Source organism: Odocoileus virginianus, unplaced genomic scaffold (genome assembly GCF_023699985.2).
Source record: "Odocoileus virginianus isolate 20LAN1187 ecotype Illinois unplaced genomic scaffold, Ovbor_1.2 Unplaced_Contig_78, whole genome shotgun sequence".
Lineage (NCBI taxonomy): Eukaryota > Metazoa > Chordata > Mammalia > Artiodactyla > Cervidae > Odocoileus > Odocoileus virginianus.
Genome location: NW_027224395.1, coordinates 1 through 67,998, shown reverse-complemented (window position 1 = coordinate 67,998; position 67,998 = coordinate 1). Strand labels below are relative to the sequence as shown.

At 44.3% G+C, this 67,998-nt stretch overlaps 7 non-coding genes across 7 annotated transcripts; 3 read left to right on the top strand and 4 right to left on the bottom strand.

Moving 5' to 3' along the window:
• Positions 1-499: 499 nt before the first annotated feature.
• Positions 500-572, bottom strand: TRNAV-CAC (transfer RNA valine (anticodon CAC)). Its single transcript has one exon. It is a non-coding gene; the product is annotated as a tRNA-Val (tRNA).
• A 10,934-nt stretch (positions 573-11,506) lies between these two features.
• Positions 11,507-11,579, bottom strand: TRNAV-AAC (transfer RNA valine (anticodon AAC)). The gene has a single exon. It is a non-coding gene; the product is annotated as a tRNA-Val (tRNA).
• Positions 11,580-25,469: 13,890 nt separating this feature from the next.
• On the top strand, positions 25,470-25,543 carry TRNAN-GUU (transfer RNA asparagine (anticodon GUU)). Its single transcript has one exon. It is a non-coding gene; the product is annotated as a tRNA-Asn (tRNA).
• A 4,619-nt stretch (positions 25,544-30,162) lies between these two features.
• TRNAH-GUG (transfer RNA histidin (anticodon GUG)) lies at positions 30,163-30,234 on the top strand. Its single transcript has one exon. It is a non-coding gene; the product is annotated as a tRNA-His (tRNA).
• Positions 30,235-32,869: 2,635 nt separating this feature from the next.
• Positions 32,870-32,942, top strand: TRNAN-GUU (transfer RNA asparagine (anticodon GUU)). Its single transcript has one exon. It is a non-coding gene; the product is annotated as a tRNA-Asn (tRNA).
• A 4,480-nt stretch (positions 32,943-37,422) lies between these two features.
• TRNAV-AAC (transfer RNA valine (anticodon AAC)) lies at positions 37,423-37,495 on the bottom strand. The gene has a single exon. It is a non-coding gene; the product is annotated as a tRNA-Val (tRNA).
• A 3,453-nt stretch (positions 37,496-40,948) lies between these two features.
• TRNAV-CAC (transfer RNA valine (anticodon CAC)) lies at positions 40,949-41,021 on the bottom strand. Its single transcript has one exon. It is a non-coding gene; the product is annotated as a tRNA-Val (tRNA).
• Between the last annotated feature and the right edge of the window lie 26,977 nt (positions 41,022-67,998).

Below are 67,998 nucleotides of genomic sequence, written 5' to 3'. Positions count from 1 at the left end.
GGTCCGACCACCTCCCAGAATCCTTCTCTCTAGCATCCATCTTGGCTGAACAAGCCATGCACCACCAGGAAGGACTCTGAATCATTATGATTGGCTAAAGACAACCCGGAAACTAATCCCATCACCATAAAACCGAGACTGCGAGCCACGTGGCAGAGCAGTTCTCCTGCCTTCCCTTACCCTACTGCTCTCCGCCAGGTGCAAAATAGAGTTCCGATGGGGACAGGAAGAGTGACTTGAGCGCAGACACTGAAAGAAAGTCTTCCCTGAGCAGGAATCGAACTTGGGCCATGGCGATGAGGGCACTGAACCCTAGCCACTAGACCACCAAGGAGTTGTAGACAAAAGGTTATTTCGCTTCTTCAGGAGAAAGATGAGTCGTCAGAGAGCAGGAAAAGAAATACCTCAGCGCCTACAGCTGAGTGCGTGCCTCACCCCGTGCCTGTCGCCTTTGCCAATGCGAACGCAAATGTCCGCGGTGGGGTGGGGGAGAGCAACCTGTTTCCGCCCGGTTTCGAACCGGGGACCTTTCGCGTGTGAGGCGAACGTGATAACCACTACACTACGGAAACGGGACAATCTCCAGTACTTAACACTGTATCCATGAAATCCCGAATGCTGCCACCAGCATCCAGAACACCAAATTTAACACTCAAACAGGAACCTTGAAGCCCCAAGCTCGCTCAGACGCGGAGACAGCGGTTCGTGAGGGCCCTGCTTTAGAGTTCCTCATCTCCCCTCAAGTGAGGACACTGGGGCCCCCACAGGCTGCATTCGGGGTCCCGCACCCAACGCAGAGTCCTCAGACCCTTAGCTCCGCCCCCGAGCTCAGGTGTCGCCCCCGCCGACTGCCCAGCTCCCGGAAGCCGCAGGAGGCGGGGACAGTGGGTGCGTCCGAGGCCAGGAGACCCCGCAGCCCAGCGGTGTGGACGCCGCCCCTCCCGCGCTGCGGACCCGCGCCTCGGTGGCCCTGTTCATGGCGCAGGCGGTCAGCACTCTGGGGTCTCAGGAATGATCGCCGCTTCCAATCCCCCGGGACCCGCCCTCCCCGCTGCTCCTTTGTACCTGACTCCTGGGCTCTTTCTCTGCAGGCCGACTCGCCGCTGCACTTCCCGGTGTTCTCCTGGCAAAAGGGAGTCTCTTTGGTGTTCTCTAAAACCTCACCCCACCGACCCTGGGTGGGCTCAGAACCACCAACCTTTACGGTTAACAGCCAAACGCGCTAACCGATTGCGCTACGGAGACAGCAGTACCGGCCTTTCCTGGAGTCTTTGGAGTTGACACTTCTTCCTAGGATAAGACCCCTGCCCCCGGGAAACGGTGCCATTTCCGTGCCCTCTGCCGACATCAGATGCCAGAGCCCCCAGAGATACGAGGAGCCAGGGCTCCTATCCTGCGGGCCTGAACGGAAATGGATCCAAGGACAGCTGAACACACGGTGGGCTCCCATGATGGCTCTTCCCGCTTCCTCGCCTACACCCAATGAATCAGAGTTTGCCCACCCTGGCAAAGGCCTCCGGGGCCGAGGTTGTGCTTCGGTTTCCTGTGTCCACCAGGCGGTTTCCACCAGAGTGGGCTTCCCTGGGGCTCAGACGGTAAGAATCCGCCTGCAATGCAGGACACCCGGGTTCAATCCCTGGTTTGGGACTATCCCCGGAGGAGGGCATGCAACCCACTCCAGTATTCTTGCCTGGAGAATCCCCATGGACGACGAGCCTGGTGGGCTAAGTCCATGGCAAAGAGTCGGACAGGACTTAGCGACTAAGCACAGAGGTCGCGGGGGTGGTCGCCCTGTGTCGCACGCTGTTGGGCACTCATTGGGATGCTCTAGGAATTGGATGAATACATTGTCGTCTTTAGCCCTTGTTCCATGAAGACCGTTGAGAATGGAAATATAGAAAAGTTTTCGAAGTGAACAGTTCTTTTTAAAAAGCCTTTATCCCAGTTTTTTAATTCCGCAGCATCCAGTCAGTGGGCAACGGAAAGGCTCCCAGAGTAGCGCCAGCTGGGTGGAGCTCCCGCATCCCAGCCACCTGGGAGTTCTGTAAGGTCCACCTGGGAGCAGGAAAGGGTGGAAACCAAGCTGGGATGGTGGGTTTGGGAGGAGGGCATTGAGACCTCCCTGGAGGCTTGAGCAGGAATCCTTAGAGCTGAACATTGCTTCATCCCAGTAGCAGTGTGGGGAAGGAGGGAAAGGGCTGGTGCAGGCAAGAATAAAGGAGGCAGGAGAGGGGAGGAAGCAGAGAGTAAAAGAATTCGTGCTTCTACCCTCCCCTCCTCCCTCTCTTGCCTTCTCTCCTCTTCTTGGTCTTCTTCCCATCCCTACAGCTGAGAAATCTTGATACACCCACTTTTGAGAAGAGAGACCCAACTATCTGTGCACAAATGCTGGGTTGTAAAAATAGTTCTGTCCTTATGTGGCCTTAGACACACAAAGAAAATTTCTTGTGCTTCCCTTCTTTCTGCTGTGAAATGGGAGCCATGAAAGCATGCTACTTCATTCTCTTGTTGTCAGATGTGCCTGGGTTTAGAAACGACTGGATGAATAACGTTATCAGCTGTGAAATCATAAATAGTGTTGTCACTATCCTCAGAATCTTTTGACAAACCCTTACCCTTCTTTATTTCACCTTGAATTAGCTTGCTCCTTCTAGATTTTCTGTAAACAGAATCAAGACAAAGGCTCCCGTGATTGTGCTTGCGGTTTGCTCTGCTGTAGCTCGGCCCCCCTTCATCGCCCGTTCTCTGCTTGCAGGTCAGGGACGGATGTGCAGGCTGGAGGAAATGGGAAGAACACACATCTCCACCCATCCCAGTTCTAACCTCACCTGATTCTGTCCTTGCCCCTTGTGAGAGCCTGGTTCTCCAGGTTTCCTGGCCATTTTGTGATCTCTCAACATACTTCCTATGGATTTCTTTTCTTCTTATATGAGTCAGAGTCCATTTCAGGTCCTTGAACTCATAAACCTTGACTTTGTGTTGTTTGTTACCACTCAGCAGCTTGATTTTCCAAAAAGAAGTTTCATCTTCTCACCCTGGAACTGTAAACTTCCTCCTCATAACAAGAGCCTCCCCTTTGCCTCCTTCCTCCTTGAGTCAACCTCTCTCCTGTCTCTGGAAACAAATATGTCTCCAGACAATACTAGCCATCTTTCAGACTCTTTTGACCGGCCGAAAATTGGTGCTATTTTTTCTGTTCTGTGTATTGGTTTAGGGAAGAAACAGTTTTAGGATACAATGAAGAAGTAAAGATTATTATTCTGAGCCCTGAGAGGGTTTACACTTATTATACATGCAAATATTTAGTGTGGTGGTATTTTGTGCACATAAATACTGTCTATACTTAAGACAACTTGGATGTGCATCCTCTATGATTCAGCAATCAGTGCTCTTGGGTACCTTGATATTGGTATGCCTGTTTTAAAACTGCAATTTCTGGGTTTGATATGTTAACAAATGGGAGAGAAACTGACTTGACCGACCTGACCCAAGTGTCTGTGACTGCCTAAGTATCAGAGTCCTGCCTCATGTCCTCCACAACATGTGGTTGATTTTGAGTCACCCCAGGTGAGTTTGGGTCTTCCATAGTGGCTCAGCAGGTAAAGAATCTGCCTGCAATGCAAGAGACTGAGGTTCAATCCCTGGGTTGGGAAAATCCCCTGGAAAAGGGAATGGCCACCCACTCCAGTATTCTTGCCTGGAGAATCTCTTGGACAGAGGAACCTGGTGTGCTTCAGTCCATGGGGTCACAAAGAGTTGGACAAGACTGAGTGACACTGACTTCACTTTTAGGTGAGTATAGCTGGTTTGTCTGAGTGTTTTATGTAAATGGTTATTTTTACTTACATTGTAAATCTAACAAATAGACACTTGTGAGAAGAACTTACCCCTCTCCAAATCAGAAATGTGTGAAGAAAAGGAGAGTTCTCCTGCCTCCATTCTTACTACAATGCTGACACACTTCACATGTTACAGATAAGAGGTGGCCTTGTACTATGAGAAACCTAAGGGACCCAAGAAATCCCGCCTCCTGCCCTGACAATCATCTGCCCTCTTGGAGCAATGAGAAAAGGGTGAAGGCAAAGAAAAGGAAAATAACACTCTTATTTGCAGAAATTTTACCTCAAGATGGGACACTCTGCTTAACCAAGGCAGAATATGTGGTTGATGATGAAGAGCTAGAGGGCTCTTCCATGGCACAAAATCCAAAGTGGATTTTACCTCATTTTCTGAGGTGAGAATGGACTAAGCCTATCAAAGGAGAGGAGCAGAAAGAAAGCAAAAGGGATGAGCACCTACGCAGGTCAACTGTGTTCAAGTCTTGTCAGGTCCATAGAAGAACTGCCTTGGGAGTAAGAACGGGACATATGGAGGCTGAAGAAGCAGATACTCTTTCCTGGCAGTGGAGAGAAGGTAGCTGCCAAAGAGGTTCCATGGTGTAATGGTGAGGACTCTGAATCCAGTGACCCGAGTTCAAATCTCGTGGGACCTTTCTGTTTCATTAGAAAGGTTGTCCCTGTGAGTAAATAGTGGTGTGGAGGGGCTGCGATGTCAGCAGCCGGGAATCCCAACAGCTTTCAGGTCGAGGGTTCCAGACCTGAATAAGAAGAACTATATTTTATTCAAGTTCTCTATTATTGCGAAATTTTATTGACCCTGTCCTAGTTTATTATGATTTTATTCAGAGTTTCTCGCTCCTAAGTCTCCGCTGGGCACGCAAAGCCGCTGTTCGGCCAAGGTTTGAACCTTCACTCCTGGAAATCGCGTCCTTTGGTCCCAAGCTCAGCCCGAAAGAGGATTCCGGCGTCTGAGGAGACCCCAGGTCCCTGACCCACGGCCGCCCGGCCAGGCTGCTGCGGACCGAAGGGGAGACGGGCCGCTCGGAGTCCGGAGCCCCGGGGCTGGGTCCCGTCCGTCCTGCCGAGACTCTGCTCCACCGAGAAGACGTCCCACGACGTGAGCGGATGGAAACACGTGTGTCATCTACTGCGCGGGAGAAAAACACGGATGAGGCCCGGGATGGACCTGAATAGCTAATTAAAGTTTTCCCTTGGCGGTGCTAAGAAGTAAGAAGCATATAATTTGGACCTTTCAGCGGTTACAAGGAAAGATGTGAGGCCGTCGGAAAGATCCGAGGAAGGGCAAAGATCAGGAGAGAACAGAGGATGAGCCAGAAGGGAGAAGAGGACTGGAAGGGACAGGAGCGGGTACGCGGCGGGGAGGTCGCTAGGTTGGGGCGACCACAGCGCCTCACTGTGGAGCAGCTCCCACCCTTTACTGAAGTGTCCAGGGACCCTATTCACCCCAAATCGCGAAGCTGCTGGCCTGGCATTTGTTCCGACAAAGTTCCCTTTGCGGGTTCCGTGTGCAGTGGTGAGGTGGGCTATGTAGGTCTGCAGGTGGCGGCTGTCTTGGAGATGACAGTCGGGCAGGGAAACACACACACTCCACTTTCCGCTTTGCTGGCGGGTCTGCAGCGTCCGGCTCCGGAAAATCGGAGCTTAGAGATAAGGAGATATATAGCCAAACAGTCAGTGAAAGTGGTTATCCCTGGAAAAAAGGAACATGGGAAGGGATCAGGAGACTACTGTTTTGGGACATGTGTAACATTGTATTACAATTACGATTTTTTCAAAAGTTCATTGCTTGTATTTTGGATTTAAATTTGTATGTAGTCATATGTGTCACTCTAAAAATTCTGGGTCTTGTGTCATGTGTAGGGGAGTGTTTTGCACTGTAAAACCATGAATTTTTTTTTTTAAGTTCAGCATTCTTGAAGCAAGGAGTTGGACCATTATTGCTCTTTTGTTGAGCTGATCAGATGAGCTGATAAACTCAGATCCTCCCAGTCCTGGAGACTACTGCTGGTCAAAGAGGACTGCTTTACTCTCCTCTTGCCACCTGAGAAGCTGGAGGGGGGGGGGGGGCATGGATTCAAATTGCTGGCAGCCAGCGAGGTGCAGGTGCATGGTGCACCTGGATGCACGTGGCAACAAAGGTTCTCAGGCAGCCGGTGCCCTCCTGGCTGCTCCGGTTCTGAACCCAATGGCAGTAACATCCGGGCAAGAAGAGACCAGTAGGAGAAGGGCAGTGTCTCCTTTAAGTCCTGTATGTTCAGCATCCAACAATGGTCTTGAAGACACACAGTGAAAGAGTGGGAATAGATTAGGGGAAAAGAAGAAATCTCAGTGATTCCCTCATCTAACCACTCCTGAGGATGAAGTGGGTGTAGGCAGGGACCAGGCCCTCCTGGCACTGATGAAGGTGGGTGGCGTTCCCCTCAGCAGCTGGAGCCAAAGCAGACAATCTTGGCCAAGCAGCCAGTAAGTAAGCAGGCCTTCTTCTTCCCCAACTGGGTAGCACCTGAACTTGCAGCACTGGAACATGTGCTTTTGATGGGTTCCAAAGATACAAGAGATAGATAGTTTTCTTTCTTTTTTAATAATTTTTTCTTCAACTTTATTGAGATATAATTGACATATAACATGTGTGAGTTTAGGGTGTGCAGCACATTGATTGGATACTGTTATATATGACAAAATTATTCCCACCAGAGCATTAACTGGCACATCCATCCCATCACATAATTCTCATTTCTTTTTGTGATGAGAACATTTATGATCCAGTCTCTTGCATCTTTCAAATACACATATAATGAAGTGCTTCGACAAAGTTTAGGTAACTTTGATGTTTAGGTAACAAAGTTTAGGTAACAAAGATGTCAGGTGACTGACATCTTAAGATGTGACAAGAATTCCTTGGCAGTCTAGTGGTTAGAATTTGGTGCTTTCACGGCTGTGGGCCAGGGTTTGTGGACCTAAGATCCCACAGTCTGTGTTCAGTCATGCACACTCAGTCATATCCAACTCTGTGGGACGCCATGGACTGTAGCCCACCAGGCTCCTCTCTTCATGGGATTTTTCAGGCAAGAATACTGTCGTGGGTTGCCATTTCCTACTCCAACAACAGATAGGTTTCTTCTTAATGCACTTATTAAGGTCAGTAGTGGCTGGTGGCTAGATGGCCCAGCAGGCTTTGTTTGCTGATATGACAGGCAACCTTTATCATTCACATTCCTCCCCTCTCCCTTCTGATCTCCTTTGTTTGGCTGCACCCATTGGATTCCACGGGCAAGAAAGACCTGGAAATGCTGGTTGCCAAGGTCAGCCACAAGCACACGGATCAGGGGCGAAAGGTAGACAGGAAGCCAGGAACCAGGGACGGCAGAGAGTATTTAGCCCAAATGAAATGAGCCCAACACTCAGGGGGCCTCCTATTAGTCCTGGTGCCACCACTTACTTTCCTTTTGACCTTGGGTCAAGTCCAATTTGCTAGGCCAATTTTACAAGTGTCATATGAAAGAAATAATAAGTACTTCATAAAACTATTGTGTAGATTAAATGAGATAATCAAATAATACAGCTGGCACAGAAGGTGGCCAATATGAAGTATGTTCTGGTAGGAAACAATCAAAGATAAGCTGGTACTTCCGTCTTTTGTAACATTTGAATACATTTTTAAATATTTCAATAAATTTTGTCTTTATGAATGGAACATCCATTCACAAAATAAATTTGTGAATTTATTAAAAGTTTTTAAATGGAATTTATAAATCATATGCCCACAAAAGGGACTTGCTTATTTCAGCTTTGTTCATAATAGTTCCCAAGTTGAAAACCATTCAAATGTCCATCATGAAGTGAATAGATATAATTGTGATATATTCAGTCAAAGGAATACTACTCTTCAATAAAATGAAATAAATTCCTGATACATGGCAACAATAGGGATTAAAACATCACCCTGAGTGTTGAGAAGAGTATGTACTCTGTGGATCCACTTATGCAAATTACTAGATGAGGCAAACTAATCCCTAGTGAAAAGAACTAGATTATTGAGTACCTGGGACAGGGAGTGGTTGGGGGATTGACTGCAAAGGGGCTCAAGAGGTTATTTTGGAATACTGGAGATGTTCTTGAACAGGGTAGTGGTTCCATGGGTACATCCACTTGTCAAAAGTCAGCGAACTCGAAATGGATAGATTGTATTATTTTAAAATTAATTCTTAAGAAATTTGATTTTTTAAAAATAATGAGAAAAATCATTCCAAATTTTAATAACTTAATTCAATCACACTCATTATTTTTATTAGCATTAGAGGGTTCTTTTAGAAACATATCTCTTAAGGTAAACAATTTGAAAGTTCAACAGTTTCTTCATTTTTGTGTTTTTTCATTAAATATATGCACTATTAAATTCAAATACTTTAAAATAGGAATAGAACCTATAAGAGCTCAATATAAAAGCATATTTATATATACCCTTCTCTCTGTTGATATACCTAAATGACTCCATCAACATTTACCAGAGTTAACAGAAGTTACTTTTGAATTTAAGATGCTTCAAAATTTTACATATTTGTAGTTTGTGCATTATTTGAAATTTTTAAAATAAGCATATATATTTTAGGGGCTTCCCAAGTGATACTAATGGTAAAGAACCCACCTGCCAATGTCAGAGACACAAGAGATGTGGGGTCTATCCCTGGTTCAGGAAGATTCCCTGGAGGAGGGCATGGCCACCCACTCCATATTCTTACCTGGAATCCTCTCATGGTCAGAGGAGCCTGGCAGGCTACAGTCCATGGGTCCCAAAGAGTCAGACAGGACTGAAATGACTTAGCATGAACCCATGCACTTTTGCTACAACTTAGAATAATGTCAAAGTAGATTTGAAGGAAAATGTGCAAAGATGATAACAGCAGTTCATTCTAGGAGGTGGGACTACAGATGACTGCTTATTTTCTTCTTTAGATGTATTTAACATTTTTAGATTTTAAAAAATGAATGACCTGGAAGTGAAAGAACAGAAGAACTATGAAAGAGGTATCGGAAAGGTGAGAGGAAAGGACAAAAGGGACGAAAAACCTAGTTCTTGCAGAAGCTGTGTTTCCCTTGGGGATTCAAGGGGAGCAGCTCTTGGAATAAGAAAGGTGTTTGGGAGGCAAGTGGGTCATGAGGATACTGCAGTTTTATTCATGTTACATGACTCCTCCTTGGTGTTTTGTCAAAGAAATATACAGGCTTAAATTTCTTGCCAAATATTTTTCCCATTTGTGTTCCTCTTTGATCAGCACCATATCCTGTGGAGCCAGGCAGTCTTCCATTTCAAAATACTGCTTTCAGATCCCACTCACTGATTGAGTGACTAGACAAGTTATTTAACCTTGCATGCCTCAGATTTCTCATATGTGAAATGAAGACGATGATATGATAGGAGCCTGTTGAAAGGATAAAGTGAGTTCACCCATGTAAAACTTGTAGACAGTGCCTTAGCACATGGCACTTTGCATGTCACCATTGAGTGTAAGCTCTTGCATTTTGGCACTACACTGCATAAAGTCTGGGTATGGTTTTAAGTTACTGATATATTTCAGTGGCAGTGGAACTTTCAAGAGAGAGTGAAGGAATCCCATCTGACCAGCAGTAGCCTCCTGGGCGAGGGGGATCTGCCAGTTTACTAATTCATCTGATTAGCTCATCAAAAGGAGAATAGTAGTCCAATCCCTTGCTTCAAAAATACCCCAATTAAAAAAATTAAGGTTTTACAGTGGAAAACCTTCTTACACATGACACAAGACCCAGAATTTTACATATGTATTTATTTATGACTACATAAAAATTTAAAGTTAAAATATAAGCAATGGACCTTACTATGTATATATGTGTACACACACACACACGCACACACACACATATAAATGATACCAAGTTACATATGCCCCAAAGAGTAGTCCGCTGATCCCTTCTCATGTTCCCACCCCCACTCCCCTGCCAACATAACCACTTTCACTGACTGCTTGGCTATTTATCTCCTTATCTGTAAATAAATATTGACACTGGCACTCAGATTTTCCAGTTTCCCACCCAGACCCTGAAGACCAGCCTGCAAAGGGGAAAGTGAATTTGTGTGTTTCCTTGCCCACTAGTCATCTCCAAGGTAGCCCATAGGTCTTGCATTCACCTGCAAACCCACACAGTCCACCTCGCCCTTCCTCATGGAACCGGCAAAGGAAAATGCCAGAACAAATGCCAGGTCAGCAGCTTTGCAATTGGGGTGAACTGGATTCTCGGACACCTCAGTAAAGGGTGGGAACTGCTCCAGAGTGAGGCGCTGCGATGCCCCAACCCAGCGACAGCTCCACCGCGGTACCAGCCCACTCCTCTCCCTTCCAGCCCCTTTCTGTCTTCTGGCTCATTCTCTGTTCTATCTTACTCTCGTCCTTCCTCAGATGTTTTCGCCGGCCTTACACCTTTCTTTTCCCGAAGTCCAAAGACAGGTAAAGCCTTTGTGTGGGTCACGACAAACTGATCTCTTTCCAGCTGTAGCCACAGGGACCACATGCATTAAACCGCTGCCCAGAAGCACAAATAGTCAGATGAAGGGATAGCAAACACCAGGAGCCAGCAGCTTCCTTCGAGGGCCCCTCGGCTCAAGCTCAGGTCGTCTCTTGGGCGCTGGCATCTGCGGCGGACTTGGAGGAATGCGTGGCGGGGGCGCTCAGGTGACCTTCTGCCCTAGAACAACTCGGCTTCCCGATGGCAGCAAGCAGGCCGAGTGGACTCCATCTCTCCTGTGGTCTGGAGAAACGCCGTGCTCCGGAAACACTATTAGGCGGAAACTGCATGCTGTGAAACACAGGTGTCTCTGCCTAGGTCCCTAAGTATGCTTGCTTTGTGTGGGAGGGAGGAATAAATGCCACGTCTCTGCGGCACAACCGGTTAGCGCGCTCGGCTGTTAACTGAAAGGCTGGTGGTTCGAGCCCACTCAGGGACTAGTCTCGCTCTTTTAGAATGTAAATTCTTTCAGAATGTAAATGAGGTATGATTGCTTCTAGTCTGTGCATCCTCTCCCAAGCTCCACTACTACCCTACTCCACTGTGTCTTGTACACACACACAGAAGGACGTCAGACCAGATAGTCCCTGATCCTCACAGAGGATCTCTGCAGGAAAACAGGTTGACTGGGAATTCTCGAATTCATGAAAGAGGAGGCTCATCATCATCATCCTGTAAACTCCTTTTACCAATGAAGTTTCTTCCACTATTAGTAGTACTCTCTATTTAACTTTTTCCATATATTTTCACGAATAATTTTGTTCTATCCTTTTCTTCCGTTTTTCATTCATTGGATCATAGAAAAAGCAAGAGAAGTCCAGAAAGATATCTATTTCTGTTTCATTGACTCCACTAAAGCCTTTGTCTGGATGACAACAAATTGTGTAAAATTCTTCAAGAGATGGGAATACAGACCACCTTGCCTGCCTGCTGAGAAACCTGTCTGCAGGTCAAGGAGAGATGAAACCAGTCAGTCCTAAAGGAAATCAACCCTGAATATTCTTTGGGAGGACTGATGGTGAAGCTGAAGCTCCAAGCCTCACTCCACGCGGCAGGCCTCCATTTTGTGTTTAAAATATGAATCTGAAAGTTTGGGGGAAAAGGGACATTGTTTCCGCCCGGTTTCGAACCGGGGACCTTTCGCGTGTTAGGCGAACGTGATAACCACTACACTACGGAAACCACATGGGCAACAGTGCCTAGTGACATATTCAAGAATTGCATGTTTGAACACACCTGACGGTCAAATTTTCAAAGGAAGCGGACTCTAGAAACACAGGCAATCCGTCAAGTCAGGATCTGCCGGTCCTGAAAGGGCCTGATGTAGGGTTCCTCGCCTCTCCGTCTCCCGGAGCGAGGTCCCTGTGTGCCAGCTTTGCGCCCAAGCGCAGAGGTCTCCCCCTCTGAGTCCTCAGTTCTCAGGAGCCCTAGCAGCCAGGGGAGTTAGGTGAGTCTGATCCCCAGGCGGCCCGACATCCTGCAAGGTGGACGCAGCCCTTCCAGGCTGCAAATGCGCGCTTTAAAGTCCCTTTTCACGGCGCCAGCGGGCAGCGAGCTCGATGCTCTAAATTCCACTGTGAAACGAATGACACGCTCTCTTCTGACCTGCCCTCCGCTCTGCTCCGATGCGCCTGACCCCTGCGCTCTCTCGCAGGCCTTTCACAGCACCTCTTCTACGGCGCCGTCAGGCACTAGGCGGGGGTGGGGAGGGGGGTTCCTCAGGAACCACTGAGGTAATGCAAGGCTTGCATCACATTTTCACGTTTAGCAGGAAGCGCAGCAAAGGCTGAGGCTCAGGTCATTTGTTGAATTCCTTTGCCGACCAGGTCCCGCATAAAGCCGCGGAGGAGCCGGGCGCGGTGCACGCAGATCTGACCGTCTTCATTCCTTCCTCATCAAACTTGACATTCTTCTTGAAGGACGGCTTTGTTTTACAATTCACAATGTCTGAAACGCCTCTGGTTTTCCTTTTATAATTTTCCAGTTCAACATTTCATGGAGAATGAATTTTAACAGAGGTATAGGCGGTTTTCTCAGAAAGCCGGTGACTTGAAGGGTTTTCGCATTTACTTCACAGCAGGCAGAGTTTCTTTTCGCTGAAAGACTTTAATGCAATGTTGTCTGTGTGTCTGTCTGTCTCTGGTTTCCTTTAGATGTAAAGCTTCTCAGGTTTAGGGATGCAAGTGCCGTTTTCTCCAGCAGCGTCTGTTTCCTTTTCTTAGTGCGGCGGTCACTGCGTTTCCTTCCCGTCTGAGGTGCCCAGAAAGGCGCACCCAGAGTGTGCACCGGCCTCAGGGCCGCGGGTCTCTGACTGGTTCCGAGTGGACTCCGAGTGCGGTCTGGAGGCCTGAGTCCCCAAAGAGGCGCACTTGAAAATAGCTTTAGATCAGGGCGTTTCTTGCGATTTCCCCTTGCTTTCTTCCCCTGAAGGTCCTAGATTTCAGCTCCCACGCCCAGACAGAGGAGCGGATTCATCGTTTTCTGTCGCGTCCGGCCTGCTGACGCCCCACTTGGACGGGACGAGGGTGCGGCGGTCCTCTCCCGGTCAGGGTGGACGCACAGCGGACGCCCGAGGGACCACAGACACACAGCGCGTGCAGCGCCAGGGGAAGGGGTGGGGATCCAGAGCCGGCGATTGGAGCGCGCTGAAGGGAGGGATCCATCCACTACACCCGAAGAAATGCCCAGAAGAGAAACGCAACCCAAGTCAAAGCTCAACACCGGCTGCCTCATGCCTCGATCAGAGGTTCAGCCTCATCCAAGACCGGTCAAGACTGGCCGCGGGTCGTGGGTGAAGACCTGCTATCCAGGGTTGGTGAGAGGTCACGCTCTCTTTCTGAACCTATTTCCTTGTGAAGCAGGGGCCACTTGGTTCTCAGCCGGTGATGAGCCTGTCAGTCTACTCCCTGAGCTCTGTCCTGACTCCGGGGCCTCCCCTGATAATGGCAGGAGGACCGACTGCTTTTCCTCCGCGACCAGCTGAATCTACAGAGCCCGACCCTCTTCACCTTTGGGTCTTTGGCTCGAACCCTGGGGTAGAGTTGATTTCGTTCCCTTTTGCTCTCTGACTCAAATCAGTTTGTTCCCCCACGTGAGCCAGAGTGACAGAAAGCTGAGTTTCTTCCCAAGGGATGAACTTCTTGGTTTTCAGAGAGATGATAGGTGTCACAGGTAGAGACGATGTAGGGCCCAGATGAAAAGGTGAGGGGATATCAGGAGGTAAAAGTATCCTGCAGTCAGCTTTGTCCTGTGCCCTCCTTGGATTCAGACTGTGGCTTGTTCTACAAGGTGACTCAGAGCAGAGAAAGGAGGAGGGCTGGTTGTAGGGCTCATTGAGCTTTCGGGTGATAAGGAACTCCTCCCAAGTTTCTTCAGTTCAGTTGCTCAGTCCTGTCCGACTGTTTGCGACCCCATGGACTGCAGCACTCCAGGCTTCCCAGTCCACCACCAATTCCTGAGTTTGCTCAAACTCATGTTGAAGAATGGAATTGGTAATGCCATCCAACCATCTCATCCTCTGTCATTCCTTTATCCTTCTGCTCTCAAGCTTTCCCAGCATCAGTGTCTTTTCCAAAGAGTCAGCTCTTCACATCATGTGGCCAAAGTATTGGAGCTTCAACTTCAGCACCAGTTCTTCCAATGAATATTCAGGATTGATTTCCTCTATGTTTGACGGCTTTGATCTCCTGGATGCCCAAGGGAGTCTCAAGAGTCTTCTCCAACACCACAGTTAAAAGCATCAATTCTTTGGTACTCAGTTTTCTTTATAGTCCAACTCTCACATCCATACATGACTACTGGAAAAACCATAGCTTTGACTAGACAGACCTTTGTTGGTAAAGTAATGTCTCTGCTTTTTAATATGCTGTCTAGGTTGGTCATAGCTTTTCTTCCAAGGAGCAAGCATCTTTTAATTTCATGGCTACAGTCACCATCTGCAGTGATTTTGGAGCTCAAGAAAATAAAGTCTGTCACTGTTTCCATTGTTTCCCCATCTATTTGCCATGAAGTGATGGGACCAGATGCCATGATCTTTGCTTTTTGAATGTTGAGTTTTAAGCCAGCTTTTCAACTTTCCTCTTTCACTTTCATCAAGAGACTCTTTACCTCCTCTTTGCTTTCTGCCATTAAGTTGGTGTCACCTGTATATCTAAGGTTATTGATATTTCTTCTAGAAATCTTGATTCCAGCCTGTGCTTTATCAAGCCTGGCATTTCACATGATGTATTTTGCATGAAAGTTAAATAAGCAAGGTTACAATATACAGCTTTGACATACACATTTTCCAATTTGGAACCAGTCCATTGTTTCATGTCATGTTCTAACTGTTGCTTCTTGACCTGCATACAGATTTCTCAGGAGACGGGTAAGGTGGTCTGGTATTCCCATCTCTTGAAGAATTTTCCATAGTTTGTTGTGATCCACACAGTCAAAGGCTTTGACATAGTCAATAAAGCAGAAGTGGATGTTTTTCTGGAATTCTCTTGCTTTTTCTATGATTCAACAGATGTTGGCAATTTGATCTCTGGTTCCTCTGCCTTTTCTAAATCCAGCTTGAACATCTGGATGTTCTTGGTTCACATACTGTTGAAGTGCTAACTTGGAGAATTTTGAGCATTACTTTGCTAAATATGAGATGAGCGCAATAATGCAGTAGTTTGAACATTCTTTGGTGTTGCCTTTCTTTGGGATTGGAATGAAAACTGACCTTTTCCAGTCTTGTGGCCACTGCTGAGTTTTCCAAATTTGCTGGCATATGAGTGCAGCACTTTAACAGCATCATCTTTTAGGATTTGAAATAGCTCAGCTGGAATTCCATCATCTCCACTAGTTTTGTTTGTAGTGATGCTTCCCAAGGCCCACTTGACCTCGACTCTAGAATGTCTGATTCTAGGTGAGTGATCACACCATTGTGGTTATCTGTGTCATGAAGATCTTTCTTGCATGGTTCTTCTTGTATTCTTGCCATCTCTTTTTAACATCTTCTGCTTCTGTTAGGTCCATACCATTTCTTTGCATGAAATGTTCCCTTGGTATCTGTAATATTCTTGAAGAGGTCTCTAGTGTTTCCCATTCTACTGTTATGCTCTATTTCTTTGCATTGATCACTTAGGAAGGCTTTCTTATCTCTCCTTGCTATTCTTTGGAACTCTGCATTCAAATGGGTATATCTTTCCTTTTTTCCTTTGCCTTTAGCTTCTCTTCTTTTCTCAGCTATTTGTAAGGCCTCCTCAGACAATCATTTTGCCTTTTTGCATTTCTTTTTCTGCCCCCTGTTTCTTGGGCCAAGGAAAATGTAAGTGCACCTGCTGCCACACCTTCCACCCTGCTTTGTATTTCTTGAATGGGAATGCAAATCTCAGGAAAAGGGAAATTCTGTTTCCTACCGGGACCTTTCACCTGTGAGGTGAATGTGATAACCACTACACTACAGAAACAAGGCCTATGTTTTGCTTGATGCTATGTCCATGTAAACCTCTGGTCCTGCCTACATTCTCCTGGTCAACCAGTTTTTCAAACTGAAGAATGAACCTGGAACCACCAGTGATATGTCAGATGAGGAGACTGCAGCTCCCAAGAGCTCCTGCTCTAGGGCTCCTCCTTTCCTCTTGAAACCAGGACCCTCGGGGCCCCAGAGTCTGGCTTCCAGATCCCACACCCAGTGCAGAGTCTCCAGTCCCACTGCTATGCCCTTGATAGCAGCGGTCAGCCCGGCAGACCTCAGCTCCAGGAAGATATAGGAGTGGGGAAAGCGGGGTTATCTTTGTTTGAACCCAAGGGAGCCTGTCGCCCAACAGTGTAGACCCTGCTCCTCCAGTGCTATGGACCCGCACCCGGGTTGCCTTGTTCATCACTCAGGGAGTCAGTGGCCTCGGCTCTCACAAATGATCAGAGCTTTGAATTCACTCGGGAGCCATACAATCTGCTCTCCTCGCCCTCCACTCTTCTCCCAAACTTGAAGTTCAGGCACATCAGTGAACTGCTTCTGGTCAGTTACTTGTTCAATTAGCAAGGCCCAGATGCTTTAGGGAGCTGATAGTTGAAAAGCAAACATCAGAGTGCTGCAAACCTTTGGGATTCTGTCTTCAAAAAAAAAAAAAAAAAAAAGGCGGCGGAAGAGGAGGCCCCCAGCTGAGACCTGGGTTCCCAAATATCACTAAGGACCATGGGTTCAGGAAAGTGGATGGCCTCAATGGATAATGCTATCAGGGAAGGTCCCAGGGTTCCAAGCAAAATTCTGGGTCTTTCCCCTTCCACTCCTGTGGCAAGGGTGTTTTCCCACCTTACCTGATGCTCTGTTGGCTCAGACCAAACACACTTCTCTTTGACACCAGTCTTTCAGACCACACTTCCAACTTGTCAGAAAATCCTATTTTTCTTTGATTATGCATTTTGATGCACATAATCTTTTTCTTGGTCTGATTCCGTCCCTCAGCTTTCCTCATAAAGGTGTGGAGATGGATTCAATTTGAGATCTAGCTCTGCTAACAGTTGAGGGTTTGAGAATTTTAACCTCTAATGTGTGGGCTGGGCCACAGTTGAGACTTCTCTTGGCCAGGCTGGTCAATACTGGCCTCTCTCCGGCCTGTCCTCCAGGGTCAGGGGCAGGACCAGGCAGCCTCAGGCAGCCCCTGTCATCAGATCGAGAGCCCCACTCCTCGCGTGGAGCTGGTGGAGAAGCTCCAGAGGGGGCATAAATTCAAATTGCCCAGAGCCGGTGAGGCTCAGGTGAGCAGTGCACCTGGGTTCATGTGGCAACTTTTGGTTCTCAGGCAGCTGGTACCCTCCTGGCCCCTCTGGTTCTGATCCCGCGGGTGGTAATGTCCAGGTAAGAAGAAACCAGTAGGAGAAGGGCAGCATCTCCTTTAAAACCTGTCCAGTCAGCATCCAACAGTGATCTTGAAGAGATGCAGTGAGAGGTGGGCATAGTTTAGGGGAAAAGAAGAAATCCTCGGTGATTTCCTCATCTAAATGCCTCATGAAGATGAAGTGGGAGCCTACAGGGATCTGGTCCTCCTGGTGCTGGTGAAGGTGGCTGGAGTTCCCCTCAGCAGCTGGAGCCAAAGCAGACAATCTTGGCCAGGCGGCCAGTAAGTGAGCAGTCCTTCTTCCTCCCTAGCTGAGTAGCACTTGAACTTGTAGCACTGGAACGTGTCCCCCTTGGCTTTTGATGGATTCCAAAGATGTAACAGACAGGTTTCTTTCTTTGTTTAATTATTTTTTTCTCCAGCTTTATTGAGATGTAATTGACATAACACTGTGAGTTCAGGGTGTGCAGCATGTTGCTTGGCTACAGTTATATGTGGCAAAATGATTCCCACCAGAGCATTAACTAGCACCTCCATCCCATCACATAATTCTCATTTCTTTTTTGTGATGAGAACATTTATGATTCAGTCTCTTGCGTCTTTCAAATACACATATAATGAATTGCTTTGACAAAGTTTACACCCAGGTAACTGACATCTTAAGATGTGACAAGAATTTCTTGGCAGTCTAGTGGTTAGAACTTGGTGCTTTCACAGCTGTGGGCCAGGGTTTGTGGACCCAAGATCCCACAGCCTGTGTTCAGTCATGCATGCCCAGTCATATCCAGCTCTGTGGGACGCCATGGACTGTAGCCCACAAAGATCCTCTCTTCATGGGATTTTCCAGGCAAGAATACTGCAGTGAGTTGCCATTTCCCTCTGCAATAGCAGATAGGCTTCTTTTTAACAAACTTATTAAGGTTAGTAATGCCTGGTGGCTAGATCAGCCTCTATTTGCTGATATGGCAGATAACCTTTATCATTCACTTTCCTCTTCTCTCCCTTTTGATCTCATTTGTTTGGCTGCACCTATTGGATTCTGTGGGCAAGAAAGACCTGGAAATTCTGGTTGCCAGGGTCAGCCTCAAGCACACAGATCAGGGTGAAACGTAGTCAGGAAACCAGGGACAGCAGAGAGTATTTAGCCCAAATGTAATAAGCCCAACATCTGGAGGGCCTCCTTTTAGTCCTGATGCCACCACTTACCTTCCATTTGAGCTTGAGTCAACTCCAGTTTGCTAGGTCAATTTTGCAAGTGTCATGTGGAAGAAATAATAAGTACTTCATAAAGCTGTTGTGTAGATTAAATGAGATAATCAAGTACTACAGCTGGCACAGCCTGTGGCTAATATTAAGTATGTTCCAGTAGGAAACAATCAAAGATAAGCTGGTACTTCATCCTTTTGTAACATTTGAGTAAATACTTTAAACATTTCAATAAATTTTTTCTTTATGAATGTAATATCCATTTACAAAAAAATTCATATTAAAGAATTAAAAAATTTACATGGAATTTATAAAGCATATGCCCACAAAAGGGACTTGCTTATAGTAGCTTTGTTCATCAGTTCAGTTCAGTTCAGTCACTCAGTCATGTCTGACTGTGACCCCATGAGTCGCAGCACACCAGGCCTCCCTGTCTGGGAGTTTACTCAAATTCATGTTCATCAAGTTGGTGATGCCATCCAGCCATCTCATCCTCTGTCGTCCCCTTCTCCTCCTGCCCCCAATCCCTCCCAGAATCAGGGTCTTTTCCAATGAGTCAACTCTTCGCATGAGGTGGCCAAAGTACTGGAGTTTCAGCTTCAGCATCAGTCCTTCCAATGAACACCCAAGATTGATCTCCTTTAGGATGGACTGGTTGGATCTCCTTGCAGTCTGAGGGACTCTCAAGAGTTCTCCAACACCACAGTTCAAAAGCATCAATTCTTCGGTGCTCAGCCTTCTTCACAGTCCAACTCTCACAGCCATACATGACCACTGGAAAAACCATAGCCTTGACTAGATGGAACTTTGTTGGCAAAGTAATGTCTCTACTTTTTAATATGCTATCTAGGTTGGTCATAACTTTCCTTCCAAGGAGTAAACGTCTTTTAATTTCATGGCTGCAATCACCATCTGCAGTGATTTTGGAGCCCAAAAAAATAAAGTCAGCCACTGTTTCCACTGTTTCCCCATCTATTTCCCATGAAGTGATGGGATCAGATGCCATGATCTTAGTTTTCTGAATGTTGAGCTTTAAGCCAACTTTTTCACTCTCCTCTTTCACTTTCATCAAGATGCTCTTTAGTTCCTCTTCACTTTCTACCATAAGGGTAGTGTCATCTCCATATCTGAAGTTATTGATATTTCTCCCAGCAATCTTGATTCCAGCTTGTGCTTCTTCCAGCCCAGCGTTTCTCATGATGTTCTCTGCATATAAGTTAAATAAGCAGGGTGACAATATACAGCCTTGACATACTCCTTTTCCTGTTTGGAACCAGTCTGTTGTTCCATGTCCAGTTCTAACTGCTGCTTCCTGACCTGTATACAGGTCTCTAGTTCCCAAATTGAAAACCATTCAAATGTCCATCATGAGGTTAATACATATAATTGTGATATATTCATTCAAAGGAATGATACTCTTCAATATATGGCAACAATATGGATTAAAACATCACCCTGAGTGATGAAAAGAGTACATACTCTGTGGACCCACTTGTGTGAATTACTAGATGAGGCAAACTAAACCCTAGTGACAAGAACTAGATCACTGAGTACCTGGGACAGGGAGTGGTAGGAGGATTGACTGCAAAGGAGCACAAGAGGATATTTTGGAATACTGGAGATGTTCTTCTACAGGGTAGTGATTCCATGGGTACCTTCACATGTCAAAAGTCATCAAACTTGAAATGGATACATTGCATTATTTTAAAATTATATCTTAAGAAATTATATTTTTTAAAATAATGAGGAAAATTGTTCCAAGTTTTAATTGCTAGATTAAATTATAATCATTGTTGTTGTTATTATTAGCATTAGAGTTCTTTTAGAAATGTATCTCTCTTAAGATAAACAAGTTGAAAGTTCAACAGTTTCTTTATGTTTGTGTTTTTCCATTAAACTCATGCACTATTAAATGGGAATACTTTAAAATAGAGATAGAACCTATAAGAGCTCAAATATAAAAGTTTATTTGTATATATTCTTCTCTCTGTTGATATGTCTAAATGACTCCATCAACATTTACCTACATTAACAAAGTTACTTTTGAATTTAAGATGTTTCAAAATTTTACATATTTGTATTGTCCACATCATTTGAATTTTACAGAATAAGCGTATATACTTTAGGGGCTTCCCAGGTAATGCTAATGGTAAAGAATCCACCTGCCAATGCAAAAGACAGTAGAAATCTGGGCTCGATCCCTGGGGCAGCAAGATCGCCTGGACTATTTCACTCCAAAATTCTTGCCTGGAGAATCCCATGGACAACAGTCCATAGGGTCCAGAAGTGTCAGACAGGACTGAAGTGACTTAGCATGCACCCATGCACTTTTTGCTAAAACTTGGAAATTTAAAAATAAATTTGAAGGAACATATGTAAAGATGTTAACAGTAGTTCATTCCAGGAGATGGGACTATGGATGATGGCTTATTTTCTTCTTTATATGTATTTAACATTTTTAGACTTAAAAAATGAATGACCTGCATATGGTGACTGCAGCCATCAAATCAAAAGACTCTTGCTCCTTGGAAGAAAAGCTATGACCAACCTAATCTGCATATTTGAAAGCAGAGATATTACTTTGCCAACAAAGGTCCATCTAGTCAAAGCTATGGTTTTTCTGGTAGTCATGTATGGATGTGAGAGTTGGACTATAAAGAAGGCTGAGCACCAAAGAACTGATGCTTTTGAACTGTGGTGTTGGAGAAGACTCTTGAGAGTTCCTTGGACAGCAAGGAGATCAAACCAGTCAATCCTAAAGGAAATCAGTCCTGAATATTCATTGGAAGGACTGATGCTGAGACTGAAGCTCCAATACTTTAGCCACCTGATGGGAAGAACTGACTCATTGGAAAAGACTCTGATGCTGGGAAAGATTGAAGGCAGGAGGAGAAAGGGACAACAGAGGATGAGATGGTTGGATGGCATCACCAATTCAATGGACATGAGTTTGAGCAAGCTCCGGGAGATGGTGAAGGACAGGGAAGCCTGGAGTGCTGCAGTCCATGAGGCCTCAAAGAGTCAGGCATGACTGAGCGACTTAACAAACAAAGAAAATTCTGTCACTGAATCCTTCTTTAACCACTGAAGGTTCCAAAATATAAGAATCTGAGAAGTGCTCCTTAGCAACCAGGAGGGAACACTTTAATTAGCTAAAGTCCATCACGGGCCTCATCCATTTTTTTCTCCCAAGCAGTAGAGGACACAATTGTTTTGATCCGCTCACGTCGTGGGAAGTCTTCTCGATGGAGCAGAGTCACTGCAGGATGAAGGACCTGGCCCTGCTCCGGACTCTCAGTGGCTCATCTCCCCTTTGGCCCCAGAGCAGCCTGGCCCAGCGGCCATGTGTCAGGGACCTGGGGTCTCCTCAGATGAGAAAATCTGCAACCCACGCTCCTCTTTCGGGCTGAGCTGGGACCAATGGATGAGATGTCCAAGAGTCAAGGTTCAAGTATCGGCCAAACAGTGGCTTTGCATGCTCAGCAGAGACTTAGGAGTGAGAAACTCTGAATAAAATCAAAATAAACTGGGATAGGGTCAATAACAATTCGGAGTAACAGAGAACCTGACTAAAACACAGTTCTTCCCAGTCAGGTCTGGAACCCTGGACCTGAAAGCTGCCATCCTGGCTGATCAGTGACATCGCAGTCCCTCCCCGCCACCATTTACTTACTGGGACAACCGTGCAGTTACAAGGCGTGTGGTGTGAAGCCCCCCCCCCCGGGGGGGGCCAGACTCAGGGGTTGCACCTTCTCCCTTTTGCCCCCAAGACCCTGGGTAATCTGATGAGGGGGTGGCACTGTCTGGGTCACTGCTCACCTGGGCGGGGGATGGAGGGGAGGGCAGGGGCCAGGCCTCCGATGGCCAGGGATGTGCAGAGCTGCCTGGGTCCAGCGAGGACACCCTGGGTCAGTCCCACACTTGTCCACCGGGTCCGTGTGAACCACGCCGCTGGGGGACATGGGAGCTGGAAGACAGGTCCTATTAGGGGAGTAAAAAGTGTCCTAGTTCTAATTAACCAGAAAGGTCCCACTCAGTTTTCAGATTGCTGGATTCAGAGTTCAGAATGCTCACCATTACACCATGGAATCCCTTTGAAAGATACCTGCTCTTTGTCACCAGAAATGGATAAGGGCTTCTTTAGGCTCCATATGTCTGGCTGGTAATCCCAAGGCAGTTCTTCTAGGGACCCGGCCTGACTTGTACACAGTTGACTAGTGCAGGTGCTCATCCCCTTTGCGTAATTTCTGCTCCTCTCCTTTGATTGACTTCTCTCACTTACTTCACTTGCACCTCAGAAAATGAGGTAAAACCCACTTTGGGTTTTGGCCCATGGAAGAGCCCCTTGAAGTCTCCATCGTCAACCATGTATTCTGCCTCCGTTTGCCAGTGTCCCATCCTGAGGTGAAATTTCTCCAAATAAGAGTGTTGTTTTCCTTTCCTTTGCTTTCACCCTTTCACCATAGCCCAGAGAGGGCAGATGGTTGTCAGGAGGTGGTATTTCCCTTGCTCACACAGCATGGATTACCTCCAAAGCCACCACCATCTCTTATGTGTAATATATAAAGTGTGTCAGCAGTCCAGTGAAAGTAGAGCTGAAAAATTCTCTTCTTCTTCACACTTCTGATGGGGGGGGGGTAGTCTTTTTCTTTTTTTTACAAGTGTATATTTGTTAAATTTACAAGATAAGTAAAAATGAACAAAACAATCAGACAAATCAGGCCAACCTCACCTGGGGTGACTCAAATCAACTACATGCCACAGGGGCCACAAGGCAAGGCTCTGACATTTAGGCAGTCACACTTTTTGTGTCAGATTGGTCAAGTCAATTTCATTCCAATTAACATATAAAGATCCAGAAACTTCACAATTTTTTTAAAAAAGCACACAAATCAAGGTACCCAAGAGCACTGATTGCTGGATCATAGAAGGTGTGTATCTAAGTTGTCTTACAGTGTAGACAGTATTATGTACACAAAATACCACCACACTAAATATTTACATGAATAATAAGTATAAATCCACATTATGGCTCAGAGTAATAGTCTTTCCTTGTTCATTTTTACCCAATGTCATTTCTTCCCTTATCCGATACACAAAAGAGAAAAAGTAGCATCTGTTTTTGATGGCCAAAAACAGAGTCAGAAAGAAGCCCAGTGTTGCCTGGAGATGTATTTTGTTCCCAGAGACTGGACAGAGGTTGACTCAAGGAGGAAGGAGGCCTAGGGGAAGTTCTTTTATCAGGAGGAAGTTCATGGCTCCGGGGTGAGAAGATGAAACTTTTTTGGATAATGAAGAAGTTGAGTGGTAACAAACAACACAAAGAGCTCTTCCAGGAGAAACTGAAGGTCAGTCAAAGTTTATAAGTGCAAGGATCAGAAATGGTCTCTGGCTGATATAGGAAGAAAAATATGTTGAGAGATTATAGAATAGCCAGGATGCCCGGAAAACTGTGCTCTGACAAGGGGCAAGGAGGGAATCAGGTGAGGTCAGATTGTGTTGGGTGGAGATGTATGTACTTCCCACTTCCTCCAGCACATATATCGGTTCCAGACCTGCAATCAGAGAATTTGTGAAGAAGAGCAGTCACAGTAGCCAGTGTCTTGATTCTGTTTACATAAATTTCTAGAAGCAACAAGCTAAATTAACATGAAATAAATAAGGGTACGGGTTGTCAAAAGATTCAGAGAATAATAACAACAGTATTTATTATTTCACTGCCTATAACGTTATTGATACTATAGTTCCCAGGCACATCTGATAACGGAATGAAGAATGGTCTTATTGCTTTCACTTTACAGAAGAAAGAAGAGAGGTACAAGAAGTTTATTTATCTAAGACCACACATGGGCAGAACCATTCTTACAACCAAGAGTTTATGCTTCTGAGCACAGATTAGTTGGGTCTTTCTTCTCAGATGTGGTTGTGTCAGGATTTCTCAGTTGTAGAGATGGGAAGAAGAGCAAGGAGGAGAGAGAGGGCAAGAGAGGGAGGAGGGATGGGTGGAAGCACAAATTCTTTGATTCTCTCCTCCCTCCCCTTCCCCTCTCATCTCCCCCACTTCCCCACCTCCCTTGCCTCCTGCTCTCCTTTTGGGGAGAGCTCTTTGCCTCCTTCCCCACTCTTATGGGGACTGAGACAATGCTTCTCTTTCCCAAGCCCCCTGGGAGGTCTCCATGCTCTCCCCCCAAATGCACCTTTCTCCGCTTGTTTTCAATTCCCACCCCTTCCCATTCCCAGGTGGACCCCACAGAATGCAGTCTACCCAGCTGGGCTATCTGAACTCTGCCCGATAGGCGGTGTCCAATGAGCTTTTCCATGGCCCGCCCCACGGGATGCTGGTAAATCAAATAGCTGGGATAAAGGCTTTTTTAAAAGAACTGCTCACTTCAAAAACTTTTCCATATGTCCTCAGGGGTCTTCATGGGACAAAGGGCTAAAGACGACAATGTAGCCATCCAAGTGTTAAGAGTGTCCCACTGAGTGCCAAACCCTGTCCTAGGGGTGCAGACACAGGGCGACCATCACCAGACCTCTGCACCGGTGGAAATTACCCGGTGGACACCGGAAACCTAAGCACAACCTCGGCCCCGGAGGCCTTTGCCAGTGTGGGCAAACTCTCATTCATTGTAGGCGAGGATAGGGAAGAGCCATCACTGGCACCCACCGAGGGTTCAGCTGTCCTTGGATCTCATTCTGTTCAGGCCCGGAGGGCCGGAGCCCTGGATCCCAGTATCTCAGAGGGCGCTGGCATCTGTGGCGGGTAGGGGGAAGGACGTGGCACCCTTTCCCTGAGGGTAAAGGTCTTACCCTGTGAATGAGTAAGTAAAGTCGCTCAATCGTGTCCAACTCTTTGCGACCCTGTAGACGGTAGCCTACCAGGTTTCTCTGTCCACGGGGTTTTCCAGGCAAGAGTACTGCCATTTCCTTCTGCAGGGAATCTCCCTGACCCAGGAATCAAACCTCAGGTCTCCAGCATTGCAGGCAGACATTTTACCGTCTGAGCCACCAGGGAACTGTCTACTCCATGCAGAGGCAAACAAGAGCTTGCGTCATCGTCTCTGTGGCGCAATCGGTTAGCGCGTTCGGCTGTTAACCGAAAGGTTGGTGGTTCGAGCCCACCCAGGGACGGTGGGGTGACATTTTTAGAGAACACCAAAGAGACTCCCTTTTGCCAGGAGGACACCGGAGAAGTGCTGCAGAGAAAGAGCACAGGAGTCAGGTGCAAAGGGGCAGCGGGGAGCGGGGGGTGGTTCTGAATGGATTCGAAGCTGCGGTCCTTATTGAGAGCCGAGAGCGCTGACCGCCAGCGCCGTGAAAAGGGCCATTGAGGTCCGCCTCGCGGGGGGGGGGGGGGGGGGGGGGGGTGGTCCACACGCCTGGGCTGCAGGGTTTCCTGGGCCTCGGGCGCAACCCCTCTCCCCCGCCTCCTGCGGCTTCCGGGAGCCGGGGAGTCGGCCGGGGCGACCCCTGCTCTCGGGAGCGCAGCTGAGAGTCTGAGGACCCTGCGTTGGGTGCGGGACCCCGAAGGCAGCCTGTGGGGGCCCGAGGGTCCTCACTTGAGGGGAGATGAGGAACCCTAAAGCAGGGCCTTCGGGAGCCGCTGTCTCCGTGCCTGAGAGAGCTTGGGGCTCCAAGGTTTCTGCATGAGTGTTAAAAGTCGGTGGCTTGGATAGTGGCGGCAGAACCTTGGGTTTTCCTGGATACAGTGTTCAGTGGCAGCGGTTGTCCCGTTTCCGTAGTCTAGTAGTTATCACGTTCGCCTCAGGCGTGAAAGATCCCCAGTTTGAAACCAGGAGGAAACAGGTCGTTTTTTCTCCCACTGAGATTTGCGTTCTCATTGGCAAAACGAAAAGGCGCGAAAGGCACCGGGAAAGGCAGCTGACGCACCTGTAGGAGGAATTGGTGACCACCTGAAAGTCCAAGAAAGCAGCCCTCCTTTCTCTGCTCCGAGTCCCTGTGAGTCCAGGCCCAGTTCATCCCAGGGGGGGAAGGACAAAGCTGACTTCGGGTCACCTTTACGTCTGGAAACCCCTTCGGCTCCTTCTCGGGCTCCTGCATCTCTTTCACATGTTCACAGATTGTCACTGAAAACCAAGGAGCTCATTCCCGTAAAGTTCACTTGCTTTTTCCACCTCAGCACACTTGAGGAGCAGTCTTATTTTCCTGGTAGAAGAAAAGAGACCGCACTCAGGTCTCACCGTGGGCTCCAGCCAAAGACACGGAAGTGAAGAATTTAAGGCTCCACAAACTGAGACGGTCGCGGAGGGAAAGGAACCGGTACCCGTGCGGTCGTCAGGAGAGGCCCCGAGGCCAGGTCAGAGATCTGCAGGTAGACGGATCCGCTCATCACCCGCTGAAAGTCAAGTCAGCGCCTGACTCGAGAGAAAACCGAGGTTCACGAAGAGAGCAGCACACAGCGCTAGAGCTAGACCAGGAGGGACCCAGTTAGATACTTTGTGACATGGTCTCAGAAACAGAAAGGTCCGGTAGGAAAGGGGGTTTGAAGGGCGATGAGCAGCCGGTCAAGGGCTGGGAGCCTTGCACAGTTCCACACAGCTCTGGTCTGCTGGGCAATTTTCTGTTTTCTGCATCTCTGGTTTCATCTTTTACACTCTCAATTTTCAGTTGGAGGCGCTAAATCATCTTTTGTGTACAGCTCCCTGGTGGTCTAGTGGCTAGGATTCGGGGTCCACTGCTCTGTGGCCTGAGTTTGATTCCAGGTGAGGGGAAACTCCGTGTCTGTACTCACAGGAGACTTCCTCTTCCTGCTCAGATCAGAATTGTATTTTGCGTCAAGATCCAATGCAGAAGAGTTTCTGCACTGAGTTCCTAAATGTCATTGAGTCTGGACCTCAGCGCACTTGACCTGGAGCTGGCTGTTGGAGGTGAGATTTCAAAGAATAGCAAGGAGAGATAAGAAAGCCTTTCTCAGCGATTAATGCAAAGAAAGAGAGGAAAACAATAGAATGGGAAAGACTAGAGATCTCTTCAAGAAAATTGGATACCAAAGGAATATTTCATGCAAAGATGGGCACAATAAAGGACATAAACAGTATGAACCTAACAGAATCAGAATATATTAAGAACAGTGGCAAGAATGGATGGAAGAACTATACAAAAAAGATCTTCATGACACAGATAACCACGATGGTGTGATCACTCACCTGGAGCCAGACATCCTGGAGTGCATGATCAGGTAGGCCTTAGGAAGCATCACTACAAACAAAGTTAGTGGGGGTGATGGAATTCCAGCTAAGCTATTTCAAATCCTACAAGATGATACTGTGAAAGTGCTGGATGCAATATGCCAGCAAATCTGGAAAACTCAGCAGTGGCCACAGGACTGGAAAAGCTCAGTTTTCATTCCAATCCCAAAGAAGGACAATGCCAAAGAATGTTCAAACTACTGCACAACTGCACTCATTTCACATGCTAGCAAAGTAATGCTCAAAATTCTCCAAGCTAGGCTTCAACAGTATGTGAACCGAGAACTTCCAGATGTTCAAGCTGGATTTAGAAAAGGCAGAGGAACCAGAGATCAAATTGCCAACATCTGTTGGATCATAGAAATAAAGCAAGAGAATTCCAGGAAAACATCTACTTCTGCTTCACTGTCAAAGGAAGCCTTTGACTGTGTGGATCACAACAAACCCTGGAAAATTCTTAAAGAGATGGGAATACTATACCACCTTACCTGCTCCTGAGAAACCTGTATGCAGGTCATGAAGCAACTGTTAGAACTGGACGTGGAACAATGACTGGTTCCAAATCGGGAAAGGAGTACGTCAAGGGTGTATAGTGTCACCCAGATTATTTAACTTATATGCAGAGTATATCATGTGAAATGCCAGGCTGGATGAAGCACAAGCTGGAATCAAGATTGCAGGGAGAAATATCAATAACCTCAGATATGTAGATGACACCACCCTTATGGCAGAAAGTGAAGAGGAACTAAAGAGCCTCTTGATGAAAGTGAAAGAGGAGAGTGAAAAAGCTGGCTTAAAACTCAACATTAAAAAAAACTAAGATCATGGCATCTGGTCTCATCACTTCATGGCAAATAGATGGGGAGATAACAATGGAAACAGTGACAGATTTTATTTTCTTGGGCTCCAAAATCACTGCAGATGGTGACTGCAGCCATGAAATTAAGACACTTGCTCCTTGGAAGAAGAGCTATGACAAACTTAGCATATTAAAAAGTGGAGACATTACTTTGCCAACAAAGGTCCATCTAGTCAAAGCTATGGTTTTTCCATTAGTCATGTATGGATGTGAGAGTTGGACCATAAAGAAAGCTGAGCGCTGAAGAATTGATGCTTTTGAACTGTGGTGTTGGAGAAGACTCTTGAGAGTCCCTTGGACTGCAAGGAAATCAAACCAGTCAATCCTAAAGGAAATCAATCCTGAATATTCATTGGAAGAACTGATGCTGAAGCTGAAGCTTCAATACTTTGGCCACCTGATGGGAAGAACTGACTCACTGGAAAAGACCCTGATGCTGGGAAAGACTGAAGGCAGGAGGAGAAGGGAGCAACAGAGGATGAGATGGTTGGATGGCATGACATGGTAGGATTGATGGACATGAGTTTGAGCAAACTCTGGGAGTTGGGGAAGGACAGGGAAGCCTGGCGTGCTGCAATCTATGGGATTGCAAAGAACCAGACAAGACAGAGACTGAATTGAACTGAGACATAAAAATGCTTAAAGACTTCATCAGCTACATTTCAAGAAATGTTAAAGGAGTCCTCCAGGAAGACAACACTGACACCAGCTGGAAATCTGGATTTACACAAAGGGATGAAGGAAAAATATAAGATTTTAAATTTAAATCTCTTAGAAATATGGGACAGATTTTAAAAAATAACGGAAGATTGTAGGGTTTATAACGTGCACCATAAAGGAGAAATATGAAGAGATACAGTTGCTAGTTGTATCAGGATATTCTGGACTCTCAGTGACCCTGACAGGGCAACCTGATCTTGGTTTAGGTGCAGAAACGAGGGACAGAAATGTAGTGAAGGAGGCATTTTTTGGAAAGGAAGTGCAGAGTAGAAAGAACCACAAAGCCTTGGAGTACTTACTTAAAAGGTACAAGCAGAAAGTTATCCTTGGGTAGGCTTAGAACTACCAACTTTCCGGTTAACAGGCAAAGGCACTAAATGATCGCGCCACGAAGCTCAGTACATTAAATGACCTTCTCATCGCCTTGGGTGCCGAATGCCCCAGCCACGCCTCGCTTCCCTCCCCTGCAGAAACAGCGCCCCTGAGGCGCCCCCGGCCTGAGCCGGGAGGATAGGTGGGGGTCGAGGGAAGCTGAACACTCGCTGGGCTCCAGTATTTCTTGGGTTCTTTGCTCCGCCTTCACCCGGCCGTCTGAGCCGCTGGCGCTGCGCTCCCTCCGCTCGGCCGCGGTCGGTGAGACGAGAGCTGGAACCAGCGGCTGGGGAGGGTCGGTCCAAGGGACAAACGCGAGGAGCCGGGGAAGAAGCCGGCGAGTTGGGGACGAGGACAGTCAGACTTCCCAGACGACACGTGCCAGATCTGGGGAGATGAGAACTGGTTTTTTATTTTGTTTTGTTTTCTCATTGTGTATCAGAATTGAGAGGAAGAGAGCGGAAGCCAGTGAAAGAGAGAATAGATACACCTGAGTAAAGTTTCCAAGAATAAAGTAGGGCAGTAATTGAAATCATTTCATGTCAAATGACATAGATGAAGGACAATTGTCAACGCTTGCGTTGTGGTGCGCCGTGATCGTATAGTGGTTAGTACTCTGCGTTGTGGCCGCAGCAACCTCGGTTCGAATCCGAGTCACGGCATTAGGTTACACCTGGCATCTCCTTGTTTTTTCTCTTTTCTTAAACCCCTTAATGGTCTACACTGGGTTCTCCAAAATGTGACCGCCAATTCTATCCAAAAAGGAAATTATTAAGGTGTGTAATCACAGAACAAAATGCACAAATCATTAATGAACAGCTATTTGATGTGAAATCATCACCAGGATCAAAATGCAGAAAAATTTTTATCAACATAGTATGGAAGATACACTTTGTTATATGATGAAGCCCTTTAATAGATTTTCCAAGTAATGCCTATCCATCTCCTGCTACTCTAAGCTATTCTGATGGCCACCCCACAGATTAAGCTTGTTCTTTATTCAAACTCACCTAAATGAATATACACATTTTACTATCTAGGTATTATCAAGCTGAAATTCTGAAGTCAAGTTTCCCACTAGTAAGGAAATCACGGAGTTCAGCACAACGTGTAGGCAATGGACAAGTCTTTGCCCTGGAGAAAACCCCTTCAAGATCAGGTTATCTCTGCTGCCAGCTAATTATAAGCACCGTACCCCGAGGGCCACCATCTTTCATTCAGGGTCACCATCTTTCACTCAGGGTCGCCCTCCTCCCCTCTCCCACCCTTACCAAATCACTCTCTGCAAAGTAATTCTAGCAAAGATCTCCCAATTCTCCTGCCCCTCCCCACATAGGCAGAGCACACTCTCTCACGCAACAGATTGACTGCCTTTCAGCAGCTCTTCCAGAGCCACGCACACCCGCAGCCACTGTGCTGTCTCTTCCACTGCTCCCTCTGCAAGCTTGGTCCTCACCCCCACCACCGTCCACCACCCCCTTTTCCTCGCTCACCTCTTGCCCTACAGTGGACATAACATTTATCCTAAAAGGTCTTCTGAGTGAGTGTCCAAAAGGGAAAATGTGCCCCCTGCTTGATAGGTACCACAGGGATTCCAAACAACAGCAGCTGGAGAGTCAGGACATTTACCTGGATCACCATTGTATTGATATTCTGGTATTGATTTTTACACATACTTTCTGCTTATGCCAACAATAACAGTTTTCCCTTTGTGGTAGTGAGATGAAATGGAAACTTAAATACTAAGGAAATGAATGTGAGTGAATGGATTGAAAGAGAATACTTAAAAAAATATAATCTACCCTCACTCCACTGAAGAGTGGGTAGAAATGGCAAAGGCCTGAGAGGTTGGGTGAGTCTGCTTTTGGTGGGTCAGTCATTGGATTTGAAGCCGCCACTCCTGGGAACTCCCCAAGCTTGGGTCTGGTCCAAGGAATGCTTCGAAGGATTCATCTGCACTGCAGTGACGACCACAGGACCTGATTTCATTTTCCTGGGAAGCCTAAGCCAGGGTCTTACTGGATCACCATTAAAAAAAGAAAGAAAGAATGAAATAATGCCATTTGGGGCAATGTGGATGACCCAGAGATTCTCCTATTGAGTGAAGTAAGACGGACAAATATGGTATCACTTATATGTGGAAACTAAAACACAAAAACAAAAATGATACAAATGAAATTATATACAAAACAGAAATAGACCCTCAGATGTAGAAAACAAGCTGCTGGTTACCAAAGGGAAAAGGGTGGAATGAGGGATAAATTAGGAGTTTCAGATTAACATATATACACTACTGTGTATCAGATATATAACCAATATGGACCTCTAGTGCAGGGAGGGAGCTAAACTCAATATTTTGTAATTAAATAAATAATACAATATTTTGCAATAAAAACCTATACAGAAAGAGAATCTGAAAAAAAATGTATGTATAACTGAATCACTTTGTTGTACACCTGAAACTAACAACACTGTAAATCAACTATATGCCAATTAAAAAAAAAAAAAGCAAATGGAAAGAGGTTATAGACACTAACTTGATATAGCCTGGATATGAACCGAGGTTGCTGCCACCACAACCCGGCACTAAACACTATACAAGTAAAATGCACAACGTGACTTCAGGTAACTATCTCGACAGAAATAAATACACACTGTTTTATTCCTGGACACTTAACAGAAGTTCGTGCTTTTCTCTCTTTCATGCTCTTCTCCGATTCTTCCTCCCCATTTTGCTACTTAAAAAAGCAGTTCTTCTTTCTCAGGATCTGGCCCGAGCCTCTTCACAGACTTCCTGGAAGGTCTTCTGGCAGGTTTCATCCACGTCTTTGCTCTCGCTTCTTTTCACGTATCCTCTTCGGATGTGATCTCTTTCCCGTTAAGCCACACGGACCACACCTACTAAACCGCTGCCCAAAGGTGCAGATGGCCGGGTGAAGGTGGAGCAAACCCGGAGCCGTCACTGAGGCCACCGCGGGTTCATCTTCCCTCGGGCCCCCCTCGGCTCAGGCCCAGGGCGTCTCTGGGTGCTGGCATCCGAGGCGGTGTAGAGTAAGGCGTGGCAGGGAGGCTCGGTTGCACTTCTGCCTTCCGAATCGCCCGACGCCCGGCTTTCCAACGGGAACGAACACTGAGTGGACTCGTCTCTCCGATGGCCCGAGGCTTGGAGACCGAGCTGCTCTCCCGCGAGAGGCAGGTGGCTTCGCCTGCCTTTGTAGGTTTGCCTGCTCTCTGTGGGGATGAGTGAGTGAGCGAGTGTTAGTCACTCTGTTGAGACCAAGAACAAGCAAGCGTCGGGTCTCTGTGGCGCAATGGTTAGCGCGTTCGGCTGTTAACCGAAAGGTTGGTGGTTCGAGCCCACCCAGGGACGATGTCTCAGCATTTTGGACATCGATTGATCATTTCTAGTCTGCACGACGTTTCCCAAGCTCCACTACTACAGTCCTTTCGCTTGTGTCTTGTATACACAAACACGAAAACCTATATCCAGATAGTCACTGATCCTCAGATAGGGTCTCTGGAGGAAAGCAGGTCACTGAGAGTCCTGGAATTCAGGCAAGAGTAGGCTCATTATCCTTACCCTGTAAACTCCTTTCACCAATGAAGTTTCTTCCACTGTTTGTAGTAGCCTTTGTTTATCCCTTTCCATATACTTTTGTAATTAATTTGGTTTTATGCTTTCCCTATGACAGTCATTCTTGCATGCATGGCTACAGGGTAGAATCCTGGAAGACTAATTGCTCTGTCATAGCCTTTACATGGTTTGTATATAATTCCTTTTTCTTGCCTTTGTTGACTTATTGGGTGTAAATATTTTATTATTTCAGCAACTGCTTTGGGCATTATAGCATACATACATCTGTAACTTAGCACAGTCTGCCTTCAAGGGATGGCACACTTCCTCACATTTCTCCCCTGCCTGCCGTTATGCTTATGTTGTCCTGTATTTCACTTGGCATATGTTTTGAATCCCAAATCCAAGGTTATTACTTAAAAAAAAAAAAAAAAAAAAAAAAAACTGCCCCATGTTTTTAAAGAGATGCAGTTGATAAAAAACATCATAATTTCCCACTCATATACCATATATTTTCCTTCCTTTGTGTACATCAGGAATTCCAGTTCATGTGAGTTCCCTTCTTGGAGGGCTCCTTTAGCTTCTTTTGCTGTGTGGCTTTTCTGGTGACGAAGTCTTTAAGCATGTGTATGTCTATAAATGTCATCATTCAACTTCTATTTTCAAAGAGATTTGGGGATGGGGTGAGTAGGCATAGGATTCCACCCTTTTTCACTCTCAGTCCTTTAAAAATATTGCTTCACTGTCTTCTCACTTCCATCATTTTTGATGAGAAATCTGACATAATTTTTACTTTTGTTTTCTGAATGTACTATATATTTTCTTTCTGGCTCATTGGACATCTTTTTTTCTTTTATAATGGATTGGAGCACTTTAATTACTCTGTGACTAGGTGCAGTTTTCTTCCTGTTCCTTGTGCTTACAGTTCATTTGGCTCTTTAGATGGGTGGGTTTATAATTTTCATTATGATTGGAGTGTGTCTTCTTGGGTTTCTTCAAAGTTTTTTCCTTCAAAAAATTTCTCCTGGTATTTTTTTTAGGCTCCAAATACTCTGATGTTAAGCCTTTTAAAGTTGCTCTACCATTCAGTGATGCTATTAATATATTGTTAAAAAAAATTACTGCCATTTGATTTTGAATAGTTTCAGTGGTTCAAGGCTTTGTATTCCCTAATTTTTTTTCTTGCAATGTCTAACTTGTTGTTGATTCACAGATGTTACTGTTTTTATCTCTAAAGTTTGCTTTTTTGCCATTTTTGTATGTTCCACATTTCTAATGAACTCTTTGGACATATGTAACATAGTCATGGTAACTGTTTAAAGTTCTCTCTGTTGATTTTTTCATCATGCCAGATCTGGTCAGTTTTGACTGAGTGATTATATTCTTCCTTTTGCATCATATTTTACTGCCTCTTTGCATGCCTAACATTTATTGTTGTTGTTTAGATGTTGGACATTATCAAAATTTCCTTTCTGGATACTAGCTACTCTGATATTCCTATGAATTATTTTGAGTTTTGTATTGAGGTACAGTTAGGTAACTTGTAAACAGTTTGATCTGTTTGGATCTTGCTTTATGATTTTTTTTTTTTCAGTAGGTCAGTGTAGGGCTGATTATTCTAGAGCTGTGTTCTTGCCCTAAGGCTCATGAGTTATATAAATAGTCTAGTCTGGCTGATGGCATGAGTACAATTGCCTGTCCCATGTGAACACCAGGCACTGTTCCATGATCTGGCCCAAAATTTCTTTTCTTGGTCTCAGGTAATTCTCCACAAGTGTGCTCTTATCAGAACTCTGTTTATTACTTCAGGGAGACTGTTTAGTATCCCTGGATATCTTTTTCTCTTTCATCACTGGACCTTTGTTCTCTGAACCCTGGCTGCCTTGCTCTCCACCAAAACTCAGCTTCCTCTCAACAATCCAAAGAGCTGGTCTCAGATCGCCCTTCTCATGCCCAACCTGGACATGCTCTGAAAGCATTCACGTGAGCCAATGGCGGGACTCACCTTGTTTCTCATTCTGAAGGACTGCTGTCCTCTTTTGCCCAATTTCCTGTGTCTAGAAACTGACATTATATATTTTCCTTCTTTTTTTTCCTGTGGGGGCAGGCAAGAAACAGAGGGTGAGATTTCAAGCAGGAGGGTAAATCTGATTTTTGTCACTCCAAATACAAAAAAGCAAAATGACTGTCTGAGGAGGCCTTACAAATAGCTGTGAAAAGAAGAGAAATGAAAAGCAAAGGAGAAAAGGAAAGATATACCCATTTGAATGCAGAATTCCAAAGAATAGCAAGGAGACATAAGAAAGCCTTCCTCAGTGATCAGTGCAAAGAAATAGAGGAAAACAATAGAATGGGAAAGACTAGAGATCTCTCCAAGAAAATTAGAGATACCAAGGGAATATTTCATGCAAAGATGGGTTCAATAAAGGACAGAAATGGTATGAACCTAACAAAAGCAGAAGATATTAAGAAGAGCTGGCAAGAATACACAGAAGAACTGTACAAAAAAGATCTTCACAACCCAGATAATCACGATGGTGTGATCACTCACCTAGAGCCAGATATCCTGGAATGTGAAGTCAAGTGGGCCTTAGGAAGCATCACTACAAACAAAGCTAGTGGAAGTGATGGAATTCCAGTTGAGTTATTTCAAATCCTAAAAGATGATGCTGTGAAAGTGCTGCACTCAATATGCCAGCAAATCTGGAAAACTCAGCAGTGGCCACAGGACTGGAAAATATCAGTTTTCATTCCAATCCCTAAGAAAGGCAATGCCAAAGAATGCTCAAACTACTGCACAATTGCACTCATCTCACATGCTAGCAAAGTAATACTCAAAATTCTCCGAAGCCAGGCTTCAACAATACGTGAACCATGAACTTCCAGATGTTCAAGCTGGTTTTAGAAAAGGCAGAGGAACCAGAGATCAAATTGCCAACATCCACTGGATCATCAAAAAAGCAAGAGTTCCAGAAAAACATCTACTTCTGCTTTATTGACTATGCCAAAGCCTTTGACTGTGTGGATCACAATAAACTGTGGAAAATTCTTCAAGAGATGGGAATACCAGACCACCTGACCTGCCTCTTGAGAAATCTGTATGCAGGTCAGGAAGCAACAGTTAGAACTGAACATGGAACAACAGACTGGTTGCAAATAGGAAAAGGAGTATGTCAAGGTTGTATATTGTCACCGTGCTTATTTAATTTATATGCAGAGTACATCATGAGAAATGGTAGGCTGGATGAAGTACAGCTGGAATCATGATCACTAGGAGAACTATCAATAATCTCAGATACGCAGATGACACCACACTTGTGGCAGAAAGTGAAGAAGAACTAAAGAGCATCTTGATGAAAGTGAAAGAGGAGAGTGAAAAAGTTGGCTTACAACTCAACATTCAGAAAACTAAGATCATGGCATCCAGTCCCATCACTTCATGGCAAATAGATGGAGAAACAGTGGAAACAGTGGCAGACTTTATTTTGGGGGGCTCCAAAATCACTGCAGATGGTGACTACAGCCATGAAATAAAAAGACACTTACTCCTTGGAAGGAAAGCCATGACCAACCTAGACAGCATATTAAAAAGCAGAGACATCACTTTGTCAACAAAGGTCTGTCTAGTCAAATACGGCTTTTCCATTAGTCATGTATGGATGTGAGAGTTGGACTGTGAAGAAAGCTGAGGACCAAAGAACTGGTGCTTTTGAACTATGGTGTTGGAGAAGACTCTTGAGAGTCCCTTGGACTGCAAGGAGATCCAATCAGTCCATCCTAAAGGAAATCAGTCCTTAATATTCATTGGAAGGACTGATACTGAAGCTGAAGCTTCAATACTTTGGCCACCTGATGGGAAGAACTGACTCATTGGAAAAGACCCTGATGCTGGGAAAGATTGAAGGCAGGAGGAGAAGGGGATGACAGAGGATGAGATGGTTGGATGACATCACCAACTCAATGGATATGAGTTTGAGTAAGCTCTGGGAGTTGGTGATGGACAGGGAAGCCTGGCGTGCTGCAGTCCATGAGGTTGCAAAGAGTTGAACACGACTGAGCAACTGAACTAAACTGAACTGAAAGGTGACCTGAATTTGGCCTTGTTCTGTGCCCTCCTTGGAGTAACTCCTTGTGGCCTGGTGTCCACAGTGACTCAGACAAAGGAGGCCTAGTTTGTAGTGCTGAGTAGGCTTTCAGGAAGTCACAGAACTCTTCCTATGATTCTTGCAGGCTTTTTTATGTTTAAAATGCAAAAAACTTTGGGATAAAGTGAAGCTGTTTCTGCCTGGTTTCGAACCAGGGACCTTTTGCGTGTTAGGCAAACGTGATAACCACTACACTACAGAAACCACATGGTCAAGTAGACCTAGTGACATCCCAGGAAAGTATGTTTGGACACAACTTGCCCTCAAACTTTGAAAGGAAGAGAGCTCTCTGAGCACAGAGGATCCCTCAGGTAAGGAGACTGAGGTTCCTGAAAGGCCCTGGTTTAGGGTTCCTTGCTTCCTCCAGAGTGAGGTCCCTGTAAGCATCCCAGCAGTTAGACCTCAGGATCCTGCAAGGAACGCACAGTTTTGGGCCGGAGCACAGCAGTCACCCCTGCTGACTCTCCAGTTCTCAGAACCTGCAGGAGCTGGGGCAGTTAGATGTCTCTGAGCCCCAGGCAACCCGATGGTTGGGTGGGGTGGACAAAATCCCACCTGGCTGCAGACCCACACGTCTGTGGCCCTTTTCACTGTTCCTGCGGTCACTGGGCTTGGCTCTTGGAAATGATCGATGCTTTAATCCTACCTGGAAACAAAGAGCCTTTCCCTCTCCTCTAAAGCACCTGACCTGCATGCTCCTTTTGCAGCATCGCTTCACTAGCGTCGTCCCAGGCAAAGGGGTTTCTCGAGTTACTGCTGCTATAGCTTATTCTAGTCATCTAGTTTAAGTCCAAAACTTTCATCACACTTTCACATTTAGCAGGAAGAACAGCAAAGGCTGGCATCTCCAGTCATCTGGCTGTTTGAAAATATCAAACATCAGAAAAAGAAATGGCAACCCACTCCAGTATTCTTGCCTGGTGAATCCCATGGACAGAGAAGCCTGGTTGCTGCAGTTCACGGGGTCCGAAAGAGTCAGACACCACTTAGCAACTAAACAACAACATATAATAAGATTAGGTTTTCATCACTGTGGAAATGATGTTTTAACAATTGATTATCCATGCTACAAATGAAAAAGAAAGCATATCTTACAAAGAACAATGAGTCAATTGTATTTAGTGGCTCTAATTATGAAACAATATGTTAGAGGCAAACACAGAGAGGAGGAAGGCTTTACTGAGTAGGACATGGACCCCTGGAAGAGAGTAAGCCAACTGTACAAAGATTTAAATAAATTTCAGCATGGCAAAAGGTGCCAAAAAGATGTAATACACAACTGGCAGAAAATCCAACATGTATGAATAAATATGTCGCTTAAGAACAGAGTGCTAGGACACATACAAAGCTGTCAGGGAAATAGGCAGTGCATACCAAGAGCTGTGTCATACTTGAAAAACTCTAATAAAGAAAATGTGTTAGGTTCTTAACCCCCTTGGTCAGAAAATTACATATATATAACAAATTTTTACCTCAGATGGACTAAAATCTAACCTGGTTAATAGGCTGTACCTTTATCAGTGTGGAAAACAGGAGGCTGTTCATCACAACCCCTGTAGTGTATCTCCTCTGGTTTGGCAATGTGGCATGGCCTGTCCACTCTATAAATGTGTGTGCCTTTTGAAACAGTACTTCTAGATCTAGGAGCTTCATCCCACTGGAATGTAGACACAAATGTAAAGAAAAGAAAATACTGAACATCAACGCTGGCCAAGTTTCACTTCCTGGCCTGTATTGAATTCGTTTGCCGACCAGGCCCGGTATAAAGCCACGGAGGGATCAGGATGGGTCCTCGCAGAGCTCACGGTTGTGTATTCCTCCCTTATTGTATTTGAGATTCTTCTTGAAGAACAGCTTTTTTTTTTTTTTACCTTTTATAATGTCTGAAATGCCTTTTATTTGACCTTTTAAATTATCCAGTTCAACAGGTCATGGAGCGTGAATTTTAACCTTGGCCAGCAGAGAGGTAAAGGCGGTTTTCCCAGAAAACAGGTGTCTGGAGAGGTTTTTGGTTTCACCTCACAGGGCGCAGAGTTTCTTCTTGCTGAAAGGCTTTAATGCAATGTTGTCTGTGTGTCTGTCTGTCTCTGGTTTCCTTTAGAAATAAAGGATAACAAGTTTGGGGATGCATTTGCGTTCCCTCCCACAGGGGGTTTTCTTCTTTTCTCGGTGCGGCGGTCACCGCGTTTTCTTCCGGTCTGAGGTTCGGGGGCTCCGATCCCGAGGGAGGCGCGGGCCGCGTGCGCACCGGCCCCCAGGCCGCGGGGCTCCGCCTGGTTCCGCGTGGACTCCGAGTGCGGTCGAGGGTGCGACGGCGCGGCAGCACCCTCACCAGCGCTGGAGCCTGAGTCCCCAAAGAGCAGCTTGAAAGCAGCTTTAGATGGGGACGTTTCATGAGCTTTCCCGTGCTTTCCTCCCCTCCATGTCCGTTTTCACCTCCCAGGTCCAGCCAGAGGAGCGGATTCGCGGTCTTCACAGTTGCATCCGGCGCTGCCGTCCCATGTCTACTGGACCAGGGGGCGGTGGTCGTTTCCTGGACGGTGTGGAGGGACAGCGGGTGCCCGAGGGACCACAGACACACGGCTCGCTGCAGCCACAAGGGAAGGCGCGGGGCTCCAAAATCGGCGAGAGGAGCGGCTGAGGGACTCGGCCCTGCCCCTGCCCATGAGGTTGGGCCCAGAAGAGGGAAGCCGCCCACTGCGGAGCCTAACTGCCGCCCCCCCGCCCCCATCCTTATCCGAGCTTCAGGGTGAGGGAGCCGAGAGTTCCACTGATTTCCCGCCTTTATCAGGAGAGTCGTTTACACAAATCCAGAGTCTAGAACAAGAGGGCCTGTATAGGCCGAAGTCCACATGGGCCGAGAAGCAAACACAAAGTCCTAACTGGATGTGGGGTCTGAGGAAAGCCCTGCATCAGAGACTACTCTTGGTCTGAGCCCAAGGAAGTTGGTGTGGTCCAAGGCGGGGACAGGGCAGGTGTCGTAGGTCATGGGGGAAGAACTGGAATCAGATTTAGTGAGAGGCTCTCTTTCTGAACCTGTTTCCTTGTGAAGGGGGGCCACTTGGCTCTCCGGCGGTGGTGAGTGGTCCGTCTACTCCCTGATCTCTGACCTGTCTCCAGGCCCCACCCAGATAATGGCAGGGGACCGGCTGCTTTCCTCCTGATGTGCTCAATTTGCAGAACCTGACCCTCTTCACCTTTGGGGCTTTGGCTCCAGCCTGCGGTGTAGAGTTGAATTCGTTCTCTTTTGTCCTGTTACAGAAATCAGACTGTCCCATCTGTGTGCTGGGGCGAGGGAAAGCTAAGTGTCTTCACAAGGGATGAACTTCTTGGTTTTCAGAGACATAACAAGTGTCAGCGGGTATCGACGATGTAGGGCCTAGATGAAAAGGTGCGGGGATTTCAGAAGGTAAAGGTATCCTTAAGCCAGCCTTGTCCTGTGCCCTCCTTGAATTCACTGACTGTGGCTTGTTCTGCAACGTGACTCAGGGCAGAGAAAGGCTGGTTCTAAGGCCAATGGGGCTTTCAGGTGGTAAGGAACTCCTCCCAAGCTTCTTGGGTTAAGGAAAATGCAGGTGTACCCACTGCAACACCTTCCGCCTTTCTTTGTCATTTCTTGAATTTTAATGTGAATTTCGGGGGGCGGGGGAGGAAATCTGTTTCCACCCGGTTTCGAACCGGGGACCTTTCGTGTGTGAGGCGAACGTGATAACCACTACACTACAGAAAGGAGGTCCGCGGTGGAGTTTGACCCTATATCTACCGAAATCTCAGGTTCTGCCGGCACTCTCCTGGTCACCAGTCCTTCAAACTGAAGAATGAACCTGGAACCACCAATGATCTCTCTGGCGAGGAGACTGCGGCTCCCAAGAGCCCCTGTTTTGGGGCTCCTTCCCTCACCAGAAACCAGGACCCTCGGGCCCCCACAGTCTGGCTTCCGCATCCCACACCCAGCGCAGTCTCCAGTCCCACTGCTATGCCTCTGCGGACACCTACGCTCCGGGAAGCCACGGGAGCTGGGATGGGTGGGGGTGGGGTGTATCCTCGTTTAAGACCCAGGCGACCCCGTCGCCCAGCAGTGTAGACCGCGCTCCTCCCGCGCTGCGGACCCGCCCCAGGTGGCCCTTTCCGCCGCCCAGGCGTCGGCGCTCTCAGCTCTCGGAAACGATCGCTGTTTCGAATCCACCCAGGAGCCGTAGGGCTTGTTGTCCTGGCCCTCCCTCTGCTCCGCAGCGCCTGACCCCGCGGTCACCTTCTCCGCGGCGCTTCCCCAGTATCCCCAGTATCCTCCCGGCCGAGTCCTGGGGGTGGGCGACCCCAGTCCTGCTGCTGTGGTGTATGCTAATCTACTAAACAACTATTATGCTAAACAACAAGTCAAACTTCATCACGCTGTCACCTTTTAGCAGGTACCGTAACAAAGGCTGTGTTTTAGAGCATTTGGCTCTTTGACAATATCGAACATCAATTTCGATGGCTGGCCAATCAAATTTTCTTGGCCTGTGGTGAATTCAGTTGAAGATCTAACCATCAGACCGTTATGAGCCGTAGGGGTTCAAACCTGCCTGAAGATGCTGGAAGATGCTGAGATTCTTTTTAAAAGGGCAGTTTAATTCCAACTACTAGAACACCCCAAACTTCTTCTTCTTCTTCTTCTTTTTTTTTTTTTTTTTTTTTTGCCTGCTTAATTTTCCTGCTTAACAAGTCATGGAGTTGGAATTTTAACTGCGAAGTAGAGACAGTTCTCAGAGAAAAGTTGTTTTTCAGTTGCTAAGTCATGTCTGAAAGTAGTATCTGAAAAGTTTCCACCTTTGTCTCAATACCAAAAGACCAAGGGCAGAAAGCACTTTTGTTGAAAGATACTGTTTCCTCTTCCTAAGGACTTTTTGACATAAAGTTAAAATAAAAGCTGAGGGGATATTCTTTTTTTCCCCATCAGTTGCTTTTCTTTCCTTCTTTTCAAAAATATGGGTCTTTATTTGTCTACTTTCTGTCGTTTTTAATGGCTGTGCTTTGTTTTCATCGCTTTGCTGGGTCTTGGTAGTAGTGTGCACTCCCGGCAACACTGTGGAATCTTCCAGGATTAGGGATGGAACCTGTGTTACCTGCATTGGCAGCTGGATTCTTAACTACTGGACCACCAGAGAAGTCCTCAGCAGTTAACCTCTTCTTGGTTCAATGATTTCCTCCATTGTTCACACTCACAGTTCACCACTGCCCCCACAAGACCAGAATAGACTGTTTGTTGGACATCCTGTTGCCAAGGTCGACCTTGTTCTCCTTTGGCTTAGTTTTCCAAACTGTAAACAGGGACAGGAATTGACTCAGCCGCACCAGCAACTGGGGTGACAGTTCCAGGTGAGGCAGACATCCTGACATTTCTCATCAGGAAATTTCATTACACTTTCCCCTCTTCCCTTCCCTCTTTGATCTTTCGCTCTGCTCCCCCACCTCCTCAGAGGACAGGATTCATCCTCTTCCTGCCTTGGAGGACCCTTTGGGGTCCCTTCTAGACAGCATAAAGGAAGTGGTTGCCCTTTCCTCTATATGGGTGAAAGGGCTAAGGGCATCAAGGGAATCACAGGCTCACTTTTTAGACCCATAGGCACCTGTGCTTCAGGGGATCCTGGAAAACCCCAAAAAGCATTGCCTGAAGCTTCTCTGCAGGCGGAACAGGGATGTGTGGGGTTCCTCAGTTAGAGGAGCAGCCCAAACAGTCCTCATATGTGTCCCTGGCTTCAGGGACAGGCCAGGAAAAAGCTGAAGTTGAGGACAGAGACAGAGAAAAGATACAAAGACAGGCTAACCCCATCATCCTGAGAGTTTCTGGAACCTAAGGTCTTGAGGGAGCTGAGGATCAAGTGTTAAATTGGTCTTCCCACTTTTATAAGATCACATTTAGAGAACAGGAAAGGGTAGGATTGTGAAGAGCAAAGTCCAGACTTAACCAACAAGAAAACACATATTCCTGACAAATTAGATATGGGATTTGAGTAAAACATTGGGGTCAAACATCAGGGCTTCCCTGATGGCTCAGGTGGTAAAGTGTCTGCCCACAATGCGGGAGACCTGGGTTTGAAACCTGGGTTGGGAAGATCCCCATAGCAACCCACTCCAGTACTCTTGCCTGGAAAATCCCATGGATGGAGGAGCCTGGTAGGCTACAGTCCATGGGGTCACAAAGAGTCAGACATGACTGAGCAACTTCACTTTCTTTACTTTTCTTGGGGTCATAAAGAACTCTATGTGGGATTTTTAACTCTAAGTATTGGAAGCATGGGGACAAAGAATTCCAACTAAGACAGAAACAGTAGGTGCAAAAGGTTGTTTTGTCTGTTTGTTTTTGTTTCTGAGGGGGGGAACATCCGAAGTTCTTTTCTGGGCTCCTAGGCTCAAATTAAAAGAGATTTCCATCCACCCTGCCTCCATTCCCACATGAATCCCAGTCCTCCTGTTGTTCATTCTGAAATCTCAGAACGTGGAGAGTCCTTCTCAGTAACGCCATGGCCAGGGCCTTTCAGCTAGATCACTAACTTTCACCAATCTTCTGCCAACTTCCTCGTCTCATCAGGAAACACCAGGTAACCTCCTGTAAGAGCCCGTGGCCCAGGGCTAAGCTCACACACCTCAGGGTCACCTCCTACACAAGGATCTGTGACGTCTAAGTGGGGGGTGGGGGGTTGACACATGCTTGAAAAATACTGAAGACCTCTGAATAGAGCTTGTCTAGCACTGGGAAAGGAGTGGCCGCCTTTCAGTATGACTTTGTGGGTACTAGGAAGGCATTCCTCTCTACTAAATACCTCTCCCACCTGATTTATGACTGAACATCTTTAAGAGATGCAAAGACCTCCCTATGCACCTCAGGGTGAAAGGGGAAGCAAAAATGAAGATGCTTTTGTAAGGGAATGGACTTTGTAACAAAAGGTATATATTTATATCCATCACTGGAAAAAAGACAAAACCCTGACATCGTTTATATCATTATGAAAAACTCAAAACAAAATTCTCTTTGTTTTGGGAATACTCACTGGCTCAGTCTACATCAGAGTTGGTATCCTGCACATCATACACAGAGGCAATGCTGCTGGGAGGCTGGTGGGAGACATGGCGACTGGAATGCGTCAGATACTTTTCATCTAGTGAGTCCTCCAGGACTTCATTCACTTCCTCCTGGAGAACCATGCTGAGCCTGAGTTGGGGATGGAGAAGGAGACAGACAAGACAGGAGATGAAAATAAAGCAACCAGCTTCAACCTGACAGCTGGTGCTCATCTGAAGCTCATGGAAGAGACACCAGTAACCAAAGCGACCATCCTTTCAGAGAGAAAGCATAGGATCCATTTCTGACGGGTGTTTCAGTGCGCCTACAGTTGGGGTAGGAGAGACAGCAGTAGGTGTTCCACATACTGACCTCATAACGTGGGTGAGGAAGTAGACTCAACGACTTCTCTAAAATATACTCTGACACACAGGGCACTCAGAGACCTAAATACTGGCTTTAAAGTGCTGTGGACAAATTTGTGTGTGTGTTAGTTGCGCAGTCGTGTCCTTCTCATTGTGACCCCTTGACCAGGCTCCTCTGTCCGTGGGATTCTCCAGGCAAGAATACTGGAGTAGGTTGCCATTTCCTTCTCCTGGGGAGAGAGATTTCCGAACCCAGGGATTAAACCCAACTGTCTCATATTATAGGCAGATTCTTTACCATCTGAACCACCAGGGAAGCCCAAAATAAAAAGACCGTGATACATTGGCCAGGAATCAAACCCACGTCTCCCACATAGGAGGCAAGAACTCTACCACTGAACCACCAATGCCCCTATAAATATTGGCTTTAAAATGCTATAGACAAATTTATGTAATAGTATATGCAGGGTTCCACTGAACAGTGTCTCCTCAGGCAATGTAACCTCATAGGGCTCTTGTAGCTTTTAGATCTCTCTCTCTTTCTCTCTCTCTGAATATTTGATATGATTTATTTATTTTTAAAGGTATTTCTGGCTATAATCACCTGTCAACATATCTCAAGACAACAATACAGAAACCAGATAGGCATCTCACTTCAGTTTTTAATAATTTTTAGAAACTAGAGGCCATGGATCTCTGATTGGTTTACTTTTAGGTCAGAATGACCCTAGTTCAGAGGTCCCCAACCAGAGGGCCACAGACCAGTACTTGTCCATGGCCTGTTAGGAACTGGGCCAACAGCTGGAGGTGAGTGTCTGGCAAGGAAGCAAAATGAAAGATTCATGTGTGCTGCAACTAAGACCCTACACAGCCAAATAAATAAACATTTTTTGAAAATGTCATTTCTCCTTAAACTTTTCATAGATTTAATGCAATGCCACTCAACATCCCAACAGGCTTTATTATAGATAATGACAAGCTCATTGTAAAATCTATATGGGAAAACAAAGAACCTTGTTTTAGAGAGAACTACAAAATGATGATCCATAAGTTGGAATTCATCAAAAATAAGAAATTCTTTGCTCTGAAAGAGAATTTTAAAAAATGAAAAAATAAGCCACAAGTTGAGAGAAAATACTGACAAATCAAATATCTGTTATAGGACTTGTATCCAGAAATACAAAGAACTCACAAGACTCAATAATAAGAAGATAAGTAACTCAACTTTAAAATGGACAAAATAGTTGGACACTTACTTTTCCAAAGATGTACAGATGGTCAATAGACATAAGAAAATGTCTTCAAAATCTTTAGTCACTAGGCAAATTTATTAAAACCACAACAATAGGCAACCACATACCTGTTAAAAGACAAAAAGCCAAAGAGCAACAACCTGAAAATACCAAGACCTGGCGTTGGGGAACAACTGGAACTCCGACCATCACTCCAGGGAATGTGAAATGGTTTCACCACATTGGAAAACAGCTTGGCAGTTTCTTTTAAGTTAAACATACACTCACCATATGACTCAGCAATCCTACTCCAAGATATTTATCCAAGCAAAGTGAAGTGAAAAAGTATTTTCACACAAAAATCTGTATGTGAATTTTAATAGCTATTACTCATAATTGCCTCCAACTAAAAACAATCTAAATGCCCATCAGTGGAAGAATGAATTAACAAAAAGTGGTACATCTCTATCATGGAATAGCACTCAGCAATAAAAAAGAACAAACTACTGATACATTCTGGAGATAAAAAATCTAAAGGGGCAGAAAACAGACCTAGTGCTTGCCAGGTACTTGGTTTGGAGGAAATGGTTAACTACAAAGAGGCACAAGGGAACTTTTAGGAGTGAGGGAGCTGTTTGATATCTTGATTGTGGCAGTACACTTACCACATTTTTCAAAGCTTACAGAACTAATACTACAGTGGTCATTCTATTAGATATCAATTATTCTTAAAGTCAAAAAGTGATTGGATGGCTGCTGCCTCCTGCTCCAGAGCCCATGATAACAGAGGCTGTTGTAACAATGTGGTCTCCATCCCTGTGTATTCTCCACTGTACTCACCAGTCCTGACATTGTCATGGTCCCCAGAATATGAGGTGAGAAGCAGGTATACAGTAAGCACCTAACAGACCTCTTATTTTAAAATTATAACTCAAATGTCTGATAGTAAGCTACTGATTCCGAAGGCATTCACTTCAAAGACAGCTATCTCAAAGAATCACATGGACAGCTACATAACAGGGTGAGGCACACTGCCCCAACTCTGAAGTTTCTCTTATTTTAGAGATCCCTGGCTGATTTAAATAACTGATGTTTGACCACTTCTTTTTCTTTCCTATACTTTAATTCCCTCTTTTCTGTTTTAAATTCACCAATAAAGAGTGAACCTATGAAACCCTAGGTACCCCATCCTCGACCCAAGGTAGGCAGAACCACTAGCCCGGGCTCTCTGCCTCTTGGCCCTGACCTCACTGGGTGGCCCTGGGTGAGCCAAGCATCCTTCTGGAAGTGTGAGTGATATACCTTCTGTTTTTCAAAGTTCCCTGATGGTTGTTGCTGAGGTTTATCTTACAATCATAATAAGAACCACAAGGGTCGGTCCAGCCACAACTTTGGCTAAAAGGGAAATGTCTATGGAGGCTTGCCTCAGACCCAGGGGAGGACCCCCCAGGTATTTCTAGCTGATAGTATTACTGTCCTTTGGCTGAGACCAGCACAAAACAGCAGGACACCCAGCTACTATGTCACTCTAGGAATCATGGAGGCGAAGAGTCTCACGTGAGGCTAAAACCTCAGGAGGAGCTAAGGGTCCTCAGAGCCTGTAAGACAACTTACCAGTGGTCAGTTTGCTGGCAAGTCTCTCTACCAGCTGGTTTCCTTGGGCCAGGAGCTCACAGAATTTCCGTCTCTGGAAGTAGGTAGGCCATGTCAGTGCTCCTGATGAGACTCTCAAAAATCTTGACTGTGTTCTTTGCAAGCTGTGTGAATAGATAACAGACAACTTTCCCTTCCTGTATCTTCTGGAGTTTCAGCTTCAGCAGCAGTCTTTCCAATGAATATTCAGTACTGATTTCTCAAAAGGAATTCCCCAGGATGAATACTTGCACAGGTAGTGTGACTTGCCTATAACAGAGGGAAAGAGGAAATAGAAGTGGATTTCATTCTTTTTCTTTTTTATTAGCTTCGCTTTAAAAAGAAAACCCTTTAGTTCCTCACTTCAGCCCACATTCATTTCAATACCATATGCATCATCAAGCATTATGCAGACATTGCAGGGGCATGAAGGGAAGCCAGGTACAGAAGTGTTGGACAGGTACATCTGCTATTAACTGAAAGAATGAAAAGAAAAATCAGTGAGAGGGTTAAGATGAAGAGCATTCCAATGAATGACAGGAAGATAAGCCATAATTATAAGCCTTTAAGAGTAATTAAAATTCTGAGTATCAATTGTATTACTCTGTGGAATTTCACAGTTTTCTAATTATTTTTTAAAATATTTATTTATTTATTTGGCTGTGCCAGGTCTTGGTTGCAGCATGCAGGATCTAATTCCCTGACCAGGGATCAAACCTGGGCCCCTCGCATTGGAAGAACTGAGTCTTAACAACTGGACCACCAGGGAAGTCCCCCAAGTTTTCTAATTTTGTACAAATATTTTTATAGATTCCCAACTAGAATGTGAGCTCTGTGAGGCTAGAGACAGTGCTATAGGACCCAACATACAGTAGACAATAAAGCACACACACCAGAAAAGGCAGTTAGTGCTAGACTAGACATTGATGGTCATCTACTCCATGTGATGTCTGAATCTCCTCACTACTAAGTGACCTTCTACAAACTGTCTTTCAAACTCTGTTCCTTCAAACTCCTATAGAGTTCCTATAAAGTGTCAGAGGAGGTGAAGGCAGAGATTAGGGAGAAATAGGGTCTCCAGACCTAGGCCTCCTTCCATCAAGTATCTCCACTTTAGTGGCTCTGACACATTTGGGCTTCTCAAATTTCATGTTAACCAAGGTTAAAAGGCATCTTGAATGCTGCGATCTACCTTATATTTGAAACTCTCTAAGGGCCATGCTGGACCTTTGTACTCTTCACACTCTGGGTAAAGAGAAACGCTGTCTCAGGGAAGCTGGCTCTGCTGCTGTGGTCCAGCCTTTGAGGGAGAAGGAGGGGCACCCCAGGACAGATGTCACCTGGGTACCAGGCTTTATGCAGGGATTCCCACATGTGATTCATTAGCCTCCCAGCTGTGAATCATTTGATTCGTCCCAAGTTAGAGCTGAGGAGGAAGAACATCAAAGAAGGTAAAATAACTTTCTCAAGATGATTCACCTGGAATGAAGCAAAGTCAGAGTTCACATACGCTGAGTTGTGGCCCCAAATCTTGAGTCGCTTTACCAAGCCTTGCAGCCTCTTAAGGAAAATATGAACCTGGGCACAGAGTAGGAATTCCCTGTGTGTTTGGGAATCCTCCAAGGACTGTAGAGCTGACAGTCCTCCCATGGTAAGAGTTGCAGTAATCCCCCTAATATTCCAAATATTTTAAAATTTATCTGGATTCAACTGTGTAAAAAGGTACATGAAGAGAAAAATGTCTGAAAGATACATGCTCAAATGCTAAGGGTGTTGTGTTAAGTTGGAGGGAGAACTAATACACAGTGTTTGCCAAGGCCCTGTTGTAGTAGATTCTAGAGAATTACCCTGCAATCATCATCACGCCCCAGGAGGTAGATACTAATCTTATTACCATTACAATGAGGAAATGGAGAAGATAAACAACTTGGGCTTGAACCCAGGAAGTCTGGTCCCAGGGCACATGCTCTTAATCTTTGCACTGTTACTTTTACATGAAAATGTTGGGTGATATCTTTCTTCTTCTACAGTTAAAAAAAAAACAACTGTATTTATGATTGTAATAAATGACTTAAAACACACACACACACCTTCCATTCCCATACTTCGAAGCTCTTCTTTTCACTTCTTTGATAACTAGGCTTTAATTTTTACTTTTTGATCCATGTCAATAAGTTGGATAGCAAATTTTATCCCCCATTGGTTTCCTGAAAACTAATGGTAGAAATTTGATAACAAACTCAATTTCAGTGTCAGTAAGAATTGTCCCCTTATATCCCTGTCCCTCTGGTGTCCTCACTCCCATGTTCTTTAGTCACTTTAATTCCAACACTCCCCTCAATTGTGAACAGGTTTGAGATGTTCCAGTGAATTTCCAAAAGGAAAGACTGACTTTGGAGCAGGAAGCGGTAGCCTTCACATTGACCTGGCCTGTTACTGGACTGCAGGCCTCATTCTTATTTTGGCCCTGTGTCTCAAAGTCCAGATCCTGGAGTTACTTTCTGTCTGCAAATCATATTCAGGGAAAGATAACAAAGGGGTGTTATGGACTCTCTAATTTCCTGAAAATAAACTCAGTCTCACAAGAGTGTCAGGAATGGCTTCTTTAAACATATATGGGGAAAGAATCTTGCTGCCAACATCAGGACTTCCCTCTATGTGTGTAATTGATGTTCTCATCTCTAGGTATCTGTGGTTCCGTTGGGAGCAGACAGCTTTAAGCTCCTTTAAGGTAGGCAGGGTGTCCTATCACTTCATTCACCCCTCATGCAGCTAGCACAGAGCTTTGCAAATGGATGAGCTGCAAAAATTTGAATTAATCCCTAAGACATTTAAGCCAACAACGATATTATGTGTTTATAGAATCTGAAATGTATTCCTGGGAGAGAAAAGAAAGTTTAGTGCCTGAATGAGAGCTTAGCCTCTATTCCTCCTACACTTTCATGGCAAACTTTACTCCTTTGTGCCTCAGTGTCTCCATCCTCTGCAAAGTGAGGGTAAACTACCTATTTCTACCTTCTTAGGAGTGTAGTAAGGATGGGATTCAGAGAAGGCAATGGCACCCCACTCCAATACTCTTGCCTGGAAAATCCCATGGACGGAGGAGCCTGGTAGGCTGCAGTCCATGGGGTCTCGAAGAGTCGGACATGACTGAGCGACTTCACTTTCACTTTTCACTTTTATGCATTGGAGAAGGAAATGGCAACCCACTCCAGTGTTCTTGCCTGGAGAATCCCAGGGATGGGGTCTCACAGAGTCGGACACGACTGAAGTGACTTAGCAGTAACAAGGATGAGATTATTTTGATGAAGGAGGGAAAAGAAGTCTGGAGCTTGTTTAGTTTCTAGGGGAAAAGATGGAAAATCATTTATCACCATGGTGACTGTGACCCCAAGGACTTACTGTATTTCTGCAGATGGTTGGCAAGGGAGTAAGCAGTAGCTTGGGACGTGAGGAATTTCTCTGTGAGGTCTCGAAAGTCCTGTTTGCTTTTTTCCAGCTGGGAGTGCAAGTACTGGTTGGTTTCCAAGATGCCCATTTCAGGAACTCCTGAAAGAGAATTAGGAATCCATGTTTCGCTGGGATGAAATCTTTATTCCATCTTTTAAGACTTGGACAGTAAATTACAATTTATGTGCCTCAAATTTTTCACTTTAAATAGGAGATCAATGATTAGTATTTGCTCTATCAATTATGTTATTAGAGAAACTATCATCATAGTCATTCTCTGCATAATTTTTGATAAAGGCATTTCTTCATGGTTTGTGTATTATTTGGTTTCATGATTATGAATTTGCTGCAGCCATCATTATTGTACACTTAACACTGACCACTAGTGCAGGTATTTCCATAGCCTAGAGAATGAGATAGTTAGATAGCATCACTGACTCAAGGTACATGAGTCTGAGCAAATTCTGGGAGATAGTGAAAGGCAAGGGGATCCTGGCATGCTGCAGTCCATGGGGTAGCAAACAGCTGGACATGACTCAGTGACTGAACAAAACCAAGTCAGCTGGTAGTGCAGTTACTACGTTTATTGTTTATATACTTTTATCATTGGTAAACCCTGCAAATTTTCCTTCTATAGAAGTGGGATTGAATCATATTTCATTTGTTTTCTAATCTTTCAGTGTCCCTTTCTTCATTTACTTGCCAACACAATGGTCTTTCTATATATCTCTCTATGACATTCTAACTAATAAAGGGAACAGTGCCCTCCTGACACAACTAAGGGGAAGGACAGCAGATAGGCACTGTGGACATTACACAGACATATTCTATATTGGAAAATTAAACATTCAATATTTTTAAAGTCCTCCAATAACTGTAATTGCTTTCTCTGATAACCTAGTCAAGTAGGTCCAGAGAAGACTGGTCAGAATAACTTCTTTGACAACTTTCTATCAAACAGCTTATCCAAGGAGAAAAATCTCTCGCTGACCCCAGACATTTTTTCTTTCTCCCCTTTCCTCTTTTACTTACACTCGGGCTTGATGAAAATAATCTAACGCCTATCCTCCTTCCTATAAAATGGGGAATTGGCATGTAAGTTTGTCTATTATTCCTTTTTTTCCCCCACTATGTCCATAAAATTAGCACATCACCAGAGTCAGTAGAATCCTGCCCCTGACAGGATCTTCCTTCAGACCTGGACCCTTGGATCTAGTGGCTCATGTTTACTCTGTTCTGCTGTTGAATCGCATGAGCAAAATTGAGCTCTTTGGCTTTTACATACTACGTGTGTTTATTGGACAACTCTTTTTTCTTCCTCTCATTTGTGCACTGTTACTTTCTCCCATCACTGTGGGATTCTGCTTGTAATTTTAATAAGTGAACTTCTGGGGATCACCCATGTTGAGTGTGGTTTACGGGGATCCATTCCCTGTGAGGTAGAAATTGACAGCTAATCTGGGCTGTGAGTCTTTTCCAATTGCTGTTTGTCCTGAGGATTCTGGTATTTCATTAGTATGAAATAGTAACACCATAGCAGGAAGAAGGTGCCACCTCTTGTCTTTCCACAATTTGGTAAAAACCATATGAGCCCAATCAGTAGTGGTAAATAACTGCAAAATGGGAATATCTAAAATAAAGATGATCTTAATATACAATGTTCCCTCCTCAAATAAATAGCTACACTTAAAAAGAATTAGTACAGGAAGAATACTGTGGCATGTTTCAGCATGCAACAGGCAGCTCTCTTTCATTGATATACTCAAGTTCCTAAATAACTGCAAAAATCAAATAAATGACCTTTAAGGATTGTTTAAATCAGACTATACAAAGCAGAAGAAAAGCCATTTATATCATTACAAAAAAGCTGAAGTCAGCAATATGAGCCTCTGAGAACTCTACTACTCGAGACTGGATACTCCCAGAACTGTAAGCAAGTTTAGTCCTTAATAAAAATGGATGAAAAGCAATGACTGCATGCACAGATTCATACACTGAAGACTAATAAGTGTATCACAGAATTACTCTGGTTTTCAACAATGAGTGTCCTTCAACAGTAAGCAATAGTGTTGTTTAATTATTTCATTTTGTTTCCCTCTCTGGCAAGTGCTTTTATTAGATATCATTGCCTCTGCTTCACCTTAAATAATGCCCACTAGTTTGATGGAATTTTGCCCTTTTAAATAGATTTTCTCAGAAACAAATCTATATACTTTCTCTTCCTCTGGAAAGAAGAGACAAATTAGGTATCTAAAAATTTAGAGGAGTTACTGCCCCAATTAGTTTAGGGAAAGTAATAATCATTTACATAATTTAAAATAAGAAAATTAAGAATTTCTAGAGAAAGAGGTTTATACTTACATTTAAATGTTGTATTTCCTGAAGTAAAAATATGTTTCTGAATTCCTAACATGAGAAAATAAAAGATTTAGCTATAGATTCAATTGATGTTCTTGATTAGTTAGCACAAAAAAAAAGAAGAAGAAATGAAATTAATTACAGGTACATCTTAATACATTTTAAAATTTAAATAATTTAAATATTTTATATATTTGAGGTGACTCAAAAAAGTTAGATGCTTTAATAATTTTGGTCTAAAAGTGACTATATATTTTCTTTCAGATTTTCTTATAAAGTGGAAAATAATAACAGCATAGTACTCCACTCTATACAAGTCTTGGGTTTACATTGACTTGAAAATCCTAATTAAATTGCACTTCCTAAATTTCCTATACTGGTTGTACTGGTAAAAATGGCAAATGTTACATCCAATAAATATTCAATTGTATAAAGTTTTAAATGTATGTGTTCAAATATATTAAATATACTAGATAGATAATATCTTTAAATGAGAATTAACACTTATAATTCTAGAAACCAGAGTACTCAACTATTCCACTTAACAATTTTTGGTAAATATTTTTAGGTGTCATCTAATATATGATTCCACATATACCGAAAAGTGATTTCAACATTCTCATGTCCCAACTTGTGCAGCTTAATTTACGATGTCAAGGTCTAGAGTTCACTTGAAGTGTTTGATTAATATTTAATTGATTTAAGTAATGCATAATCTTTCATTGCCAGAAAAGCTCTCTCTCCCCCACTTTCTCTTTCCTCTTTGCCCTAATTTCCTGATAGATTTTGGTTGACAACAGAAATACCACTTTAGCTGGAGAATGCTGTTGTTTTCTGAGTTCACATACCTTTCTGCATTTTATAGTTATGTGCCTGATCTATGAGTATTCTAATGTGTTCCTCTGACAAAAGTTCAGCATAGTGGTTTGTTGTTTTCAGGGCTCTGGTATTTCAGAATCATAACCTTAATTTGGAGCACTGCACAGCTTCTCAAACCTTTTCAAAGCACCACATTATTTGTTATACATTCATTTTTTGCATGAAACTTGCCTTTTTTCACAGCAATCACTGAAATCTAGCTTCACAAAGAAATTATATCATTGAAGAGAATGTAGCATAATCTAAGGTCAGTGAAGTTTACTGAATTTAAATTACATCTCAAGAAATCTGACTTAAAAAGATAAAAGTAGAAAAGGAATGACTGTCCCAAATATTGGCAAGATGGAGAACACTGGAAATTCTCTTCCATTTCTGAGGAATATAAATAAGCTTAACAATGTTGGAAAAAATTTTGCAACACCAGTTAGAGGTCATGCATACACAGTTACATTCTTGGCCCAGAAATTCAACTTTTACCTGTAGTATACATTTGCCCTCTGCTGTCCAAAATGAGAGGTACAAACCACTTGGAGCTGTTTAAACACTTGATATGTTGCCAGGGTCACATGCTGTAATGATAATATTTTTATGTGGTAAGTCTCATAAAATGTTAAAATAGATTTATTCTCTTTCATTTTACTTAAAAAAAAACCTACTAGAAAATTGAAAATTCCATGTGACTGGTATAAAAACTAATAAAGGGAAACCTTATCAAAATGGAATTGGGAGGCCAGAAGGGGAATATATATATGCGTGCGTGCTAAGCCCTTCGGTCTTGTCCAACTCTTTGTGACCCTGGACTGTAGCCCGCCAGGCTCCTCTGAGTCTCCAGGCAAGAATACTGGAGTGGGTTGCAATGCCCTCCTCCAGGGGATCTTCCCTACCTAGGGATCAAACCCGCTTCTCTTATGTCTCCTGCATATTGACAGGCGGGTTCTTTTACCACTAGCAATACCTGGGAAGCATATATATATATTCTTTTCAGATTATTTTCCGTTATGTGTGTGTGTTACCTGCTCAGTCGTGTCTGACTCTTTACGACTTCATGGACTGTAACCTGCCAGGCTCCTCTGTCCACAGGGTTCTCCAGGCAAGAATACTGGAGTGGGTTGTCATTTCCTTCTCCAGGGCATCTTCCTGACCCAGGGATCAAACCCAGGTCTCCCGCATTGCAGGCAGATTCTTTACCATCTGAACCACTAGGGAAGTCCATTTTCCCTTATAGGGTATTACGAAGTATTGAGGTAAGCATAAGTTTGTTTTCTATGTCTGTGAGTCTATTTCTGTTTTGTAAATAAGTTTATTTGTATCTTTTCTTATAGACTCCACATGTAAGTGATATCATGTAACATTTGTCTTTCTCTTTCTGGCTTACTTCATTTAGCATGATAACCTCTAGGTTCATCCATGTTGTGGCCAGTAGCCTTATTTCATTTTTATATGCTTAAGTAATGACGCTTTTGAACTGTGGTGTTGGAGAAGACTCTTGAGAGTCCCTTGGACTGCCAGGAGATCCAACCAGTCCATCCTAAAGGAGATCAGTCCTGGGTGTTCATTGGAAGGACTGATGCTGAAGCTGAAACTCCAATACTTTGGCCACCTCATGCTAAGAGTTGACTCATTGGAAAAGACCCTGATGCTGGGAGGGATTGGGGGCAGGAGGAGAAGGGGACGACAGAGGATGAGATGGCTGGATGGCATCACTGACTCAATGGACATGAGTTTGAGTGGACTCTGGGAGTTGGTGATTGGACAGGGAGGCCTGGCGTGCTGCGATTCATGGGGTCGCAAAGAGTCGGACATGACTGAGCGACTGAACTGAACTGAACAAAGTAATATTACATTGTATGTGTGTATATACACCACATCTTCTTTATCCATTGATCTGTTTATGGACATTTAGGCTGCTTCCAACTCTTGGCAATTATAAACAGTGTTGCAATGAACATTGGGGTACATGTATATTTTTTTAATTATAGTGTTCTCTGGATATAAATCCAGGAGTGGGATTGCAGGATCATATGGTAACTCTATTTTTAGTTTTTTAAGGAATCCCCATACTGTTCTCCATATTGATTATACCAATTTACATTCCCACCATAAGTGGAGGAGTGTTCCATTTATTCCTCACCGTCTCCAACATTTATTATTTGTAGGTTTTTTATGATGGAAATTCAGACCAGTCTGAGGTAATAGCTCATTGTAGTTTGAATTTTCATTACTCTAATAATTAGCGATGTCGAGTATTTTTTCATGTGCCTGTTGTCCATCTGTGTTTCTTATTTGGAGAAATGTCTGTTTAGATTTTCTGAGCATTTCTTGATTTGATTGTCTGTTTTTGTTTTTATTGAGCTCAATGGGCTGTTTGTGTATTTTAGAAATTAACCCCTTGGTTGTATCATTTGCAAATATTTTTTCCCATTCTGTAGGTTCCCATTCTTTTCGTTTTGTTTATGTTTTACTATGGAAACTTAGGAGGCAAAAGACCTATACTCCCAAAACTGTAAAACACTGGTGAAAGAAACTGAAGATGACACAAAGAGATGGAAAGATATATTGTGTTACAGTGACTGTATGACCCAATGTATAGATTCAATGCAACTCCTATTAAATTACCAATGGTATTTCCCACAGAACTAGAAAAAAAATTTTTTTAATTTGTTTGGAAACACAAAAGACCCAGAATAGCCAAAGCTATTCAGAGCTTGACAAAGACAAACAAAGCTGGAGGAATCGGGTTCCCTGACTTCAGAATATACTTCAAAGAAACAGCAAACAAAACAAAAACAGTATAGTACTGGCACAAAACGGAACAGAGATCAATGGGAGAGAATAGAAAGCCCAGAAATAAACCCACACACCTTCAGTCAACTCATCATGACGAAGGAGGCAAGAATGTACAACGGAGAAAAGACAGGCTCTTCAGTAAGTGGTGCTGGGAAAATGACCAGCTATTTGTAAAAGAATGAAATTAGAGGGACTTCCCAGGTGGTCCAATGCTTAAGAGGTGGTCCAGTGGTTAAGAATCCACCTGCCAATGCAGGATACACAGCATTCCTGGTCCAGGAAGATCCCACATGTCATGGAGCAACTAAGCCAGCATTCTGCAACTACTGAAGCCTGTATACCTAGAGCCTGTTCTCCACAAGAGAAGCCGTAGCAATGAGAGGCCCGCACAGCGCAACTAAGAGCAGCCTCTGCTCGCTGCAACTACAGAAAGCCCACACCTAGCAATGAAGATCCAGTGGAGTCTAAAAAAAAAAATAGAAATTAGAGCTTTCTCTTAACACCATAAAGAAAAAGAGACACAAAATGGATTAAAGACCTAAATGTAAGGCTAGATACTATAAAACTCCTAGGGGAAAACATAGGCAGAACACTCCTCGACATAAATCTCAGTAATAGCGTTTTGGATAGGTCTCACTGGAAATGGAAACAAAAATAAACAAATGAGACGTAATTAAACTTTCAAATTTTGCACAGCACAAGAAAGCATAAACAAAATTCAGTTTCAAAAAGTTTAGAGCCACTTGGCTATTGCCAGAGTGATGTTGATTCTTATGCTTTCGCCTAGGCTAGGAGACAAAGTCAATTCAAAATACTGTGATACTTTGGCTACTGTCAGACTTACGGCTCTCCTTCACTATCAGATATCTGATTACTTATATACATGTTGCTCACAACCATTATCTTATGCTGACATCCAACTGTTAATACTGTGTCAAAGAGAAAGCAAAGTGTTCATAATCAAATCTGCTCTTTCAGGAACAATTATGAGACAAGGAAGGAGAGGTTAAACTGAGAGATCCTGATGCAGAAGGTAGTTCAATTAGGCTTAACTAACTTAGACTGAAAGGAGATCAAACCAGTCAGTCGGTTAAAGGAAATCAACCCTGAATATTCATCACAGGACTGATGCTGAAGCTGAAGCTGAAGCTCCAATACTTTGGCCACCTGATGCAAAGAGCTGACTCATTGGAAAAGACCCTGATGCTGGGAAAGATTGAGGGCAGGAGGAGAAGGGGACAACAGAGGACAAGATGTTGGATGGCATCACCAACTCAACGGACATGAGTTTGAGCAAGCTCCCAGAGATGGTGAAGGACAGGGAAGCCTGGTGTGCTGCAATCCATGGGGTCTCAGAGTCAGACACGACTGAGTAACTGAATAACAACTCAAGAGATGCCAAAGGGAGGATACTGGCAGCTGTTACACCTAGAAAAGCTGCCATGTTCATTTCACAATTAAACGTTCAAGAATCAATGGAGCGTCCACATATTGCCAAATCTATTTACCGGATTAGCTATTCAGCTTCGCCAGATCAACCCATCCAGACTAGCAGTTTGATGACTTCCAGCTCAACTATTCCAAAGAAAAGAAAAACCAGAACTCCCTATTTCCAAACATTTTGTGTGTTTTTTTTCTTTCTTTCTTTTCTCTTTTCTGGCTCTTTCATAAATCCTTTTTTTGGCTCTGCTTAATGACAACATTCTAATAACTCTAATTTTTCTGAGTAAATATGTGAGATAACTCATTCAAAATCTCTTTACTACTAATATAAAAGTATAATTTTTATATTAATGTCTGTACACACTACATAGCTATCTTTGACATCTGTTCTAGAGTGGAAATTTTCCTTTCATGGAAAACTTAGTCCTTGAACTGTTGGAACACTAGTACCTCTTACTTTTTAAATAAAGCCAGTTTCTGATTAGTGTATGGGTAACAAATACATCGTAATTCTCTCGGTGTCTAAATCTCTTTGCTTTTCCATTGTGCTCCTCATGTCTCAGCCGCTGTTCCTGGTGGATCTGGGAGGCCTGTTTTGCTTTTACTTTGCTCCAGCATGCTCTATGCTCTCAGGAGGGACTTGGGGAATGACGGAGTAAAAGCCTCCAGAGTGGAAGCCCCTTGGGTGCTGAGCTTCCCTGGGCTTGGTTGTTTGGCTCCCATTGAAGGGTCAAGACCTTTCCAGGACCACTCAAGCCCTACTGTAAAAGTTTTTTGTATTGTCCGCTAAGGGAGTTGTTTCTCTGATTCTGCAGTCTTTCTGATTTTGCAGTCTTATCTGTGTAATAAAGAAATAGCTTTGAAAAATTCAGTAAATCCCAGTTCTTGGGAATCGAAAGCAGTGTCCAGGGGATGGGACAAAAATTCTACCACTGTCCAGCTATTGCTGACATGACTGACTGCCTTACCCTTGGTCCAGGTGCCTTCCAGAACAAGCAAACCCCTGCAGTATACAGCACTGGGCCTACTAGTGCTGCAGCAACATTAATCAAAGGTGGGAGGAAGGAGGGAAGCAGTACCGCAGAGGTGGGGCTTTGTTACCACCGAGGCAGCTCAGACCCCATCTGTGAGACAGCAGGACGGGTGAGGCTCTTGGTCCCTGGGCGAAGGTGTGGGGATCTATGAGGAAGCAAAGGCTGCTGCAGGGCTGCCGCTAGAGATGCTGGGGATGAACTGACATTCGGCTGTATCTAACCAGATAGAGAAAGGCATTGAAAATTGTCAGTAGACGTGAGATCTTATGAAAACCCATTTATTGCTACAAGGAGATACAGCAGATGGCTTTATGGCACACTGGTTAATCTCACCCTGTGCTGTCCTACAGTGTAGCCGCTAGCCATGTGTAGGTATTTAAATTTAAATTAATTACATAATACGCAGTAAAAAAAGAACTGTTCAACTATTCAACATCTCCACAGTCGCCATGTTTTAAGCACTCAACTATCTCATCTGTCTAGCAGCCACTGTATTAGAAAATGCAGATCTAGGCCATTCATTTAGTGAATCAGTACATGTAAGATTTTTAATTCCAAGGTTCTGTCTTCTTACTCAACATTAGTGACATTTTAGTCCATTTCCTTCATCCCTAGTACCAGCAGTTTGTGAGTCTGTGCTGATCCGTGTGCCATCCCTGAGCTTTGGTTGCAAGGAGGAATTTAGTGTGTCACTTGCTATGAAGAGCCTTCCATGCTCTAGGGGGCTACTACACTGCAGCGGTAAACCAGGCACCACCAAGGTTTTCTCACAGTGATCACTCCAGCCTCACTGCTGCTCTAGGTTCCTCTAAAGGCTGCCCTTGCCCAGGCCTCCTGGGAATGTTTGTGCAAACTCGAGCTCTGCTTATTAACTCTGTTATTAACCATAATAACACCTGCTTTCTTTTTATTTCATTTTATAATTCCATCCTGCTTGTGGCAATTGATAGCTGCAGTTCAGTTGTAGTTGTGTATTCAGTCGCTCAGTGGTGTCCCCCATGGACTGCAGTATGCCAGGCTTCCTTTCAGTTGTGATAATGAGATATAATTAATTTTCAAAACACAATTTCAAAATGAAAAATGTGAATCCAAGTATGGGAAATGTCAGGTAGCCAATGATAAAGGTACATGGATGTGGCTAAACATTAAAGTGATGTGTTCATTAATGAACTGTAAAAAGCATGCTTTTGTCTGATTTTTGTTGGATGTCCTCCCTACTTCTTTTCCCTTCAGGAGCACTCCCTCTCCCTGAAGTCAAGAAAGGCAGGAATACTTAGCTGTTCCCTCTACCCTTTGAACACAGAAGGTACTGCTACCTCTTTTTCCTATGAGCTCCACTGGGAATGCCCTTGTTTCAGACCAGGAGATTCAAGGCCCATAAACACTTCTGGTTGGGAGGTGTGATTGAATCATCTCCACAGTCAGGGAATCTGTTTCTGGGGAAGGATAAATGGTTTTGTTTACTCTCCTTTTCTTCTTCTTTTCAGTAATTGGTTCTGAGTATTTGTAGACCTTCCTTTCAATATTATTCTTTTTGAAATCTTGAGGTTGAACATGAAGGAGGAGATGCAAATCTTAGTGAAGTCTTCTCGGTGACCACTGAGCATGATGGCCAAGGGGAAGGGCTCTGGAGGCAAACTGCCTAGGTCTGAGCGCTGGCTCTCACCATCACTGAGGTGCACGCCAAGCTGCTTCAGTCCTGTCCAACTCTTTGTGACCTGTGGACTGTAGCCCACCAGGCTCCTCTGTCCATGGGAATTCTCCAGGCAAGAATACTGAAGTGGGTTGCCATGTTCTCCTCCAGGGGATCTTCCTGACCCAGGAATCCAACCCATGTCTCTTACGTCTCCTGCATTGGTGGGACCCTTAAAATTAGCTCAGCCTTTCTGGGCCTCTGCGTTCTCATCTGCAACAAGGGAGTAGTAATAGTCTACATTATCTTTTAGGTTTGTTATGTGGACTTAATAAGTAACTACACAGTAAAGCTCCGAGAAAGCTGGTATTGTTTCCACTTCTAACTGTAGGTACCACTTCTGACTTTCTACATTCTCCAGAGTAAATTAGGAGTGTTTAATGGTTTGGCTGATCTTCTCTCCCCCATATTAGTGACCACCATCCAGAAACTGGTTGGGTTTGCTGGTGATCTAGCTGCAGCAGCAGACTGGATCCAGCTTCACCATATTCTTGGGTCTTGGACAGGCATGATGATTATTTAGCTCATGATAGACAATATTGTGCACATGCTTCTAGAAAGAACTTTTAATAACAGTCAGAGTGATCTCACATTTTGGGAAATGTTCAAGTATGTACCCATGACCCATGGGTTTGTCTGTAAAAAATCAAAGGAGGGAAATATGATTTATCTAGAAGTTGTAGATTATTTCCTCTCTCAGTTATAATGGAGTATTTGTAGCAAAGTAGCTTTCACCCTGAAGGCAACCAAATAAATTCTGGTTTAAAGAAATTCTGTTTGAGGTCTTTGAAGAAATACAGTGCAGCTAGGACCCACAGGATCAGCGCCAGTGAGAGAGAGAGGCTCGTTGGAATGAAACCGGTTCTCTACCTTTCCCTCTCAGGGCATTTGCCAGTTTTTGACAAGGCACAAGCCACCCAGAAGCTAGGGAGAGGGCAACTGCTGAGGGTCAGGGAAAACTGTAACACTTTAAGTAATCTAACAAATCGGGAGAGAATGAATGAGGAGGTTGGGAAGGAGGTGGGAGAAAGAAGGAATGGGGAAGGAGGAGAAGAAGGAAGATAAAGAGATGGAGCAGGAGGAAGAGAAGGGAAATGAGAAGGAGAGAGGGGGAAAAGGGAGAAAAAGAGCCATGGACTATCCAAGTATTCAGACTTGAGGAGCCAAGATCCTGGAGTGCGGTGATGAGTGAGCTGGATGCTTGCTTCCAAGCATTTCCCCTTAAGACATCTGCAGATTAAGTCATGTTCATGTAAGAGGTTATGAAGTTGGACAGTGTGGCTGAAAGAGAGTGGAATTTTCAGCAGCAGCATGGTACTAAGGAGATAAAAACTGAAGTTCAGAATTCACCCAGAGTCAGGGCCCAGGAAAACCCTCAGAGTCTCAGGGACCCTAGCCATCTACAGCATGGCAGTATAAGCAAACTAGTTATGGACTGAGACTTCCCTTGAGTGCAAGCAAGCTGCAGATCAGCTCAAAGACTGAATTGAGAGGATGGGCCTTCTGCTGCCTGCTGGGGCAAGAGGGTAAACAATCTTCAGGGAAAGATAACATCATGAAATTATGCATCACAGGTTCATCATTCACTCACAATATTCTAGGACTGAAAAAGAATAATAGAATGCGTCATGTCTTACTTCTAAAGGTGACTCCTTGTATGCATGACATCAGTTTAAGAACTTCTATCTAAACACTACTTTATATTGTCTTTCAGATTTTCTAATGATGTGGAAAATATTGGTAGCACAGTATTCTAGTGTGCACACATGTTGGATTTACTTTCTCTTCAAAATTGTCATGGCACTGAACTGCCTAAATTTCCTCTTTTGATTTTACTGATCCAAATAGCAAATTTTCAGTTCAGTTCAGTCTCTCAGTCATGTCTGACTCTTTGCAACCCCATGGACTACAGCATGCCAGGCCTCCCTGTCCATCACCAACTCCCAGAGCTTAAAGCAAATTTTAGTTCCAATAAATATTTAAGCTCATAAAATCTAAAATTGTGTGTTCCAGTAAAATAAAAGCTCCATATAGTATCTTTTAAACAAAGAGGTCTCATAATTCCGTGAAATCATAAGGACCTAATTATGTCAGCTATAGTTGGGGGGTAAACAGTTTTAGGTATCACCCAATATGTGATTCTAACATGCATTTCTCTATTATGAATCAGTTTTAGTTGCAATTATAAGACCTATTGTTCTAAGTTCTTTGGCTGATATTAAACTGAGTTCATTAACATATAATCTTTGCCCAAAGAATATCTAACTAAGACAGGAAAAGCAAACACTGTCTTACTATAATGCTGAGGCATATTTTTATAGGCTGCAGAGTGGTCAGAGTTACACAGGTTAAGAGGAGGTGTGGGTACATGTAGGGGATGTGGTGAACACAGCCAGTATGTCACTTGATGGCAGGTAGAACACATGGTGCATCTGCTCCAGGAAGTAAGGAGCTGTCACTGGAGATCTGCTGTGTTTCTCAGGTGTTTGATTAAAAAAAAAAAAAAAAAAAACCCTAGTTCTTGGTTACCTGCCATAGAAATGAAGTCATATCCATTTTCCCATTCTTTGCTATCCTTCCCTTATTTTTCTCACAGTACCTGCCATTAGGCTCTGGCAGATGGTTGAGACTGATTGCGCTCCCACAGGGCTGCCCCTTTTTCATGCCTCAAGATCTGGGCACAGTGGGAGCAGGGACACTGGGTTTGTTTACAATTCAACATCTCTCCTGGAACAGGAGGTGACTGAACAGGACCTGGAACAGGACCTCATAGGCACCTAACTAAAGGCTTGGTGTTGAAAGCCTTCAGTGCAAGGTCCTGGAAAGCTGAACAGCAGAAGACATTGGGTAAGACTGTGGGCAGCCTAGAGTGTGAGAGACAGAAGGAAACAGACAGACACGGGCACACAAAGAGAGAGGGAGAGAATGTCCTTCCAGATCCAGTATGGAAAAGCTGAAGAGCTTGTTTTTGCTTATGAAATTCAACAGAACCATGCAAAGGGAAGGCAAAAACCCTAAGGACCCATGTCTGAATAATCTTATGCATTATCAACTGCAAGATCCTGTGATCCACCAATTTGTCTCAAATGGGAGAATATTTGCAGAAATAGCCCAACATTGTTGAACAATCCTACAGAGACAGTTAGGGTGACATAAATGCAACCTGGAGGTATAGCAAAGAGACCAGTCATCAGATTGCATTCATCCAATGAAAGCAAAAACACAATTCAGAAAGATAAGGGAAGAGGAATAAATGTCGGACCAGGAAGAAATCTGGAGTCACTCTAGTCAGTCTTCTCTGGACCTTATTAAATCATTCACCACCAAAAACAATTACTAAAATTTTTGGAAGACCTTCTAAACATCTCGATAGTTTAGGTGCTGAACCCATGCAAAATATGGTACCTCTGGGCAATGTCTATGTTGTCCTTCTACTGTACCTCTGGCTTACATGAACCGTGAGGGACTCTCTCCACTTGATAGCATATCAGATGGAGATGGCAAGAGCATGTAGGAAAGGCTCTTTCACTTAGTTAGTAAAATACAGATTGGTATACCTATTACTGAATTGAATATTGAACCTAGAAACACAGAAAGAGTGCCTTTAGCTTCTGGCAAAGGTGGAGTGATATCAGAGTCACCACCTTCCCTGAAATCTCATCCACACCCCAAACACCACCCTCAAGATGAAAAGGATAAAAAACATGAAATAACCAGTTTTCCAGACACTAAACCAGACAGCAAAGGACAGCAACCCGTGAGACATGAGAAACAAGATGAGCCCTGCCATTGACCCAGCTTACTGCCTTCAGAGAGCGTCCAGGCTGCACACCACGAGGGGGGAATCTGAGGCCAAATCCTTGGATGGTGGAGGTTAATCCAAGTGTTGGTTGGACAGCAAGGAAGATAGAGTTCACAGAACAAAAATCTGGTGCTAAGTGGATCAAAGATCCAGGGCTATGAAAGGGTCTGCCTCAAATACTCATTACAATAGTGGTCAGAGAATGCTTGTTAAGAAACTGCCTGAGGCCAAGGAAAGAAACATTTTAAAAGATCGTGATACAATGCCTAGTGCTCACATAAGACAGGCAATTGTACTCCCCCGGACTGACAGACTGCACTACTCAAAATTCATGGGCCATTGGGAAGAACATTCAACAAACTCTTGTTTCAGTAGTGGGAATAATCACCCTGAGAATAACCTACCTTAAAAATGATAAAAGCAAGATCCAAAGGGATCATTTTACAAGTCATTTAACTGTACCCCAGAACAAAACTTAAGATGACTTATAGGAATGCCAAAATAGCCAGTGTCTAGGAAGAGAAACTTTGACAATGTCTGTCAAAGAATGCCAGGAATGCAAAGAGGCAGGAAAATGTGATGTGTTAAAGAGTAGACTGATCAATCCATTGAAACTGAACCACAACTGACATGATGTTATAATTAGCAGAAAGATAGCTATCATGACTATGTTGCATATGACCCAAGAGTTTAGTAGAAATGTAGAACATATACAAATGGCCAGAAGCAAACTTTAGACACATAAATAAAAACATCTAGTATTATATAATTCACCAGATGGAATTAATAGCAGATTAATGTTGCTGGGGAATGGAGGTGGGGGGGAGATTAGGAAACATAAAGCCATGAAGAGTTGACCATATCCAAAATGAAACCATACACAAAAAATGTTTTTTAATGAACATATCATCTCTGAGAGATAGGGTGTGTTTAAAAGGTCCAATATATGAGTAATTTGGAGTTTCTTAAAAGACCAGAAGGGAAAAAATAATTTTTTAAGAAACTCTGACAGAAAAATTTCCAAAGAGCCAAATGAACATTATGAGCACAAGAAACTTTAAACAAACCACAGGGAGCCATATCAGAATTAAACTGCTCAACTCCATTGAAGAAGAAAAACATTTCCAAAGAAGTCAGCAGGAAAAGACACAGTACAAACAGAAAATGAAAATAAAGATTATGTTAGATATCTCATCAGAAGCAGTGAGCAGACAGTGGAGAAACTTCTTTAAAGGACTGGAGTGCAGCAGTCAGCCTGGAGTTCATGCCTCCTCCCCAAGAAATGTCTTTCAGAAATGAAAGTGAAAAATGACATCTACAGCCCGACCTACAAATGCTAAAAGGATTCATCACCAACAGACACACATTGTAAGAAACGTTAAAGGAGTCCACTGACCTCAGATGGAAATCTGGATATACACAAAGGGACCAAGGACAACAGAAAAGGTATCTGTGTGGGAAAACACATAAGCTTTTTCTTATTATTTCAGTCTCTTTAGAAACGTGGGGCTAATTTTTATAAAGTAATCACAAGGGATTGTGGGGTTTATGACACATGCAAAGTAAAATGCATGATGACAATAGCAGAAGGGGCCGCAGCAAAGAAATGTGAAGATGTGAACTTGAAGGCAGATTGTGGTAAGTTACAGATGTCTGCTGTAAAGCTTCAAGCAGTCACTTAAATAAGAAAAGAAGGAGTAGATAGCTAACCAAGAGGCAACAGAAACAGAATTGTATATGAGACATGTAAACACTATCAGTTCAGTTGCTTCAGTCTAACTCTTTGTGACCCCATGGACTGCAGCACAACAGGCTTCCCTGTCCATCGCCAACTCCCAGAGCTTACTCAAACTCATGTCCATCAAGTTGGTGATGCCATCCAACCATCTCATCCTCTATGTCCCCTTCTCCTCCACCTTCAATCCTTCCCAGCATCAGGGTCTTTTCAAATGAGTCAGTTCTTCCCATCAGGTGGCCAAAGTATTGGAGCTTCAGCTTTCAGCATCAGTCCTTCCAATGAATATTCAGGACTGATATCCTTTAGGATTGACTGGTTGGATCTCCTTGCAGTCCAAGGGACTCTCAAGAGTCTTCTCCAACACCACAGTTCAAAAGCATCAATTCTTCGGCATTCAGCTTTTTTTATAGTCCAACTCTCACATCCATACATGACTCTGGAAAAACCATAGCTTTGACTAGATGGACCTTTGTTGGCAAAATAATGTCTCTGTTTTTTAATATGCTGTCTAGGTTGGTCATAGCTTTTCTTCCAAGGAGCAAGCGTCTTTTAATTTCATGGCTACAGTCACCATCTACAGTGATTTTGGAGCCCTCCCCCCCCCAAAATAAAGTCTCTTATTGTTTCCCTATCTATCTGCCATGAAGTGATGGGACCAGATGCCATGATCTTAGTTTTCTGAATGTTGAGCTTTAAGCCAACTTTTTCACTCTCTTCTTTCACTTTCATCAAGAAGCTCTTTAGTTCTTCTCTTTGCTTTCTGCCATAAGGGTGGTGTCATCTGCATATCTGAGGTTATTGATATTTCTCCCAGTAATCTTGATTCCAGCTTGTGCTTCATCCAGCCCAGCATTTCACATGATGTACTCTGCATATAAGTTAAATAAGCAGGGTGACAATATACAGCCTTGACATACTCCTTTCCCAATTTGGAACCAGTCTGTTGTTCCATGTCCCATTCTAACTGTTGCTTCTTGACCTGCATACAGATTTCTCAGGAGGCAGGTCAGGTGATCTGGTATTCCCATCTCTTGAAGAATTTTCCACAGTTTGTTGTGATCCACACAGTCAAAGGTTTTGGTGTAGTCAATAAAGCAGAAGTAGATGCTTTTCTGGAACTCTCTTGCTTTTTCAATGATCCAATGGATGTTGGCAATTTGATCTCTGGTTCCTCTGCCTTTTCTAAATCCAGCTTGAACATCTGGAAGTTCACAGTTCACATACTGTTGAAGCCTGGCTTAAAGAATTTTCA